The sequence below is a fragment of the Monodelphis domestica genome, chromosome 5 (assembly GCF_027887165.1).
Source record: "Monodelphis domestica isolate mMonDom1 chromosome 5, mMonDom1.pri, whole genome shotgun sequence".
Taxonomy (NCBI): Eukaryota; Metazoa; Chordata; class Mammalia; order Didelphimorphia; family Didelphidae; genus Monodelphis; species Monodelphis domestica.
Genome location: NC_077231.1, coordinates 27,441,456 through 27,513,544, shown reverse-complemented (window position 1 = coordinate 27,513,544; position 72,089 = coordinate 27,441,456). Strand labels below are relative to the sequence as shown.

The following is a 72,089-nucleotide window of genomic DNA, read 5'->3' as shown; positions in this document are numbered from 1 at the left end:
TGTGTTCAGTCTCATTATTCAATCTTTTATGATATTTCTACTGGGTACTACTCAGATATTCTCTTAATAATTGCATCTTTTTTCTACATATCATGAAATAGAACTGGTACAAATCATAGGAGAGTTTCTTTAATAAATTCTCCCTCACTGAGTGCTTTTCCATGCTAAGCTATGGAGTAAGCAATGCTCAAACTTGCAGATGTTAAATTTGTAGAGCCTTTTACAAATTTAATGATGGAATTAGATATACTCTTGTAAAAGTGTAACTGCCTGGAAATATATTCCTTCCTTTTGTCCTCACTTTTTTACAAGAACTGGGAATGATTCATTTCAAAATATCTATATCCCACATTCTGCTCACTGCTGTTTCAGTATACAGAATGCAAAATTATCTGCCATTTTTTTCTATAATGCCATACATCTCGGTCCATGTCTCTTGAAAGGGTCAACTACTGCTACTACCACTTCCTTTACTTAACCTTGGTTTTTTATTTTGGGGTTCTGGTTGGGGAGCAGTGACAGAAGATAGAATTATAGATAGCCTGTTAGCCCTGCAGACAATTAGGGGTTAACTAGCCTAACTGACCACAAGGTGGCATATGTAACTGTCTTTTAGGAAAGAGAGCAGGGTTAATAAGCAGAAATAGGGGTTAAAAAGGATTCACAACAGTAATAGTGGTGAAATGGAGCATGCACTATGCGCAAGATGATGTTCCTTATGAAAATTAAGATGGCTGCCGCTATTTCTAATGGTGGGAAATGGCACCCATAGCACAGCCTCCCCCTCACTTATCTCCATAATGATGGTCAATGAGAAATCCATGACACCCCAGAACAGTAGATTGGATGATGGTTGCTGAGGTCATATGGTTGCTGGTAATGGCGATCACAGGGCCCCCAGAGAGGCATCCCCTGCAGCATTCCACTGCTCCCTGCTCCACCAGCCAGAAGTGAGGCCTAACTGGAAGTCCCAGAACTAGATGCTCCCTACCAGAATTCTTTTGTTTTGGCCTACAGACCTCCAGCACAGAGTGTCTACACTACACTACAACAAATGTTTTATCATTGGCTTCTGCACCTGGCTGTGCAGGAGACGAGGATGAAATGTCCTTCTTGGCAGGTAGCCCCAGACTTCTCTGTATGTGGCCTTGTGTCATTGAAAATGGCTATGCATGTCAGTGCTGACATACGTGTCATAGGTTCACCATCATTGACCTAGACCCTTGCTTTATTTCTTTCTGAAGATTAGACTCTTGTCAATGGGCTACATCTTTTGACTCCCCTACTCCTCCTCCTCCCCTGTCCCTGACCGCACCTCTTCCTTCTGTCCCTGCCTCCACTCCTCCTAGGATCTATGCCCTGTTTCCTCCCCCTCCTCATATTCCTCCTCCTCCACTTCCTCCTCTTCCTCATTCCCTACCACTTCCCCTCCTGCTTTTCCTCCTTTATTCTTCCCCTTCCTTCTTCCCTTTTCTCTAGTCTTCCTCCTCCTCCCCCTCTTTTCTGATCCTCCTCTATCACATTCTCTTCCTCCTTCTTGCCCAACTCCACATGTCTTCTGTTCTGTCTCTACCAGACTCTAGTCTTGGTAGTAGAAGATAATGAAGCCCCAAGTAAAGGCATACTTCCTCTGAGGGAAGTTACAACACATGATCATAGAGGAGAGTTAGTAACAATAGGAAATCACCTACCTTTTCTGGCAATGATCTTGATGGATAGATTGAACCCTTGCTGTGATTAAACTCTTTGAAAATATTTTTAGGACTGATAACCTAATCTGGGTTGATGTAATGGATCTCATGTATGCCTTACTGAGGGTTATACTAATAATTCCCAAGATGAGAATGCAAAAAGGGGACCCAAATGTAGCTGAAATCAAGTCTTGCTCCTCAAGACCAGAGAATTGGGTAACATTCAACTATATTAATCAGGAAGCCAATGAACATCCAACCTGATTTTATGATCAAATTGTATAATCAGGAGCAAGATATCTTGGGTTAGAGATTCTGAAGATGGCATATGCCCATATCATAAGAAGTCATTTTGTAAATCACTCCTCCCCCAAAATTAAAGAGTCTTTTCAAAAGAACTGTCCAGACTGGCCTAGCATAGTGTTACATCCAGTACAATATAAAAAGATGTGGGTTTTTAACCTGTGAAGGGAACTATGGGCACAAATATAGAGAAAGGGAGAAAGCAAAGAGAAAGAAAGAAGACCCAAAAGAACATACAAAAATGGGTGTTTGAAGTAGCCTGAAACCTCTTCAAGCAGGAGTAGGAGGCGTGTCTATTTATTTGCAAATCAATCAATCAGCTTAGGAGCACATCTTGATAAGAATTACAGTGGATCATTCAAAGTTACAACTTCTGTTTCTACAAAGATAATACAAAAACTGTTGATGCTGGACATTTCTTCCTAACTTCCATGATTCTAAAAATGTTATAATAGACATATATGATTTCCTGGAAAGTATGATGTAGCATGGGCTTCACTGATAATGAGAACCATTTGCTATGTGACTTTTGGAAAGCTGAGAGATAATGAATTTGCTCACTGAAGATTTTGGGAAGTTAGGAAGATGTGTTTCTTTTGAGAAAGAGCTAAATTAAGTTTGTTTCCTGCCTTGAGAATTTAACCCCAAAACAATTCTTTTATTGAAAGTTTCAGTACATATTAATCTTGTGAATTTCAAATATGACCATAACAAGAAAATTGCTTTTGTAATTAAATCTTGCTTTTACTGTCCCTCAACCACTGTCTTTAGGATCAGCTTTGACCATATTTTTATAATCTCAGGATTCATCAGTTCAGATAACTTCACAGCGCATAACAGTTGAAGAGAACAAGAGTGTATTTTTAAAGGCTGTCAGAAGAAAGAAAAGGAAAAGGCTGAAAAGAAGAAATTGGACAAACAAAAACAAAACAGGGAGAAAGAAGCAGTTATTTTAGCTTCTATCTTAATAAATGCAATTGAGGAAATCATGGCTCCTTTGGGAAAAATTAAAAAGACCTTGGCAGACAGAGTCAATGCAATGCTACTTTTGTGGAAAACAAGTCCATGTAGCTATAAATTGTAGAAGAAAGAATCGGGAAAATAGGAACAGAAATTGGAGGGATATTAATAATAAGACCTTCAAAAGGGTTCATGATTCCAATGAGATAAATCATAACCCAAACCATAACCCCACCTTGAGGAACCTGTAGTTACTATGGAAGAACATAGAGAAATGGCCAGATATATGGCCATTTCTGATGGCTCGAGGGAGATGAAGGGACCTCATGGAGTCTGAGGTTGAAGTTTATTCCTTTTCAGACCCCAATGTCTCTATGGTGCTAATTATTTCCGTTTTCTCCTCTCCCCCTCCTGGAGAGCCTCATCTAACACAATATCACATGCAGATCTACACCCAGGAATCAAGGTATGTGCACAGAACTTTTAGCATCTTGGAGGAACTCAGCCTGCTTGAAAAGGCCCTTTCTAAGTATTGCTTAACTACTTTGACTGCAATCAAAATTGGAGAAAAAGATTATTGGATTCATTATTCTCATGTACAAAGGGTACCATCTACTGACATTGAGTAACTGTGTCCTGTCACAAACATTGCATTTTATTGCTTATTTGTTTTTGGATTTGGTTTTCCTTTCATTTTTATTCTTATCTGTGTGGGCCTGAGAAGTTTATAAATTAATCTAATCTAGATTATTATGTTTTTAAAAATTTACCTTCAGTTAATATGTTTTAGTTATTTATTATAAGTCATATTACATTTTCTTCATTTGTATCGTCTTCCCATGACTGGACTAGGGATAATGCTAGCAACAAAAGTCCATAGTCAAGTGGGACATAATCTTTTCCAAGGCAAGGCCATTGGACCTTATAGATGTTGGGTTTGTCACCATATTCAAGGGAGTTATGTTTTGTGGTGAGCAACAATTCCATTTCATGTGAATGAGACTTTGCCAGAACTTTCAGGAAGACCATCAGTTACCAAATATGTTATATGTCACATAAATAATGACAGATGGGATCCATCCAACTCTATCATTGGCTTTTGAGAAAGTCAGAGTTGAAAATCTCAGTCAATTTTAACAGGTCTTTTAAAGTGATTTTCAGATATTTGGGAGCCCCACTACCTCTGACTGATCATGTGCTGTGAATTTTAGATTTATTCCACCTTGCTTAGTCATTAGAATTTTAGCAACCAGGAATGTATACACCCCCACTTAAGGATTAAGTGTGGGGGAGGAAGATCTATGACCCTCATGTGCTAGCAAGTGACAAATCAAAAACAACTGACTGACCCCCTAGGCTGTCCAAAAGCCAAGTTTAAGCCAACATTGGTACATGTGAGACACAGGAAGTGACGTAAAGAACTGCCTTTATATTTCACATCAGTTCCTGTGAGAGGGACTTTGATGGTGGAACCTAACCATGGAGGAGCTCAAACATGAAACCCCAGACTGCTTCCCTTAGATGATCACATGGTCAGTGATAAGACTGACTTCCCTTTCCTTGACTTTTCTGGAGGTAACAGCCTCTGGAAAGGTCCATCTCTTGGGACTCCCTTTCCTTTGGATTTCTGGAGTCACTAGCCTCTGGAGAAATCCATTGGCTGAGGCCTCTGAACTCCTGCTGGGTTTAGATCAGGCTAGGGCAGTTATCTTTCACTTTTCCCTTTCTCTCATTCTTAATTTCTTCCTTCTATTGTAAATAAACCACCATAAAATTCCATTCTGACTTAAGTATGTCATAGGGATTTAGAATTTAAATCCCTAGTGATGAAAAAAAATATGTATTCAGTCTCAACCCTAAATTTTACCCCTAATAAGTGCTTACCTTTGACTTGTTTGTGAAGAGAGGTAAGGATCCATTGAGTAGTAACGGTTCAAATGAAAGGAAGATTCAATGCAGCAAACTTTATTGTTCCCTTATTTTAAGAAATTACTCTGCCACCCCCAACCTTCAATAGCCATGACCCTGATTAGTCAGTAGTCATCAACACTGAAGCAAGACTTTCCACCAGCAAAAAGAGTATAAATTCATGAAGGGTCAGAGAATGATTGATGTTTTTTAGCAATAAAGCATTTTTAATTTTGGTATTTATATGTTTAAACATACTACTATTATTCATTTAGTAGTTTGTGATATATTGTAAATTTGCTTTGTTACAGTGGTCTGGAATGAAGTTATACTTGTACTATTACTATTTCTACTTATAAAATAAAGAAATTAAGACATATAGCAGTTTAGTGACTTGCCCAGGATCACAAAGCAAATAAACGTGTAAGGCTGGATTTGAACTCAGTTATTCCTGACTCCAAATCCAATAGTCTACCCACTGCACCACCTAGCTACCTATCATAATAACTACCTGCCTCTAAGTATTCAAATGCCATAACATTCAGTCCAACTGGATAGATTTTAAGGAAGGAAATAAGCATTTATTATGCACCGGTTAGGTATCAGACACTGACTAAACACTTTCCAAATATTATCTCAGTTAACTTTCACAACAACCCTACAGTCTTGAGATACTGCCCCATACTCAAATCATTTTGGTGGAGTTGGATAAAACTGAATTTTCTCCTGAGCAAGATATCTGTACCTGCATTGCAGGGAGCTCAGGGAGTAGAAAGAGGTGGGTAGCTATTATTATTCACTTCTCCTTACCCAAGGGACAAAACTTCCTGTCTTACTCCCTTTCTTCCCTCTAGGTCAGCATTGGCAAAGATGTGGCATGTGTGCAGAGCTAGCATTCTGAAAGGTGCCCCATTCCCTCTCTTCCCAGTGCCTGAGGACATTTTTGCATGCCCTACCTCTCTGTCCAGTCACCCAAAGCAAGCACTTCCTCCCTCAGCTCTCTTGGGTAAGGCAGGGGGGGGGGGGGGCTCGAATTTACCCTCTAGACACTCGAACTCGAAAGGTTTGCCATGGGCTGCTCTAGACTATTGTCTCATCTCCCTTTCTCCAACTCTTTGCTCTGGGGATCCAACTCCCCATGGGCTATGACTCAGGGATGATAAATCAGAAAAACACTTGGGGATGGCTCCTAGCAGCAGTTACCTCTAATAAGGACTATGGGAAGGACACACATGGGTCTTGGAGATCAAATATGAAGGTCAGTTTCACCCAGCCTTTCTCTTTTTCTTCTGAGTCTCACTCTGTCTTCCTCAGTGGTTCTCTTTTTCTGTTTTGATTTCTCCTCTTTCTCATTTTCCTCTTCTCTCTATTTCTCTCCTTCACTCCCTCTCCATTCTTTTACACATCTTCTCTCATCTCTTTTCACTCTTTTCTTTTATTTCTTTTTTCTTTTCTTCTTTTCTACCTCTCACACTATTTCTTTATTCCTCCAGATAGCTGTTTACATCTTTATTTGCCTTTAATACTGAAAGCCTGAGGTATCTATCCCAGGAACCCAGGACTTTGTGAAGTGGAAGATATCACAGTGATGTTGCATATAGCAACTGGTTTCTAACCTATTTCTCATTTTACTTATGATAGATTAAAAAAATTATGTTATAGTTTTTTTCAGAGAGAACATTCTCATATTCACCCTGCTTATCAATAACACTGTCTATACTTGTCTAACCTGGATTTCTCTTGCTACAGCAGTTTGACTGTTTTTTCCTTTACTTTGGGACGATTAACAACTCTCCTTGGTGCTGCCCCAGACCTGGATTTGTGGATATGGATGAGGATAATGGGACAAGAGTGACTGGATTTATTTTGTTGGGATTCTCAGATTTGGGGACTTATCAGCTCTCCCTGTTTTGGGGGGTGTTCTTTGTCTACCTGATCATCCTGTTGGGCAACTCCCTGATCATCACCCTTACCCTGCTTGACTCAGCCCTGAGCACTCCCATGTACTTCTTCCTCAGACATCTCTCTTTGTTAGAGATTTTTTGTACTACAACTATTGTGCCTAGGATGCTGGGTGATCTCCTCTCCTTACATCCTTTCATCTCTCTTGCCAGCTGTTTCACTCAGATGTATTTCTTTATTCTCTTTGCCATTGCTGAATGCTGCCTGCTTACAGCCATGGCTTATGACCGTTTTGCTGCTATTTGTCGGCCCCTACACTATGCCACATTGATGAACAGACAGGTATGTGTCAGTATGGTGGGTGTGTCCTATATTGTGGGCATCACCACAGGTACCAGCAATGCTATGCTCATCTTTACCTTGCCTTTCCATGGCTCCAACATTGTTCACAACTTCTTCTGTGATAATTTGCCCATTTTACAGCTGGCCAGTGCAGACACATTCTGGGCTGAACTTGGGAATTTTATTTTCACCCTGATTGTTATCATTATTCCCTTTGCACTGATTGTGTTTTCCTATGTTCGCATCCTCATTACCATCCTTGGATTAGCCTCTGCTCAGGGACGCCAAAAGGTCTTCTCTACTTGCTCTTCCCACCTACTGGTTGTCACCCTCTTCTTTGGGACTGGGATCATTGCCCATGTGAAACTTGGAGGCAATGTTTCTAAGGACATGGATCAAATCCTCTCCCTTTTCTACACAGTTGTAACGCCCATGTTCAACCCTTTTATCTATACTTTGAGGAACAAGGAGGTAATGGGAGCCCTGAGAAGAAAGCTAACAAAACATCTTTGAAGTCTTTGAGTGGTTCAGTAGTTTGTTGGCTTCCTTTTTTATATGTTGAGAGAAGCTTCCTGATTTAAAAAAAATTAAAATTTATTTTTCAAATGTCAGACATTTATTTGTTCTCAAATTTGACCTCAAATAAAAAGATCAAAATCCTTGTAACAAATATTTGTTGTCAAGAAAAGAAAGTTCCTTTATTGACTTTGTCCAAAAATATCTTATTTGGCATACTGAGTGTTCTTCACCATTAACACAAGATCTTTGTAAAGGAATAGGGATAGAATAGATGTGATTTGAGTGTCTAGATCTTTTGAACAGTGTGAAGATTCCTGATCTTGGAAGCATGGGTTAGGAGAGGAGTCCCCTCAGTGTCCTGATTAAGGATAGCCATCCACAGACAATTCTGACTTCATAGTGGGAATTTGCCACTGGTAAGGTCCATCCTCACTCACGACTCCAAGGGTTCCTGACAGGTGGCAAATGATCAGTCAAGAAAATAACAAATAGAAGACAGCTTAATCATTACGGCCATGGGATTGCTTTGCATCTGATAGCTGCTCCACCATCCCCAGGCCTGTTGTTTATTTTTATACCCATTTTCTTGGCACACAGATACATTACCCAACACACATGTTCAAAGAGAGATAATTGGGAAAGTGAAACATTAACTTTTAACAAGTCACTTGATTAACATTCTATATTCTTATATTGTGATTACAGACAGCTTACAAGATAAATTATTTCATCACAGGTGGCTTAATTTTCTCATTACCCTGTGAGGAGTTTTGAGCTTATAAAAAATCAAGGAAATTTACTTATTACTTTTAATAAAATGGAATAATAAATCAGATGTTTGTAAAAGACAATTCAGCAATCATATTATTGAGGTTGAAAGGTACAGGGAACACAATTCAGACTTAAAATTAGACTGGTCATTTTTCAGGGTTTACTAGGAAGTTTCCCACTGGCGAGTTACTGGTTTGTGAAGTCGAGTCACTGAGGCATATTGAAGCTTGATGCACTTGTACGTTTTATATGGGCCTTTATGATTGATTTGTGTGCTGGCTTCATGAGAATAGGTTTCTGTGGGTGGGGAAGTTCTGGGCTTGGCCTGTAGCTACAGTTTCAGATTATGTACCTAAGTAAAAGTTAACCCATGATAGTCTTTTGGTATAGGGTTTGAGGGTCTGATCTTTTGGTGATGTTTTAGAGAATTAGGGTACAGGTATTTTGCTCTTGCATTATTCCTTCTGAGACTAGGGGAAATAATAATCATGTCAATTTCATAGGTAAGGGGCATTGATGAGAGGTCATGTAAGGGGGACTGTGTGGACAATCACATCTTGCCAAGGGCCACTATGTGGCCTCCTTAGCTACCACCCGTGACTCTGTCAAGGCATTGTGGCCTGATGGCTCCCAGCAGGAATTAAAGAAGTAGCCTAGGGAGAAAGAAAGGGTCCTTATTATATGGAATAATCAGAGAATACAAATTGAAAAATATATACACAAATCCATAGGGATGAGGCCATATGTGATGTGAAAGTTGCTTTCATCTAAACTGGACAAATGAGGGTTTTTAGAGTCACTTGCATAAAGAGTTATGCAGAAATACATTAAACTGGGCAGGGAAATATCTGGAGAACAGAGGAAGATAGGGAATAGAGGGAAGGGAGGGAACAAGACCTAGAGTCAGAGATGGATCATGAAGGGGGGATTATGAGCAAAGAAAGAATAAGAACTTGAGATGGGGACTAGGGAAGGAGAAAAGAAGAGGAGTCAGTGGATCACTTCAATTATAGATGATGAAGTGTTAAGAAAACTTCTCTTGTACTACCTTCTTTGTAAAAAGAAAGAAAGGAGAAATGAAAAGGGAAAAAACAAGAAAATAATAGCATGGAGGGGAAAATGCAATTGACAATCATGATCACAAATATGAATGGGATGAAGTCACTCACAAAATGGCAGAAGATAACAGCATAGTTTAGCAAGTTGCTTACAAGAAATACATTGATCATAGAGAATTCTAATAAGGGGCTGGGGCAAAATTTTATTCTGTCTCAGGTGAATTAAAAGAAGTAGGGATAACAATCATGATTTCAGAGGAAACAATAGCAAAAAATAGACAGGGTTGAAAGAGATCAAAAGGGAATCTTCATTATAAAGATACCATGAATAATGAATCAATACCAATACTTTATATCTGAAGAGGCACCCAGAGTCAACTAGGTGGTACAGTGGAGAGAGTGCTGGGCCTGGCATCTTGAAGATCATAGTTCAAATGTAACCTTAGACACTTACTTTCTGTGTGACTCTGGGTAAATTTGCTTAATGTCTGCTTGCCTCAGTTTCCTCAGTTATAAAATAGAGATGATATCACCTATATTTTAGTGTCATTATGAGTTAAATGAGATATTTGTAAAGCGTTTAGCACAGTGTCTGACATATAATTGGTGTTTATTAAATGCTTATTTCATTCTTTAATATCTATCTAGCTACTGAATGGTATGACATCTGAATACTTATAGGTGGGCAAGTATTATATTAGGTAGCTAGGTGGTGCAGTGAGTGGGGTGTTAGAATTGAACTTGAGAATAACTGCGTTCAAATATAGCTTTAACTATTTTCTCTATGAGCCTTGCTAGCCATTTAACCTCTGTCTGCCTTACTTTTCTTATTTTAAAAGTATTATCAATAATAGCATACCAAGATTGTTATTATAGTACAACAAGATAATATTTGTAAAATGTTCTTCAAAATTTTAAGGGTTATAGAAATGATTGGTATTGTTAATTCATTGAAAATTAAATTGTAAAATGATAACAGTGGGAAATCTCTGTGAGACCCTTTACCTAGAACAATCTTACCAAACATTAATATGAAGACATTTAAAGACCTGAACAGAATTTTAGAAAAGTTAGATGAAAGATCTCTCTTGAATTCTGAATTTGAACAGAAAGGTTTTCCCCCCTGAGAACTTAGTGACATAGCAGCTAGAGTAATGGCCCTGGAATAAGGAAATCTTCAGTTCAAATTCTACTTGGACCATTAACTGGCTGTATATTAGCCCTGATAACATCACTTACAGCACCAGTTACCAGATCTATAAAACTCGGATAATAAAAATTTAACTTATATTACATGTTCATTCTGATGATTAAATGAAATAATACTTGCAAAGTGCTTTGTAAACCTCAAAGTACCATATAAATCTTATTTCATGTTTCTTAACTGTGCATAATACCTTTACAAAAGTTGGTCAGATATTAGGTTATTTCAAACCTCACTAACATTCAGAAAATCTGAAATATTAAACACACCCTATACTGAAGAGCATGCAATAAATATTCAACAAAGAAAACTTGAAGAAAGGATTAAAAATCAATTGTAGACTAAATTAAATCTAATAATTTTTAAAGTCAAGAAACAAATCATTGAATAAGAGATCATTTTATTCTGATGATAAAATGAAGTAATATTTGAAAAGAGCTTTTTCAAAGTTAAAAAGTTATAGAAATACTAGTTATTATTCATTATTATTTTAATAAGAAAAATGATAAAACTATAATAGTGGAAAATATCACTGTACCCCAATTGAGAATGTACATCTTTAAGATCTTTTTTAATCAAAGGACTGAAAAATGGAATAATGATTTATGCATGCCTGTAAAATAATGAGAAAATCAAGAAGTCAAAAAGCTCCAAGGAAAAACCCAATTCGATATCCTGAAAAATCAATTAAGACACTAAGAAATTTAAAATAAAAATTATAATGATAATAGCTTGAACAGAAGAACTATGACCTGACATGATGAACAAAATAAAAGAAAAAGCTACTGGATCTGATTAAATGAAAGAGAGGAAAACAAATTTCCGTGAAATTAATAGATTTTTTTCAAAAATATATAAGTTTTGGATTCATTGGACAATAAATAAAGAATTTAAGTTATCCAAATTCAGAAAATGTTTAAATTAGCAGTAAATGAACTCCCAACACACAAAAGCCCAGGATATTTACAAATGGATTTATTATACATTTAAAGAACAAATCATTCTAATATGACATAAAGTATTTACAAAAATAGGAAAAGAAGCGATCCTACCAAACTTTTTTTAATTGTTTTTAAATAGAATTTATTCTCTGTTATCTCATCCCTCTCTCCCCTCCCCTCACCATAGAAGGTACCACCCAACAAAAACATATGTATGTGTACAGTTTATGTTTTTCATGTTTCTATTTATCAGTTCTTTTTCTGGAGGTGAATATTTGCAAGATATTCTTCAAATATTAAGTCTATAGCTTTACATAATATTCTATTGGTTCTACTCATTTTGCCTTTCATTGTTTCATATAAGTCTTTTTTTTTAATAATTATCTGTTCTTTGCTTCTTATGTCACAGTACTAGAACAAAGGAAATGCAAAAGCAAAAAGACTTGTTGACTTCCTGACACAGAAATTCTAATAACAGTATATTTTTTAAAATTCTCTCAATCCCCCCTCTGATTCATTTCCCCAATGAATCATCTCAAATATGATACTTATAAATTTCAGGACCAACTCACCAAGATACATAATTACCTGAAGGTACTATATATTGCATAGAGGGTCTACCCATGATGCTTGGGCATCTCTTAGAATAATGTGACTGATAGACACATTGACAGAAAGTCATTAGATAATGCTTCCCTTCTGGCACAAGGTTCTTATAAATAAAATAATGAATCAAGGGGGAGATATGAAAAGGATAGATGACACAACCCCAACTGTCTAAGGATTCAAAGTCTTATGCTGCAGATGTCTGATTTCTGGGGATATCTTCTATTGTGGTCATCCTCCTCTTCTTCAGTTTTCTGGAGTCACATTGGTCCTTAGAACAACTTCTCTGGCATATTGCTGTTCTTTACTTCTATCTGAACCAGATACTTTCTTTAGAAATGGCCAATAATAGACAGAAAGAAAATTCTAAAGAATCTATGAGGACCTAGCCTATAGTTAAAAATTTTGATATATACAACTTTGTATTAGAACATGTTTGAAATCTTGGTATTCCATTAGAAGTATATATTTGACATATAAAGTCATTTGATCTACTTCTTTCAAAAAATTTCACTTCAATTTATTATCTCACTTCCATTATTTTCTTTTTTCACTTTTAATTATCTTTCTCCTGTTATGTGCTATTGTTCATTATTTGTAATTGTTATTTATTCACTTTAATCTTCTCAAACATTAATTTTCTCAATGTCCCTTCAGGAGGATGAGATTCTGCTAAGGATCTTATCCTTGATAAGAGTCATAGATGGCAATTCTTTTTTTTTTAAATATGTGGCTTCTATGTCTTAGCTTGATAAATATATTAATGAATTTGATAATAAGGTGGTCCACCCTTTCATTATACCAATAGACTTGGAATGAGATTTGTAAAAGGCTAGGCAAATTATTCTACATTGCATCAAATAAGTTATAGTAACCATGTTCAAATAAATTAAGTATGCTCACATAGAGTAATCCTTTCAGATCTTCTCTATACCCTTGGATAATCCAATTGCATTACAGAATATATCTTATACACAAGTGTTGGTCTTACAACAAACCACAAGTCTGAAGTAGAATTAGATGTTACTCAGAGATAACAAAAATAGACAATAAAACATCTTTTAAGGTAAGATAGGTACAAAGCTCTTATTAATATAGAACGACTAATATTTCTGAAGTAACCTTATTAAACAATGGATTCATATCCTGGTTTTACATGTTTCCAGATAATTGTCTAATTGCCTAACTATTCCTAATATCTTGATGCATCTGATTAAGAGATATAAAGTTTTTGGTTATTTAAATTTTGGCATTGCTGATTTAAAGAATGTTGTTATGGCTTTGCAAGAGAAGTTGGATAAAACTGAGACTATGTATGAACATCTGAGAAAATTAAATGGTATGACTGATGATTTAAAGGTGCAGGGCCTGGTGAAGCTTAAAGGGCCTGAAGAATAGCAAGCTCCTACTAAGCTAGAGGTAGAAGCTGCAGCTTTAGAGGAGAAGCCAGTTACCCTTTGTCCTCTATGCAATGTGTCCCATGTTACAGCAGACCAGCGGATGGTACATCTAAGACAACATAAAAATTATACCCAGAGTGAATTGGAATCATTGAAAAAGAGGATTCCAAAGTATGAGGACGTGCCTATAAAAGTGGTCAAAGAATTAGCATGAATAATTAGAATCTACAATCCCAATTATCAGGATTTTGACTTATTTCTGGATGAAATTTTAACTAGAAGGGAGAAACAACAGATAGTGGAGCAGACTAATGCAAATACTGATCACACTCAATGGTTCCCAGAGTATAACAATCTGGAGATTCCTTAGAGAATTATCAGCAACTAGGCATGGCAAGGGAGTCTATTTTGGAGACCATGAGGGCTAACTCCAAGCATCCTGACATGTTGTGAAAAATGCCTGCCCAGTGATAAACACCTATTTCAGGAGTAAATTCCTGAATTGGTATACCATGGAACTGGATGAGCTCAAGAGAACAGTAACTTATATCTATCAGGATGAGATAGACAGACAAGAGGATAAGATAGAGGTTGTAGAAAAAATAAGAAAGCAATTGAAAAAATCCAATAAGAAGATCCAGGAAAGTGAGATACAGCAAGTTAAGACTCTTGCAGCCCTACAGTCTTACAGACCTCCAAGGCAGGAATATAATTATAGGCAAACCAGGCAAAATAGAGGGCAATTTGCAGCTCAAAATAGGGGAAACTAAGGAAATTGATAAAATAATAGATATAATAATAGGTTTAGGCAAAATTTTAATGGTATGAAAAGATTTAATAATGGCATTAATAACAATGTATATACTAGTAATAATAATAGTTGCTATAATCATGTGTACAGTAATATTTCCCAGTAAGCTTCAAGTTTAAAAAGTATGCGAGAGTTTATCTGGACAGGAGTGAGACTTTAAATATTCCCAGGTGGCTGGAGGGAATACCCAGAAGGTTGATTTACTAAAGGGAGGCTGCTCAGCATGAAGGTGTCAAAAGGATGTTATGATTAAATTAAGTTTAGATACTGATTGTGGAAAAGAAGTTATTAATGATGATGAATTAAAAATGTAAAAATGATGTGATAATGACATAATTGATATAAATAATGAAATTAATAAGCAAATAATTAATGTAAATAGTGAAATAGATGGAATAATTAATGTAAATAATGTAGAAAGTAATGAAGATCATAATGATTTAATTGTAAATGTGAGCAATGGAAATGTAGAGACCAATGGAAAGTGGAGTGAGTCACAAAATCCTGGTAAAATTATAATACTAGAGGACCAAAGGAAAACAAGGATGCAAGAATAAATGAGGAGGGGCAAGTTGATGGACAGGGACTAGGACTGTATTTTCCTGATCCAGATGTGCTGCCTACTACTATTTAAACTCATTCCACAATGAGTAGCACAGAGCCTCATATTACTCTGAAAGTGGGGGAAGAGATTTATGATTGTCTTGTGGACCCAGGGGCTTCTAAATCTGTTCTGCAAACATTCCCAGGATATTGTAAGTCTATGGGAACTATGGAGGTGGTAGGAGTACCTGGAAGGCCACAAAGAGTTAAGAAGTTGCAACCCAAAATGGTATCATTGGGTCCTTTATCTGTAGAACATCCTTTCTTGCTAATGCCCAATTCACCTATGAATTTACTTAGGAGAGATCTTTTATGTAAATTAAGATGTACACCAACAGGGCCCTTAAATTTAAAACTTCCTGAAAGAGCTCTGGATCTTTTCCCAATGTTATTCATAGATGAAACTGAGGCAGAAGCAGAAAGAGGGAGAGTTTATCCTATACCTGATGATATACTAGAACAGATATGGGCTACTTATTCTACAGATATTGGTCTATTAAAATTTGCAACTCCAGTTAAAGTTAAGACCAAAGGAGGTTATCTGCCTTGCATAGCACGATATTCTCTAAGCAAAGAGGCAGCAGCTTTAGATAGATAACCCTATCATAGAGTCATTATTGGAACAAGGAATTATAGTACCATGTATTTTGGAATTCAATACACCCATTTAAGATTTAAGGGCTATTAATGACTATGTAGTAAAGCACCACCCAGTTGTTTCAAGTACAGTTACAATTAACTCATCAATACCAAACAGTGATAGATATTTCATAGTGGTAGACATGTTCTGCTTTCTTTTCTATACAAATATACAAAGACTCACAAAACATCCCTGCTTTCACCTGGCAGGGAAGAAGTTTCTGTTCAAGTTGTTTGCCTTGGGGATTTTGCAAAAGCCCATCTCTATTTTCACAAATCCTTAATAAAGATCTAAAGATAATCAGATTCAAGGACAGTAAACTTTTTCATTTTGTAGATGACATACTTTTAGCTTCTCACAGTGCTAAAGTATGTTTAAGTGATAGCAAATTTCTTTTGTGTGAGTTGTGTAAAAGGAGACATAAGGTATCTAAGGCTAAACTACAATGGTGCTTACTGAGAGTTGAGTATTTGGGATTTGTTTTATCTGGAGGTTCTAGAAGCATTTCCCAAAACAGAAGCTAAGTGCCCCAGAGACTAAGAAACAATTACATACATATGGAATACAACAGGTTTCTGCAGGCAATGGATCCCTGGGTATAGTGAACTGACTAAAATACTTACTGATTTGACAAGAAATGTTGCCAAAATCCAACTCAAAGAAAAAATTTTGCAAACAACCAAGAAGTATATTGTTTTGTCAAGTTTACTCTTAAAAGCTTTATTCAGGGGGCAGTTGGGTGGCTCAGTGGCCTGAGAGCCAGGCCCAGAGAAGGGAGGTCCTGAGTTCAAATCTGGATCCAGACACCTCTTAGCTGTGTGACCCTGGGAAAGTCACTTGACCCCTCATTGCCTAGCCCTTACCACCCTTCTGCCTTGGAACTAATACACATTATTGATTCTAATATGGAAGGTAAGTTTTATTCATTTTGGGAAGGATTTTTTCATTCTATCATTACTTTCTGGATGTTTTCTTAGAACTGCTTAAAAATGACAGTGTTATTTATGAAGCATGGCCTGTTTTTAATGAAGCCATACTGGTACTTGGGCATCATCACTGCCCTTTCAAATATTCCAAAATTATCTATTAAATAAAACATTCCCAAAATTAAAAATAAAGATGACTGAGTTATAAGGAGTTAACTTAGCTCCACAGTCCCCTTTGAGTAAAGATTTATATTTAAATTTAGAAATAAGTTTGAAAAATGAATTAGAGACTTAAAGGGGGGAGGAGAGAAAAGAAGAGGAGGAAACATAGAGCCTCAAAAGGATTAACTACTCAAACAGAAAATAAGAATGAAAAGTAAATGAGTAAACAACAGAATAAAATTTCCAGTATCATAAACAAAGACAAATTATTAAAAGAACCTTTAATAGAGTGATCTTTAATGCCAAAATCCCAATCATATCCCCATCAAAACATGATCAATCATATGTTTTTATTCTGCATTTCTACTCCCACAGTTCTGTCTCTGGATGTGAATAGCATTCTTTCTCATAAATGCCTCAGGATTGTCCTAGATTGCTGCATTGCTACTAATAGAGAAATATATTACAATCAATTGTGCCATAATGTATCAGTTTCTGCATACAATGTTCTCCTGGTTCCACTCTTTTCACTCTGCATCAATTCCTGGAGGTCTTTCCAGTTCACATGGAATTCCTCCAGTTCATTATTCCCTTGAGCACAATAGTATTCCATCATCATCAGATATCACAATTTGTCTAGCCATTCCCCAATCAATGGACACCCCCTCATTTTCCAATGTGTTGCCACTACAAAGAGTGCAGCTATAAATATTTTTGTACACATGTTTTTCGTTATTATCTTTTTGTGGTTTCTCTATCTCTTTAATCTCAGAATCAGGTACTAGCAGTTAAATTTTCAAATATTTTCCTGGAGGTCTTTTTAAAAATACTCATAATAAGCATTATAATAAAAGATAAACAAGTGATGCATGAAACTATATTTCTCATTTGCTTTGAATAAATGATAAAAGTTGATTCTGTCATTTCCTTTATTTGTATCTTCAAGGCTTCCATTTATAATCATATTCTTTTCTGGCCACACCTACAGAAAATATGTCAAAATTGATATAATGAAGTTTTTCCATTTACATATTTAATTAGAATATCACATTATGGACTTCCGGGTAAGCATGGCTGCAGAGTAGATGCAGCTCATTTCCTCTCCTCAGACCCAATGACACAGATGATCTCAAAAGACCCCCCCCAAAAAAAACCATCCTCATAAGAACAGAGGGACCCCACACTAAGGCTCAGCTCTGAAGGTAGGTAGGATTCCAGCATTTCCACAATTTCCACAAACATTGTACACAGAGACTGATACACTGTGGTACAATCGAATGTAATGGACTTCTCCATTAGTGTCAATACAATGTCCCTGAACATTCTGTAGGGATATAGGAGAAAAAACACTATCCACCAGCAGAGGACAAATTGTGAGAGTAATAACACCAACGAAAAGCAACTGCTTGACTACAGGGGTTGAGGGGATATGACTGAGGAGAGACTCTGAATGAACACTCTAATGCAAATACCAACAACATGGAAATTGGTTTGGATCAAGGACACATGTGATACCCAGTGGAATCATGCGTCGGCTATGGGAGGGGGGGAGGAAAAGAAAATGATCTCTGTTTCCAAGAAATAATGTTTGAACATGACCAAATAAAAATAATGTTTAAAAGGAAAAAGAAAAAAAAAAGAACCTCACATTATGAATACCAACAACAAAGTTAATACTTGGGAATCATCTAGAAGATGTTACTCTTATCAGCTAAAATTGTCCTTAGAAAATGCTCAGTTATCTAAACCAAATTCAAAGTGAAGTTGAAAAGGGAGTAATGTGCTGGAGCCAGCTAAAACAAAGCCAATTATTAAGTGAAAGGCAGTCAACTTTGCATTTTGAGTATAGGCACTTATACCTCTGGGTTTGGCAAGTGCTAGAAATCAGATCAATTTATGGTTCAATTTATTTCTAGACTTACAAAAGGGACGGAGAAAATTTTAATAGTGCATATTAAATGTAAAGGTCTATCATAACTACATGCTTTCTGGAGAAACAGTTGTTAAATATTTCCTAGCATTTCCATGGATTTAGGCTTAATATCAAGTTTCTCATTAGTGTGTGAGTTATTTCAGGAGGGAGAACATAGGGACATGACAAACCTTGAGAGGCTAAGTTAGGAAAGAAATGGATCTGGAGAATGACTGGGTAAAAATACCAAAGAAATCTTGACCAGAAATTCTGATAGCTTTCCATCAGAGAGAATCATTAAGAGGACAATTCTCTTTTTAAGGATTGGGAGGAAGAATGTATTGCTCCAATATGATGGCAATACAGTACCATGGACTAGATACAGTATGGGATGTAGATAGACTAAGGGAACTTGAATTCAAGCCCTCAATCAAAATATTTACTCACTTTGGATACTTGGGTAAGTCACTTAGCATTCTAGCTTCAGTTTGTCCATCTAATAAGGAGGATGGCCTGGATAGGCTATAGATATTTATTTATATTTAGCTCTAAATCCTATGATATTGCTAGTTACCAACATTCTTGTAGAACATAAAGAAACATCCCCGCAAGATTTCCTTTCATCAATATCTATCTCACTCCTAAAAGAAATGGCAAGTTGTTGAGAAATGCTAAGAATTAAGTACAAAGCAAAATTCTGAACCTGGTCCTCATTCCCCTTGCCAGACTCCAGGGTTATTTGGAGTGCTTGCTTGACATCTTATTCCCATCTCTCTGAACCTTCTTCCCTTAGCCTCCCTGTTTATGGTTTGTTTCCTAAGCTGCTGATGAACGTTCATTAGTATCTTCTTAATAGGCTCCCCAGAGTATATGGTTTTTGTTTTTTTCACTTGAATGATCCCCAGTGCCTGTCCTAAACATAACTGATAAAACCTGAGATGTTGGTTAGTGCAGAACCTGCCAAGGAGCCTACAGGCTGCTTGCCCAGGTCAATACTGTCATTCCTTCTAGAACATGCTATATAGAAATATTCTAACCCACAACATTCCCTTTCTTTTGCTCTAAATGGACCTATATCCCACTTGGTTAGGGCTGGCTGGAAGTTCAATTTTGAATCAACTCTAAATTCAGAGATGGTACACGTACCTACCCAGTAGTTTGATATTATGGGAATAGGTAAGATTTTAATTATTACTCATGACTAAACTCTATGAATGTCTGATTTTCCAGGAATGAAGGTGACAAGACATTTTAAGGATCTCAGAGAAAGCATGAACTTGAGATAGCACATTGTTCACCAGGTTTGATTCACCTGTCAAGATATTTAAGATTAGCAAGCTCAGTAAACCTATCTGGAATTGTCAGGAGTGTGTGTCTCTAGATACCTTCTCCAGCAGCATCTCTTTCTGTACTTGTAGAGTAAGAAATCTATGTGGATGTGAATTCTTGGAAGGAAATACTCTCTTGACAATTAGTCATACAGGTCATATGGGTCCAGATATGAAGCAAACAGGAGGCACTGATTTGTCCCTTAAATACTCTCTTGTATATGCTTACAATATTCAACTGGTGGGAATCATCAAAATTTTATTTTCCAACGATAACTACAGAGAAATGTGGGGGGGGGGGGTGAGAGAGGGGCCAATATGGTTTGGAGATACTTTGGGATCAGAACAAGACCAAAAGCTTTTAGAACACCTTTCCCAAGACCCATTAGTCTTCCAGGAAAGGAGATTATGTCCATGTTTTCCCATCTCTGAAGGAGCATGTTTATGTCCAAGGGATTTTTTTATAAATCTACTCATCCTGGAATAAAAGGAAACAAAAGAAAATTAGAGGAATAGGGTGGGGGAGAGTGAGGAGCAGGTATATTCAGAGGCTGCAACACTTCTCAGATATCAGTAAGGGGAATTAAATTGGCCATAAAAGCCAATTCTAAAATCTTTCTCTGTTTCTCCTTGAAAGATTCCCTCTCATTCAATATCACAATCATTTGGAAAGGCAGAAGCAGAGGGAAGTTACCAAAAGGGAGATTTCTATTTCATATAGAAAAGGAGAACTATTTGGAACACTGAAAAGTTAACTGACTTGCCTAGGATCACATAGATAGTATGTGCAAGAGGGAAGTTTTTAATCCAGACTTTCTTTACTAAGACCAACTTACTATTCCTTATTTCATTTATCTAAGACTAAAAGTTGCAGAGAAAGTATTGGTCTAAATAGAGGAACAGAGTTCTTCAATGGATCTCCCAATACCAACAAAATGGCAGGTTTGGTCAATAAAATGAATAAAATAACAAAAACATCATCATAACAATTAACATAACAATTAACATAACAATTAAAGCTCTACATAAAATAATTGACAGCCTAAGGAGAGTGTAGTTTCTTTCTCAAAAAAACTTTTGATAGAAATTGGATTACCTTTTGTTAGAGGTGTCAAAGAATGGGTGCCTATTCAGTCATGGGTTGAACTAGAGGTCTCTTGATACCCCTTTCAACTCTGGTGTTCTCTAGAAATTGAATTAAACAGAGAAATAAATTGTTATGGATGCTAAATACATCAACAAGCTATGTGCTAAGTACTGTCCTAAGTCCTGGGGAGTCAAAGAAAGACAAAAACACAGACCTTTCTTCTAAAGCAGCTAACATTTTAGGAGATAAATATGCAAAAATCGATGTTTGCTTAAGATTTATAAAGTATAAATATGAGGTTATGGGAGATAAGTGGTAATTAAGCCCCAAATATCCACAAAAACTATCCTAAAGAATAGAATCCCAAAATTTTAGGATGCCCAAGTGCTGAAATCCTTTAACATAAAGATATGTGAGATTGCCACTGAATTCTCTCTGCAAGCAAGCTGGAGGAACATAGGAGATAACTGTGTCCTCCAATCTTTCCTCACAACCTGCCTTTGAGTAGTTCTTGCCTTTAGTTCTTAGAGAAGGGAAGCCAAAGAGCTGGACTGATAAAAAATGACAAGTGTAGAGTAGGAATGAACCATAGAACTCAGAGAGAAAAGGGTAGAAAAAGAGAAGCAGATGAAGGAATTAAAACAGACATGACTGCCAGGAACCAAGGTAACATGGGTGAATTAAGAATGGAAGCAGGATAAATGAATAAAAATATGAAATGTGCAACCAGCAAATAACAAATCCTATGAAAAAAGGGACAGAGAGATTCATGGAGAGAAGGAATATATGGCAGCTTTACAGAGACCTTCAGGACAAACTCTCCAATCCAGAACTTAAAGAAAGGAAAGGAAAGGGGGCTCTATGAAGAGCAGATCGCAGCCTACTAGATGAAAGGAACATTCATGAATTACTGCCATTGGATCTCACAGCGAGACACCTTCCTTTCCTATCCTTACTCCTAATAGATCTTTTCACTTTCAGATGCAGCCCAAGTCACAGTGAAAAATCTCACTACACTGACTGACTTCATTCTGCTGGGTCTAACGGATGCCCCTGAGCTCCAGGTTGTACTCTTCCTCTTTCTCTTTCTCACTTATATGTTGAGTATCTTTGGAAACCTGACCATCATCACCCTTACTCTGATGGACTCTCACCTTCAGACCCCCATGTATTTCTTCCTCCGGAATTTTTCCATCTTGGAAATTTTCTTCACATCAGTTTTTACTCCTAGACTGCTATACAGCATCTCAACAGGGAGCAAAACAATTAGTTTCCTTCTTTGCTTCTCTCAGTACTTTTTTGCCATATTTCTAGGGGCTACAGAGTTCTACCTCCTGGCTGCCATGTCCTATGATCGCTATGTTGCCATCTGCAAGCCCCTACATTACACAACCATCATGAGTAGCAAAGTATGCATGCTGCTCGTTCTGTGCTCGTGGTTGACTGGGTTCTTCATTTCTCTATCTGCAGTCCTAATGGCAAATGGCCTGAACTTCTGCTCATCTAATATCATAAATCATTATTATTGTGATACAACTCCTCTTCTAAAGCTCTCCTGCTCAGATACTAGCCTCACAGAACTTGTTGATTCTCTTTTAGCTGTTTTAACACTTTTGATAACCCTAGTCTTTGTGTTGCTCTCTTACGCAAACATCATCTCCACTATTCTCAGGTTTCCTTCTGCCCAGCAAAGGAAAAAGGCCTTTTCCACCTGTTCCTCCCACATGATTGTCATCTCCCTCTCTTATGGAAGCTGCATCTTCATGTATATCAAGCCTTCAGCAAAGGATGATGTCTCCTTCAACAAGGGAGTTGCTGTGCTCAATACCTCTATAAGTCCTTTACTGAATCCTTTCATTTACACCCTAAGGAACAAACAAGTGATACAAGCCTTCAAGGATCTAGTCCAAAAGATTATGAGCCACTGATGAAATAAAAAATTCATGCCTGCCTGGAAAACTAGGGGGAAAGAGGGCTGAGCAGAGATATTGCATGAAAGCAGCTGAAGTACCAATTCTGTCTCTGCCTAAGACACTCAAGGGGTATTGATGAACAAGATAGAATATATTTTGAGTAAGCTAACCATGTTATGGAGGGGAGTCTTTTGAGAATAGCTCCAAATGATCAAAGGTATGCCATCCTAATTAAATTACCAAAAAAAAATATTTTATTGAACTAGAAAAAAATAATAGCAAAATTCACTTGGAAAAGGAAAAAATGAACAATATCAAAAGAATTAGCAAAAAATGTCAAGGAAGGGGGTCTAGCAGTACTAGATTTTAAACTGTATTATAAGCAGTAATTATCAAAACTATCTGGTACTGGCTATGAAATAGAAAGGTAGATTAGTAGAAAAGGATAGGCATACAACAAACAGTAATAAAAGATAGTAACTTTGTATTTGACAAAAGCACAGATTCAGATTTGGATAAGATATCACTATTTGGTAAAAATTGTTGGAGCAAATGGAAAGTAGTTTGACAGAAACTAGGAAGAGAACAGTATCTTACAGCATTCACTAATATAAGATTAAAATGGATACGTGATTTAGGCATAAAAGAAAATATCATAATAAAATTAGGATAGGGAATATATTACCTATGGAAAGGAAAGCAATTGATGAGTCAACAAGAGATCAAGAGCATTGTGAGATGTAAAATAGATAATGTTAAGTAGATTAAGTTAAAACTTTTTGTACAAATAAAAAAAATCTTGCCGATATTAGAAGGAAAGCAGAAAATTAGGCAGACTCTTATAGACAGCCTCTTGGATAGAGGTCTCATATCTAATTAGAGAATTGTGTCAGATTTCTAAGAATAAGAGCCATCTTCCAGTTGATAAATGGGCAAAAGCTATGAATAGATACTTTTTGGATAAAGAAATCAAAATCATATAGAGGTATATGAAAAGTTACTCTAAATCACTATTGATTAGAAAAAAATGCAAACCAAAACAATTCAGAGATATCTCACACCCATCAGATTAGCTTTTAGCTAATTTTATGACAAATGTTGGAGGGGATGTGGAAAAATGGGGATACTAATATGTAATTGGTGGAGCTGTGAACTAATCCAACTATTTTGGAGAAATCTTGAATTATATTCAAAGAGATATAAAATTATGTATGCCCTTGGATCCAGCAATATCATTGCTTGGTTTGTTTCCCAATCAAGGAAAAAGGGAAAGATTCTTTATATTTCAAAATATTTATAGCAGCTCTGTAATTGCAAAGGACTGGAAATTGAAGGAATGCTCGTCAGTTGATGAATGGCTAAACAGATTGTTGCATATGATTGTGACAGAATACTACTGTGCCATAATTAGTTATAAGCAAGCTTATATATATATATATATATTTAGAAAGAATTACATGGGACAATGAACAGTGAAATGAGTAGAACCAAAATAACATTATATACAGATATAGAATTAATAGTTGAAGAATTACCTGTAGATGTTACCTCCAAAGAATAAAATGAAAAATGGAAATATTATATATATGTGTGTGTGTGTGTGTGTGTGTGTGTGTGTGTGTGTGTGTGTCTCCCAGATATGATTCAGGGAGGGAAGAGAGAGACTGAGATGTTTGTAAATAAATTCTATTAATATAAAAAAAGAAAAGGAAAGGAAAATCTCAACACGCCCGTGATCTCAATTATCATTTCTCCACAAATGATTTCCACTTCTACATTTTAAGTCTTTTTTCTTGTGATCCTTGGCTTTAAGTAAAACACAATTTTGTTATGGCCTTCTACCTGGAAATGCTTCAAGTATAGGTCAGAGGAAAAAAAAAAGATTTTTTTCTGGCAATTCAGGACCATCATAGCTTATTTCTAAGAGAATGACTTCCAAATTAAGTAGCCATTAAGTGAAGGCTGGGGTGGGTAAGAACAATTCATGAAGATTTTTTCTGACATTGTGAAAGAGTTTTGATATGTAATGTGTAATGTAATGTAATATGATCAGTAAAGGTATTACAAGCTCCAATAAAATAATGACCTATATTTGTATTCTAATAGAATATAAGTTCTATGAGAACAAGGACTATGAATTATTTCATCTCTTTTTCCAAAATATTTAGTACAGTACCTTTCATAAAATAAAAACCCAATAAATGTTTGCTATCTTCTCATGGTCTCTAGGGGCCCACCTTGTCCATGGCTTTGGGGATCCTCGACTAGATGTGACGGCCAAGGTGTGAATCAGTGATAGGAAGACAGTTGAGAGTGTTAACTTGGGGCGAGGTTTTGCATGGAACTGCTCCATAATGGCTCAGAGTTGTGTTTATTTTTATATCCCTCAATGGTTACATATTTTCTTGGCACACAGCTACATTATTCAACATACATGTTCAATGCAGATAATTGGATAAGTGATACATCAATTTTTAATTAATTTTTAACAAATCATTTGATTAACATTCTGTGATCATTCTACATACTTCTATTGTTACTATTGATTCTGACAACACACATAAAGCATTTGCAAATGATAAATGATTTCTCATCACAGGGAGGATAGCTAGAGGTCAGATCTCATTAACCTGTGAGGTGTTTAGACTTGTAGACAATCAAGGAAAATCATTTGTTACTTTTAACAAAATAGATAATAAATAAGGAGTTCTAGAAGACAATCAACAAACACTGCTGCCAAGTTTTTTTAATATTAGGCTAATCTTCTTTTGTGTGTTTCAATGAGAGTTTCTAAGATATATTTTAATTGGTAAAACAAGTCACTGAGGCATGGTGTACCAGCCTCTCCCTAGAGTGATTAATATGCTAGCTTAAGAGAACTTATTCCTGGCCTGTACATGGGGGTGGAGAATTTTGAGTACAGCTCTGTTAGAAGTTAACTCATAAGAGTCTTTTAGGTTTGATGATCTTTTGGTGATATTCTGGGGGGGATCATGTGGAGCTTTAGTATTAATCTTGCAAGTATTTTGCTCTCATATTTTTCTTGAAGCTAGGGAGAAAACAATAATTATAGCAAATCCAATAGTAAGGGATGTTAGTGAGAGAAGTCACACAGAGGGGGGCTGAATGGGTATCTCCATCCTTCCTAGGGGCCACTTTGAGACCCCTGGATTCTATGTGTGACCATGTCAAACATTGTGACTTGATGGCCCCCTGCACTATCCTAACAAATTTTGCTATTTAATCAGATTAGCTTGGTGTCTTGCCTATCTTCCAATAATTCTTTGGCACTTGCCAGCTACAGAATGACATAGAGAGGTGTTCCAGAAGCTCTTCAAATCAACATATTAAAAAAAATTCATCAGCTCCCTAACACACTTTTCCCAATTCTCCTGATGGCACAACCATCTATTGCGGGTCTTGAGATATCAGATTTGCTCACATTCACTATCCTCAAAATGAATAAGTTATTTAGTCCTATCAAGTCCTATCATTTTATCTTCTGGATAGCTTGCACAAATCTTTCTAGCCACCCAACTGCCTTTGAGTGTTCATGCATTCCTTGCCTATGGGTTGTCCTATTATTATCTTCCTAACTGACTGCTCTGCCTCTAAATATCTAATTCTCTCTGATCCATCTTTCATGTAGCCAACAGGGAAATATTCCTAATGGACTAATGAACAATTTCAGAAACATTTATTAAATACTTACTATTTTTGCTAGCTTTCAGAGATACAGAGCCTTATACCTCAAATAAAACAGCCTTATACCTCAAGAAAATAATATTCTATTAGAGAAAAACATTTTGCTGAGAAATATGTGCAAATATGTGTGTGTGTGTGTGTGTGTGTGTGTGTGTAGCTAAATCTATCCTAAAGAAGTGGTCAAATTAGAGAACTGTAGATAAATCATAGGTAATTACAGCAAAGAAAGTGAAAATAATAAGGCTTATAACTTGTGAGATTCAGCTAAATGAGTTCTTAGGAGAGATTTTTCATTTTACAAAAATTTTACAAATGTTACAAAAAAGAGAGAAAGGACAAATCAATGAATTGGGTATTAAAGTTGGGGGAAAACTGTATAAATGAAGATTTTATACCTTTAGACTTCATACCTCAGAAGTCCCTAGTATTTCCCAAAATTCCCTTTTCCTGTGTCCTCACGTTTTTTTATGTGGTGGTATTTAAGTGGCTGTATCTCTTCATCTTTTTTTAATATTTACAAATATATTATAAAGAATGTTGTATATAAAGCAGGAAGTTAAAAAGAGCTTCTGTGTATGCATAATAATTTAACTCTTCAGTTTAATTTACTTCCACCAGAACAATCTAGATTTCTTGGTGTTGTCCTGGACCCAAGTAAGTTTTACTTTTTAAAAAAATATGTTTAACAAGGTTAAAAGATTTGCTACATCTGTAAAAAATGTGCCACTCAGCAACTCATATGAAATGTGCTAAGTTTGTTTGCTATTATCATTAACTGGGCTACTGTGAATTTTGGGGACGTTGATACTTCTTTGAATGTGCATTATTACTGTATTACGATTTTATTCTGAAAATCATTTTCACTCACACAGAGGTTCATATCCAAGATAAAAAGGAAATGGATCTCATTTTTTTGGTGAAAAACCTTTGTATTCTACCTCTCCTTGGCTGACACAGTATGTCACTGATTGTAAACTATATATATTTTTTATTTTTAAAGCTCTTTTTAAAAGGTTTTTTATTTTTAATTTTATTATTTTTTTGGTTACAATAATCACTTTATTTCCCCCCATCCCCTCCACCCACCCTTCCCACAGCCTACGCACAATTTCATTGGCTATTAATTGTGTCCTTGATCAGAACCTATCTCCATGTTGTTGTTTGCAATATGATGTTCATTTAGAGTCTACATCCCCAACCATATCCCTTCGACCCATGTATTCAAGCAGTTGTTTTTCTTCAGTTTCTTTACTCCCACAGTGTTTCCTCTGAATGTGGATAGTGGTTTTTCTTATAGATTCCTCCAAGTTGTTCAGGATCACTGCATTGCCACTAATGCAGTCTGTACCATTATATTTGATTGCACGACAGTGTATCAGTCTCTGTGTACAATGTTTTCCTGATTCTGCTCCTCTCACTGTGCATCAATTCCTGGAGGTTGTTCCAGTTCCCATGGAATTCCTCCACTTTATTATTCCTTTGAGCACAATAGTATTCCATCACCAACATATACCACAATTTTTTCAGCCATTCTCCAATTGAAGGGCATCCCCTCATTTTCCAAAATTTTTGCCACCACAAAGAGCACAGCTATGAATATTTTTGTACAAGTCTTTTTCCTTATTATCTCTTTGGGGTACAGACCCAGCAGTGCTATGGTTGGATCAAAGGTCAGGCAATCTTTTAGCACCTTTTGGGCATAGTTCCAAATTGCCCTCCAGAATGGTTGGATCAATTCACAACTCCACCAGCAATGAATTAATATCAGAACTTTGCCACATCCCCTCCAGCATTCATTACTTTCCTTTGCTATCATGTTAGCCAATCTGCTAGGTGTAAGGTGATACCTCAGAGTTGTTTTGATTTGCATTTCTCTGATTATAAGAGATTTAGAAGACTTTTTCATGTGCTTATTAATAGTTTTGATTTCTTTAACTGAAAATTGCCTATTCATGTCCCTTGCCCATTTATCAATTGGAAAATGGCTTGATTTTTTGTACAATTGGTTTAGCTCTTTATAAATTTGAGTAATTAGACCTTTGTCAGAGGTTTTAGGAATAAAGATTATTTCCCAATTTGTTGCTTCCCTTCTAATTTTGGATGCATTCGTTTTGTTTGTACAAAAACTTTTTAATTTGATGTAATCAAAATTATTGATTTTACATTTTGTGATTTTTTTTAGCTCTTGCTTGGTTTCAAAGTCTTTCCTTTCCCACTGATCTGACAAGTATACTATTCTGTGTTTGCCAATTTGCTTATAGTTTCCTTCTTTATATTCAGGTCATTCACCCATTCTGAGTTTATCTTGGTGTAGGGTGTGAGATGTTGATCCAAACCTAATCTCTCCCATACTGTCTTTTCCCAGCAGTTTTTATCAAATAGTGGGTTTTGGTCCCCAAACCTGGGATCTTTGGACTTATCATAGACTGTCTTGCTGAGGTCATTTACCCCTAGTCTATTCCACTGATCCTCCTTTCTTTCTCTTAGCCAGTACCAAATTGTTTTGATGACCACTGCTTTACAGTATAGTTTGAGTTATGGGACTGCAAGTCCTCCTTCCTTTGCATTTTTTTCATGATTTTCCTGGATATCCTTGATCTTTTGTTCTTCAAAATGAACTTTGTTATTTTTTTTCTAATTCAGTAAAGAAGTTTTTTGGTAGTTCAATGGGTATGGCACTAAATAAGTAAATTAATTTGGGCAGGATTGTCATATTTATTATGTTAGCTCATCCCACCCATGAGCAATCAATGTTTTTCCAATTGTTTAGATCTAGTTTTAATTGTGTGGAGAGTGTTTTGTAGTTGTGTTCATTTGTTTGTCTCGGCAGATAGATTCTTAAGCATTTTATATTGTCTATGGTGATTTTAAATGGAATTTCTCTTTCTAATTCTTGCTGCTGAAATGGGTTAGAGATATATAGAAATACTGATGACTTATGTGGGTTTATTTTGTATCCTGCAACTTTGCTAAAGTTGTTGATTATTTCAACTAGCTTTTTGGTTGATTCTCTAGGATTCTTTAAGTAGACCATCATATCATCTGCAAAGAGTGATAGCTTGGTCTCCTCGTTGTCAATTTTAATACCTTCAATTTCTTTTTCTTTCTCTAATTGCTACTGCTAATGTTTCTAGTACAATGTTAAATAATAGAGGAGATAATGGGCATCCTTGTTTCACTCCTGATCTTATTGGGAAGGTTTCTAGTTTATCCCCATTGCAGATGATGTTTGCTGATAGTTTTAGATAGATACCATTTATTATTTTTAGGAAAGACCCTTCTTTCTATTCCTATGCTTTCTAGTGTTTTCAGTAGGAATGGGTGTTATATTTTATCGAAGGCTTTTTCTACATCTATTGAGATGATCATGTGATTTTTGTCAGTTTGCTTGTTAATATGGCTTAAAGCTCTTTTTTATTATTATTTTTCATTGCATGTGCAATATAGCATCTCAGGTATTTGAATCACATGTCAACACTATTGAGAAGATTTTTTTAAACTTTTTTTTATTTTGCAGTAATATAAGTTTAAAGTACATTTGTTCTGATATTAATGCATACCCAAAAAGCCTTAGACTATAAAAATGATACCATTGATTGTTTTAAAAATCATGGGACTTTGCTTAATGATTCTGTCTGATTCCAGAAGAAGGGAATAACAAAAAGAGCCACTGTACAGTGCTAAAGAAGCACAGAGCATCTGCATAGTGCCTTTGGAGCACAAGGTCAAAGAGACCAGATCCCAGTGGGATTGATGTAATTTTGAGCCAAGACAAGAGGACTTGAACTTGTTTGGAGTTTGAGGTTGCAGCTGTTTTGACATATGTCAGAGGTTTGACTTCCTCTGAGCCACATTATATCAAGCACCTCCTTTTCACTGCCATCCTGGCTCCCATTTGCTACTGAAATCTAGTCCCTTTTCTGTCTTTCATAGTATGGCAAAATTTCTGTAGTCCTGGCTACTGGTTGGGTAAATGCATAATTGCTTAAATCATTTTAATTGGGTCCTGATTCAAGGATCTGTTATAGATTTTTTCCTTTACTTAGATTTTTAGATATAATACTTTGATATTTTATATTTTATCTACATGTTATTTTTTCTTTTTTGTTTGGATTTTTTTGATACTTTGCATTTTTTTTTTGCAAATTGATTCATACCTCATAACTTAATCACATATCCCTGTGTGATTCCTATGTGTATCCCTATATCCTCCTTAGGAAGGTCTATGTTATTGTTTGAACTTTGATTTAAATTTGAGCAATTTTAGGATAAGAAACTTACTACCTCCCAGAATCCAAAAGGTGCCACAAAGATGCCTGCAGAAACCACATGCGGCACCAGATGATACAACGTGAACTTTGGGATATTAATTGAACTATGGGGGATTAAATTGCTTTTGTTTTGAATGTATACTCTTATGCCAAAGGGGTCTGCCCCCAAATTGGCTTTTTGTCAACCTAGGAATCATTGGTTTTGTTCTCTTTCCTTTTTATCCATAAATTATTGCAATTTATAAATTAGTTATGTTTCCATGATCCTTTTGGGGAGACTGATCTCCCATCAGGATCACAGGGGGTATGTATAAATGGAGATTTTTATACCTTTGGACTTCATTCCCCAGAAGTCTCTAGTATTCCCTTTTCCTGCATCCTTGTGTTTTTGTCTGATGGTATTTAAGTGGCTGTCACTCCTCCCTCTTCCTCTTTTTTTTGACCTGCAACCAGGCTGAGTTAAAGTATCTCCTTTTACTTAACTTATTATTAATAAAACTTTTCAAACTATAATAGTTATTGATCATTAATTTAAAAACTCAAGAAACTAGAACAGCAAATATCTCAGTCGAACATCAAAATTAAAAATTGAAGAAGAGAATAACAAAGGCACAACCAAAAAATGCATTTGATTGATAAGTAATCAAGAGCTCTTTTGTTTCAAATATTAAAACTGATTTAGTTAGCTAACCTGATTCTTTTTTTTAAGGGAAAATAAAATCATTCATATCAAAAATGAAAAATGAGAATCACAGTAACAGAGAAAATCATGGAAACTGGTAAATGCAATTTTGCCCAACTTTATGTCAAGAAAAATGATGAGAGGAAATGGATCACTATTTGCAAAAATATAAAATATCCAGATTAACATAGAAGCAGATTGTTAAATTGTCTAATAACCTAAAAAAATTAAACAACCAAAAAGAAATTCTCTAAAAAAATATAAAAACAAGACCAGATTGATTTACAAGTGAATTCAAAAAGCAATTAATTCCAATATTACATCAAGTACCAAAAAGAATAAAATATTTTTCATCTAATTCTCACAGCAACCTGTATGTGAGATGTTATTATTGTCCCCATTTTGTTATTGAATAAACTGAGGCAGAGGTGACGTGAATTCTCCAGGGTCATGCAGCAATTAAGTGTCTAAGACTAGATTTAAACTTAGGTCTTCCTGAATCCATGTCCAACCCTCTATCTACTGTACCACCAAGTTCCCTCTAAAACAAGTATTTAACTAATTATCTACTAAGTGCCAGACATTGCTGAGTGCTTTTTAAATAGCACCTCATTTGGTCCTCACAACAATTCCTGAAAGTAGAATGCCAAAAGCTCATGAGAAACTCATAGTAAAATGAGAGTGATAACATGCTTGCAATTATGTACAAACTAGCTCAACAGCATAAATTTGAAAAAAAGTAAAGGGACAATATTAGAATCAAGGGGGATAAGGAAAAAAATTTCCTTTAAAAAGGATGAATTATAGCTGGAACTTGAAGGAAACTATGGAATCCCAGAGATGAATGAATTCCAGACACAGGGCACAGTCAGTAAAAATGCCAGGAGGCAGGAAATGGAAGGTCTCATTTGAGGAACATAAAAGAAGGTAATGTGGCAGGACTACAGAGAACAAGAGCAAGAGTGGTGTGCGGTATAAGAATCCTGGAAAGTTGGTGAGGAAGAGAAGGTTCTTTATTCAATCTCTGTTAAAGAAGGGGCCCTTTCCCTCACTAATTCTAACCCTCTACATGCATCCTTAATTCAATCCCCTCCTGTCTTTTCCCCCACCTTGATTGCATCTCCTTCTTTTCTCTTCAATGTCTCCTGTCAAACTGTTCCCCTCCTACTCTATAACCACAAGCCCAATTCAACTAAATCCTTTTTTAAAACCTTCACTAGATTCTACCATCTCTAAAAACTATCATATTACATCTCCCTTCTCTTTCTCAGACTCCTTCAAAAAAATCCATCCACCTTTGGTGACTCCATTTCCTTTCCTCATTCTCCTATTTACTCCATATGATCAAATGCCTGACCTCAACACTCAACTGAAACTCATATCTATGAAAATATCACTGACTATCCAGCTGCTGAATCTAATGGCCTCCTTTCAAGTCTAATCCTATTTGACCTCTTTGTTTCATGGGACAGAATGGAAAAAAAGTCAAATGGAGTCAAAGGTTTGGGGTTCAAATCTTGCCTCTACCACTAACTAACTGATGAAGCCACTTCACTCTAGGCCTCCATTTTCTCAGCTATAAAATAAGGTGGTGAGATTAGATGGGCACTAAGATTCCTTCCAGCCTTATGTCTATGATTTTATAATCCTGTTAACCACATTCTTCCTAGATACTGTCTGCTTTATGGGTTTTGAGGACCCTGCTTTTTCCCTCTACCTATCCTTTTCTAATTCATCAACTATGTCATAAGCAATATGTGAGGGTACAGCTTAAAATTAATTTTTTCAAAGTTTAATATCATTAATTTTTTTAAAGAGAGTACAGGCAAATTGATGCACTCTGCTTTGGAAGAGTTGTGATTAGTCTAACCATTCCAGAAACCAAGTTGGAACTATGTCCAAAATGTCACTAACCTGTGTAAACTATTTCATCCAATTTGATACTACTACTGCTACTGGTCCTATACACCAAAGAGAATCCAAGAAGGAGGAAAAGAAACCATATAAAAGTATTTATAGCAGGTCTTTTGTGTAATAACAAAGAAATCAAAGCTCAGAGAGCAGCCATCAGTTGGGGTATGGCTGAATAAATTCTGATATATGAATGGAATGGCATGCTGTTGTACAATAAGAAATTACCAAGGGTGCAATTTCAAAGAAGAGAAGACTTGTATAAGCTGATGCAAATTGAAATAAACAGAACCAGGAGAACAATTTAAATATCAACAGCCTTGAAATAGAGAGATGATAAATACTAGATATATAATGAGACATTCATTCACAAACAAGGTCAATGCAGGAATTCATTTTGCTTGCTTTCCAGATTTGTTATGAGTCTTGTTTTTCTATTTTTTCCAGTGAGATAGGAGGGGGAAAGAGTAGAGAGGAAAAAATAAGCATACATTGAAAAAATAAAAATAATTTTATAAGAAACTATAAGAATACCCAGGGACAATGGAAGACTCTCCTTTCTCTCATCAAGCAACAGACCAGTGAATTACTAATGCTTTCCTGGCATGCTCCTCATTGATCTCTCTGGATTTCTATCAGCCAACTGTTTAAAGTTCTCTCCCTAAAGTTGCCAACCATAAGAGACTTATTAAAATCTTTGAAACACATCCCTGGGGCACTTTTACTTCTTTGCTCAATTGATCCCATAGTGCCTATACTGCAAATAGATAAAAACAGAAGCTACTCTAGTTAGTATAGGACCTTCCAAGGTGCCTAGAAGCTGCCTGCACAGGACATGAATGCCAATTCTTTCAGAACACAGCGTTAAAAAATTGTCTCCCCTCAAAATCTTTCTTTCTATCTATTTTCCCTCTTTGTTTCATGGGACAGAATGGAAAAAAAGTTAAATGGAGTCAAAGGTTTGGGGTTCAAATCTTGCCTCTACCACTAACTAACTGATCAAGCCACTTTACTCTAGGCCTCCATTTTCTCAGCTATAAAATAAGGTGGTGAGATTAGATGGGCACTAAGATTCCTTCCAGCCTTATGTCTATGATTTTATAGACTTGACTCTCTTCCTCTGAATCAGTTAGATATTGGATTAACAGCTGAGAGCAAGGTTCTGATAAATGTGAGACTGTCATAAGGCACAGTCAACTTAAATGTCAAATGTTTATTGGATTCAATTGATTCTATTCCTTTCCTATGAGAGCCCTGAAAATGTATATGCTTCAGAAGGAGGTAGAGAGAATGATGGTGCACTTGATAGTATTTTCTCATCAATGCATGACTGGTCAGATTTGATTCCCCACTCAGAGCATATAGGATTACTATTCCCCCAAATCTATTTAGGTTATGAGAAATATGAGGATGTCCCCAGCATAAAACTTTACTCCACTTCTACCCTAATGTTATTCTTTCAGGACTGTGGAAACAAAATCGTGTGGATTTCTAAAAGAAAGTACTCTGATGACAGCCAAAGACCCAAGATTTATGGCAAAAGGAATCAAAAGTTCTGAGATATCCAGGTAAATAGTATTGTTGACTACTCCCTTACAGACTATGTGGGTCAGACCAGTAACTGTCACTGTAATGGATAAGAAACCAATAAAGACAAATCATATGAGATAGCCTTGTTTTCTAACTAGACCGGTTAGAAAACAAGTCTGAATATTGATGAAAGCAAGCCTGAAGATTCTATAATATCCAGACACAAGGGAATTCTGGACCCTGAAACATCTTTCCTATGGGTATATCTCTATTTTAGGAAAGATCATTCTTTCTTATTGTAAGAGTATCTCCTTAAGTACCAGAGATCAAATACTGATTATCCCTCTTCCCCAACAAAAACTAAGAAAATATTAAGGGAAAATGAATTGAAAGAAAGAGGAAGGAAGGAAGAAATGGAGGAAAGAAAGAAGAAAGAGATAGAGAGAGAGGGAACTTTTTCAAGGAAGCAAAGAACTAAAAACAAAGCCAGTGTCTTACAGCTATAGGGTGACTAAACAAATCATGGAATCTACCAATCTATAAGGATTTATTAAGCACCATCTAATATGATGGTTATACAAAGAGAAAAATAGAACTGTCCCTGTGCTGAGGACATATCAGAGGAGATAGTATGCGTAAAAAGAAGTGCATCCAAAATAAATTCAAGATAAATTGAAAAGAGTAGAAACCTGTGAATACTATAACTGATAGAGACAGAGAGAGAGAGAAGGCTAAGGCAACGGCTAGGGCAGGAAACAAGGATAGATAATAAATATTTTTTTCAATAGAGGTAAGATCCATTCAGATATTTGAATATATTCTCAGAGGTAGAGACAAGAGGTTTCCAGATCAAGTAGGATCTGGGATTGATGACCTTTCCCACTTTGACCTTCTCTGATCATACATATTTGAAAGCAAAGGGAAAGGAATCAACAGAGAGAAGGAAATGATATGAAAGTCCTAACATGAAGAGGGACCCCCCCCCAAATTAGAAAGATATAGTTCTGGGGCAGCTGGGTAGCTCAGTGTGTTGAGAGCTAGGCCTAGAGACAGGAGGTCCTAGGTTCAAATCTGCCCTCAGACACTTCCTAGCTGTGTGACCCTGGGCAAGTCACTTGACCCCCATTGCCTAGCCCTTACCACTCTTCTGCCTTGGAGTCAATACACAGTATTGACTCCATGACGGAAGGTAAGGGTTAAAAAAAAAAAAAGAAAGATATAGTTCCTCTGAGACTGAAAGGAAAGCTAAAAGAATGACTACAGAGAAAGATATACAATAAGGTGAGAAGACTTTTTTTTTTACGCTTTCTCTCTCCATTAAAATATGAGGTGAAATCATGTGCTATGAATGGTGAGCGGAGGGTGAATGGAGTAAGCAAGGTTTGAGGCAACAATCACAGTGAATGTGGGGATGGAAAGGAAATGTGTTATTACTCTGTTTCTTTTCATTCACACCTGTAATTCACCACTTTAGGGAGCTCCCAGGCAAGGGAATTCCTACTCCCATGAAGACTACCAACTTCTCTACAATTTGAGTTATTAAAGAGTTGCCTAGGACAATAAGAAATTAAGTCATTTGACTAGTGTCCCAAAGTCACATTGTTCCAGAAGCAATACCTGACCCTGAAATCACTTTGATTCTAAAATTCTCTACCCACTGAACCCTGCTCCCTCCGTTATCTTTTATATGGTATCATAACTATGGCCCAAATATAACAAGTTAGCTGTAATTTACTAAGAATGGATTGAAAAGTCCTACATTTGAGTTTTAAAAAATGATCACTGTATGCATAGAATTGAGAGACGTGGCTAGATACCACTACTTTGAAAAAGATCTGAGAGGGGAGACATTAATTGGACTGCTTGTTCAACAAGAATGAACCTTTTAACCCGGCAGGCAAAAAAGCTAATTTAATCTTATGCTGCATGAATAGAAGCACAACATCTAGGAAGAGGAAGTAAAAATGCAGCTAAAGTTTGCTATGGTCAGACCAGTTCTGGAGTTTTACATTCAGTGCTTGCCACCACGTTTTAAGTAGGACATTGAGAAACTGAATAGAACTAGAGAGGATGTAAAGAACAGCTTGATGGAATAGCAGGTGTTAAACCTGAAGAAAAGAGGGGTACGTAATGGTTACCTTCAAATACATGAAATTTTGCCACATCATTCTAGTTTGCTTGGCCTCAGAGGGCAGAAGTAGAAGCAAAGGGTAGAAGGTTTACAGAGTCAAACTTCAGCTCAATGTAAATGTAGATATTTATTTTTAAATTGACTATATTCTGAGGAAAGTGCACAGTCTAGGGATTGAAGATTACACGAAATAAATTAAAAGGATGATTGTTTTTGTATATTGGTATAAATCAAATTAAGAAACTGGAGAGGGATTATCACCAAAGTCCAGGATACAGCCATGGCTGTGGGTGGTTGATATATAGTGTAGATAAAAATTAGGAGAGTTGAGTATTTGGAACAATGAAGTTTAAGTAACATGTTACAGATATCTCCAGGAGTTTGAGTTTAGAGCAAAACAAGAATTGAGTGGTAAAATTATCCAGGAAGATATCCAGGAAGACGGAAGGGAGTGGTACAAAATTGTACATATGACTTTTAAAAACTGGCTGTCAGACCTAGATGGGAGGTCCTGGGTTCAAATCTAGCCTTAGACACTTTCCAGCTGTGACCTTAAGCAAGTCATCTAACTCCCATTGCCTACAGAAGATAAGGGAAAACAAAACTGATATATATTGTCCTGTTAATGATTCTTTTCTACCCAGATATACAATATCAGGATGGTTCCTTAATCGATTGGTTCAGAGAGGAGAAAGTATAAGCTCTGAGATAGAAGAATAAAAGAAGCTAATCATATACATAGAGGCTTGGTGAAGACACATTAGTAGCAGTAGTAGAAATAGTAGCGAGTAGTAGTAGCAGTAGAAACATTAGTAGCAGCAATAGTAGCATTAGAAGCATTAGTAGTAGCAGTAATAGCAGAAGTGGTAGTAATGGCAGCAACAGCAGCATTAATATCTCTAAGCTATATAGTGCCTTAAGGTTTGCAAAGCACCATGCATACATTATCCAATGTGATATTCATAACGACTCTGTGAGGTGGATCCTATTATTGTCTTCATTTTACAAATGAAGAATCTGAGACTGAAAGAGTTTAAGTAACCTAAATAGAGCTACACAACTAGTAAGTGTCTGAGAGAGGATTTGAACTCAAGATCTCCCTGACTGAAAGTCCAAAACTCTATCCATCATGTCACCTAAATGCCCCCAGAATAAAAAAACAAACAAACAAAAATACTTGGCATGTAAAATAAAGGCAAGAAATCAGTAGGCCCTCTGGGGAGAAGGGCCTAGAGAAGTATGGGAAGAATATGGAATGGAAAGTTCCTTAAAGATGTAATAGAGGATTATTCTGGGGGTAAAAAGAGAGAGGGAGAAAGAGTTGAGACCTCCCTTTCTCAAGTTGGGGTTCAGGGGAGACAGCTGCTGCTTAACTTGGCCAAGGGAGAGGAGAGGGGGAGTGAGTAGTTCCCCCCTTCAGCGTCCCCTCAGCTCTGGCTGCTCACCCCAAACTGCCTTCTTGACTTCCCTCTACTACTAATGTATAGAATTTCCCTCTTCTGAGAGAGAGAGTTACTCTCCCCCTCAAGCTGGAATTGTTTCCCACTCACACTAGAGTCAGATGGGAAAAGACAAACTTTATTCTAACTGATCAGTTGGGTAATAACACAGGAAAATGGCTGCAGGAAGGGTTTGTGAGGAAAGAGGGAAAAGGTGTCCCTATTCTACCTACTCCTTCCTCCCTCCTCAAGTTGGGGGACCCAGACCTTGACAGCCTTGGGCCCCTGAGAGATTCAGGTTTGGATGACCCTGGTCTTGGCCCCTGAGCACCCTTCAGACCCAGGGCACTAAGTGATCTTGTCAGCTGCTTGGTGTCTTCTCAAACTGGCCACTTCAGTTGAGAATCAGTGGGGGGAAAGATGTCCAATCACCAGGAGAAAGATGTAAGTCTTTCCTCAGAAGCAAAGCCTTGATCAGATCTTTCCTTAGGCTGTCTCAGGATTGAGAGCTAACTGCCTCTCTCTGACAGAAACTCTTGCTCTCTCAAGATTCCAGAACATCTCCTGGGGCCCCTTCTCCACTGAGTCTGAGGCTCCAGCAATTTCCCAGACTGTAATTCCAGTTCTAGGGTTTGAAACCTCTATCACAAAGACAATCTGCTTCATACAAGGGACATTTCCTAAGGGAAATGGAATTTGTGAGGAGCCTGGTGAGTGGAGGAAATGCAAATGAGATTATTTCAGTAGCTGCCTCAATTTTTCTCTCCCAATTTGCTTTCTTCTCCCCCAACTCCCACACTGATTTCTTTCCTTTTCACCCTTAGATCAAACAAGGTCAACAATGAAAAATCTCACCACTCTGACTGAGTTCACCCTTCTGGGCCTGACAGATGCCCCGGAATTCCAAGTTGCAATATTCCTCTTCCTCTTATTCACTTATATGCTCAGCATCTTTGGCAACCTGACCATCATCACTCTTACTCTCTTGGACTCACATCTCCAGACCCCTATGTATTTCTTCCTCCGAAACTTTTCTTTCTTAGAAATTTCCTTCACATCTGTTTTTACTCCCAGATTCTTGTTCAGTCTTACAACAGGAAATAAAGCCATCAGTTTTGCTGGCTGCTTCATTCAGTACTTTTTTGCCATATTCCTGGGAGCAACAGAGTTTTACCTTCTGGCTGCCATGTCCTATGACCGCTATGTTGCCATCTGTAAACCTCTGCATTACACAATCATCATGAACAACAGAGTCTGCATCCAACTTGTCCTGTACTCTTGGCTGGCTGGGTTCCTAATTATTTTATCACCAATCATTCTGACAAGCCAGTTAGATTTCTGTTCATCCAATGTGCTAAACCATTATTATTGTGACTATGGGCCTCTCTTGCAGATTTCTTGTTCTGACACAACCCTTTTAGAGGTGGTTGACTTTATCCTAGCTTTGCTAACACTCATAATCACCCTTGTGCTGGTGATTCTTTCCTACATAAATATCATCCAGACAATTCTTAGGTTTCCTTCTGCCCAGCAAAGGAAAAAAGCCTTTTCTACCTGTTCCTCCCACATGGTTGTTGTCTCCCTCTCTTATGGTAGCTGCATTTTCATGTATGTTACACCATCAGCAAAGGAAGGTGTTGCCTTCAACAAAGGAGTAGCTATACTTAATACTTCAGTTGCTCCCCTACTTAATCCCTTCATTTATACTCTAAGGAACAAGCAAGTGATACAAGCCTTCAAGGACATGGCCCGAAAAGTCATGAGTATTTGATGAGAGACATAATTAAAACCTAGTTAGAAAATCTAAATAAAGTATATGAAATTTATTATTACTCCTCTGACATTTCTTGCTAACCTTTCACCCTCAACTCCTTCAATTCTGTAATATGAATCTTTTCAAAGTTATCCTTATCACATTCTCTCCCCATCAACCATGAGAACATTAACTCATACTCTTGAAGATAACGTGTCAGTTTAATTTCCCTGTGGCTCCATTCACATTCCCTCTAACTTTCTAAACCAAAGTATCCACCCCTGGCCATCACTCCTCCTTATATGCTTTGCTTCCTCCCATTAGAATGTAAGCTTCTTGAATGCAGGCTTTGCCTTTGTATTTGTATTCTCAGTTTTAACAGTGCTTAGCACAAAGTAAGCACCTAATAAGTGCTTTTTGATTCATCCATTCATTTATTGATTCATTTCCTCATTCTAAGTGTTCTTTCACAAAAAAAAAAAAGCTCCTAATGTTGAGTAGAGACTGGGTTCCCAAGAAAAAGAGGACTCACCGTTCTAGGTATGACCATTAGAAAGAAAACCACAATTCAAAGTACTCCTTTGTTTGTATTTTTCTCCCAAGTCAAGTGAGAGCCAAAGATAAAGCTGTCCAGGGCTTTGGTCTCCAGTGTCATGGACTGTGATGCTAATAGGAGCTCTAGTCTAAATCAGACAGTCCATTGAGAAAACCTTGAGCATACTAAGAGGTCTGAAGAGTGACAATAGTTATTTGAAGAAAGGTGTCCAATTATTAGAGCAACCAACACAAAAAAGGAAAGTGAGTGGGTAAAGGCAGGAGGATTTCCCCTAATTTATAAATACAGATCAATGATGTGGGAGACCTGGGGTCTAAGGTACATGATTGGAAAATGTGATCTAAGGCAGGTATCAGCAAACTATAGCTGGTCTCTCAGATTTACCCTGCTTCCTGATCCATCAACTGAGAAAGATTTTTACATTTTTAAATAAAGGGTTATTGTATTTTTAAAATGCAAAAACTATTCCTTAGCTCACAAAGTGATATAAAAAATAAGGTGTGGCTGCTGGGTTTATACCCCAAAGAGATAATAAGGAAAAAGACTTATACAAAAATATTTATAGCCATGCTTTTTGTGGTGGCAAAAAATTAGAAAATGAGGGGATACCCTTTGATTGGGGAATGGCTGAACAAAGTGTGGTATATGTTGGTGATGGAATACTATTGTGCTCAAAGGAATAATAAAGTGGAGGGATTCCATGTGAACTGGAACAACCTCCAGGAAGTGATGCAGAGCGAAGGGAGCAGAACCAGGAGAAACTTATGCGCAGAGACTGATACACTGTGGCACAATCAAATGTAATGGTCTTCTCTACTAGCAGCAATGCAATGACCCCTGACAATTCTGAGGAACTTATGCGAAAGAATACTATTCACATCTAGAGAAAGAACTGTGGGAGAAGAAAAACAACTTCTTGATTGCATGATTTGATGAGGATATGATTGGGGATGTAGATTCTAAATGATCATCCTAGTACAAATATTAATAATATGGAAATAGGTCTTGATCAATGATACACTTAAAACCCAGTGGAATTGCTCGTTGGGAGGGGAGTGGGAGGAGGGGAGGGAAAGAACATGAATCATATAACCATAGAAAAACTCTCTTAATTGATTAATTTAATAAACTTAAAAAAAAAAAAAACAAGATGTGGGCTGAATTTGATCCTCCATCTTAGTATACCCACCCTTGGTCAGAAGCAAAGAGTTCTTAACTCAAAGATTGTTGGATTGTTAAAAAATATTTTGATAGGTGTATTTCAATATGGTTAGTTTCCTTTGTAATCCTAGGCATTCAATTCATATATTTAAAAACATTGTACTGAGAAAGGGTCCATAGGTTTCACCTAACTGCCAAATGAGTCAATGATGTAAAGGAAAAAAGGTTAAAAACCTCTGGTTTAAAGTCAGAAATAAATAAGATATTTAACCAGGTTTGAATTCAGTAAAATGGATGTTTCCAATTTACCTCACTTAATGTGCCATCTTGCTGCTGAAGCCTCATATTTTGGGTTAGCCCTATCCAATTTGTTCTTCAAATCTAAACCAACTTCAGCTGTTCACACCTCCTGCCCAGAGGAAGTATCCAGCTGTGGAAATAACTGTATTGATGTAATAGTGGCAGAATGGTCCTTTTGTTTGTTAATGAGAAAAGATGAATGGGAGTAGGAAACTTTTGAGAAAAAGGCAGACACAGATCAATGCTTTATATAAATGGATATGTGTGTGTGTGTGTGTGTATGTGTGTGTGTGTGTGTGTGTGTGTGAGATCTCTTTCTTGTTGTTCAGTCATTAAAGTTGTTCAGACGCTTCATGGTCCCATTTAGGATTTCTTTAGCAAAGATACTGGAGTGGTTTGCCACTTCCTTCTCCAGCTCATTTTACAGATGATGAAACTGAGACAAACAGGTTCAAGTAATTGCCATGAAGACAAATAAATGAACTGGTCCTTCCTTTCAAGGCCCTTATAGTCTCGTGGGGAAAACAACACTTACATATAAATGCATCGAAAATAGATGTTTGCACAATAAACATTAGGTACAAGGTAGTTATATAAAACATAGGAAAAGAAAGCACTAACTGTTGGGAGGACCACGAAAGACTTAATTGAAAGGTTTTATGGGAATTTTATGGGAATGAATGGGAGATGAACAGTAGAAAAGCTAGAGAAAAGGAGAACTAGTATTTTTTAAAGATTAGGGTTAGAGTGTAAAGAGCTTTAAAAATCAAATAAAGGAGTTTAGAATTTCTGTTGAAAACAATAGGAAGGTCTCAAGTTTATTGAGTAAAGTAGTGAAATTTGGCCACTGGGTAGAAAGGTGAATGGTGTATAAGTGGAAATTTTGTATCCTTTGGACTTCATCTCCCAGCATCCTTTTCTCATCTCAAAATTCCCTTTTCCCTTTCATGTACATATGTTATGTTGTTTATGATGGAGGTGGCTCCTCCATCTCATTCTCTTTTCCACTTATACATTATATATTATAATAATATTATATATTCCACTTATGTTAAGAAAGAATTCTGAACATATGATTTGGGGTTTGGGTTTTAAAAGATGACTTTATTACAAAAATGAATAATATGGAAATAGGTTTTGAGAGCGAATACATGTATAATCCAGTGGAATTGCTTCTCAGCTCTGGGAAGGAGAAGGAAAGAGGAGAGGGAGACAACAAGAATCATGTAATCTAGCGGGGGGGGGGTTAAAATAAAATTTAAAAAATTTTAAAGAATAAACCCTAAACTTTAAAAAGTTTATAAAGAAAGAATTTTATTAAGTCATTTAGGAAAGGAGAGACGCAGAAAAAAAGGAGGGCTGGCTTCCTTGAACCACTATGAGCTTTACATTATTTAGAGTTCAAACAACAGTACAAGAATACATGTAGGCAGTTCCCAGATAAGGTAAGTGAATTGCTGGAGATGCAGGTTCCTCTAAACATACATTAATATTTAGGACCAGACAAAACACAAGCTTCCTGGTGAAGTCCTACTCTAAGCATTCCTTGAAGCAATCTCTGGGTCCCCTAAATGGTCTCTGGGGTTAGTATGAACTATACATCTGAGTTTAGCAATATCTAGCCCTACAAGGCTAGATTCAAATGATATTAACAAATAACAAGATATTTCCCCACAAGAACACTGAGCCTGGAGTCAAGGAAGAACTGAGTACACAATCCAGTTTCATACTCTTACTAGCTGTGTAACCCTGGGGAAATCACTGAACCTTTGTCTGCCTCAGTTTCCTCATCTATAAAGTGGAAATAATAATAATACCTACCTACCTCTCAGGGTTGTAGTGAAGTTTAAATGAGATAATATTTGTAAGGCACCTTGAAAACCTTAAAATATTATACAAATTCTAACTATTATTATGATTCCCTTGAAGAAAAGTCATTTTAGCATCTGTATGGAGAATGAATTGGGCTACAAGACATTTGAGACTGGGAGGCTAATTTGGAAGTCCTGGATTAGGCCCCTGGGCCACTATTTGCCAGCCCATGGTGAAGGTCTTAAAAGGTGGTGAATGTTAAGAGTAGTAAGAAGGGGATAGCTGAAAGGAATGGTGTAGAAGTAGAAAAGGCAATCTTGAACAACTGATTGGATATGGGGAGAGTAAGGAAGGAGGCTAACTAAAGTTACAAACTTGGGAGACTAGGAAAATGGTGCTTCCTCAAATAAGACATAAGGAAATTCAGTAGAAGGGTGAGTTTGGGAGAAAAGATCATGATTTCCATTTTGGACTTTTTAAATTTGAGATGCCTATCCAGTTTGATAGTTGCTGATTTGGGACTGGAACACAGGAGTTTAGCCTGATTCAATCTCTCCAAACCAAAATAAACTCCCAGAAAATCAGACGTGTAAATATATGATTATTGCAATAAAAATAATAAATGGGTGCTCTTTAAATTTAATATGCAATTTCTTGTGAGATGGTCATGTAATGAATTTAAATTTGACTTTAAAGAAGAACTACATTTGCTTTTTTTTGCTTAGAAACAATCAAGTGAGACAAAATTCAGGTTGTTTAAGCCTCTTGGTATCAGTGCACTGAACTGCAGAAAGGGATGCAAAAAAAAATTTTTTTAATGTTCTGTACTTAATTTTTTTAAACTTGACTTTAACAAGGAAAAGGGTCACCTGATTTTCAGAAAAAAAACATAAAAGAGAATAGATGATGGTATTGTGGAGTAGGAATGAGAAGAGGAAATGATGTCAATTTTCTAAGCAAAGTAAGAAGAAAGCTACTCATCCAGTGTCATTTGGGATTCTTTTGAAGGTAGAGAGCTTTATTTCCCCCTCTACTTTCCCAAAACAGGTGTCTCAGAGGATAGACTGCTAGGCCTGGAGTCAGGAAGACTCACCTTCCTGAATTCAAATCTAGCCTCAAGACATTTACTAAGCTAGTATGATCTTGAACAAGTCACTAACACCATTTGTGTCACTTTCTCACCTGTAAAATGAGCTGGAGAAGGAAATGACAAGTCAGTCTAGGATCTTGACAAAGAGAATCCTAAATGGGATCAGGAAGAGTTGGACATGACTGAACAACAACCATTTCCTCAGTACCTATGGCAGTTGCATGCACATGACAGCAAGCACATTTTTGACCTGAAATCAGATCTGAAGCCCCTGGCAGCCTCATTTGCTTTGTTTCCTTCCCTGGGTGATCCTTTAAAAGATGTTCCTAGCTTTGGTGACTACCTTAGGATCTTGAAAATTTAAGAACTACTGGGTCAAGGTGCTGGTTGTCCAAGAGGAAATTCTTTCTGTAATGACTTCTTGGAGGAGAGATTATCAGTACCATTAGGAGAATAAGAGAAATGAAAGGACACAGAAACCAAGCCATGACATGGCTTGCCAGGACACCTAGATTGCACCAGCCAGAGGCAAAAGTGAAATATCTTTTTATTATTCATTAAGTTTCCCTGAATCTTTACTTCCCAGCAGAGCAGAGTAGCAATAACGAATTCCTCTTTCAGTGTTTAAAGTATTTGCCCATGCATACCCATGAGTCTCTTATGTTCTAAGCATTTCTTTTGTAGTTGAGGAAATCAGCTGCTCTACCTCATATCCACTCCTTTGGACTTTCTGGAATGGCAGAGGCACTCTTGATCTTTTTTAGGAAGCCCCGAGATATGAGTTTTGTTTAATAAATCTTTCTCCAAATTCCCAGAATAGGGAGAAAATTAGCCAGATACCCTTTTTATGCAATCAAGCTGTCCTTTGAACTCAGTCTGCATGAATCCAGAGCTAGGGGCTGTTTGTTGTTGGGGAAAAACCACCATCCTGCTTGTGGGCCAGATTTTTGACTTATCTGACAATTTCAAGTTAAAAAATATTTCCGCCACAAAAACAAGGCAAGGAGTGCAAGAATCCCCATTTTACCAAAGAGGAAACTAGGCCTAAAAAGAAGTGACATAACTAGAATCACACAACTCATAATAAGAAACTCAAAAGAAACAGGCTCCAAACTGAGAACATCTGAGCCCAAGATTCAGACTCTTTCCATTCTACTACCATCCAGAGCCAGCACCCAGTCGAGGAAGACCTAGAAAACCTTCAAAATATGACATGTAAAGCAGAAATGAGAAATTAGAGGAAACATTCAACAAAATAAATGGAAATGCCTCTTGAAAGGAAATTAAAAGAATAAAATGGTTTTCAAAGAGATTTCTTAAAGCAGAGATAACAGTTGTAATTTTATTTCTTGTCTAAGATTCTTTGGCATCCTGGTGAAGACTATGGGCCCCTTTTCAGAATAATGTTTTTAGATACACAGCATTACAAAGGGAACCCAAGTTGGTGAAAAGAAAGATGCTGTAAGAACCGGAATAATGTTTCTACCCAGATATATATTTTATGAAGTTTATTAGAAAGGATAGACAATTATTCCTCTAAGTAACCTGACCATGTGGTCCCTAGCCAGTAAGTCTCTTCCTCCTTCCCTTCTCCTGCCTGCTCTGTTCCCGACTTCCTCCTTCTTCCTTCTCTTCTTGCTTCTCTCTCCTCTCAAGCCCCAAAGTCTTGACTTTTATTGATGTACAGCACGTAGAGGGACGCAAACCTGGTGCAATTGTGTTATGTCAGGAATGTTTGATGGACAGGTCAAGCTACTCAGGAAGGGAAGGGGATGAATTTCCTTGACACAATGTAATTGTTTTCCTATCCAAGTACAAGATCCTAAAATCTATCCAGAGTATGTGATCTCAGAAAAAGAACTTTTGCTCTTGAGTTTACAGATCTAACCTTCAAATTTTACAAAAAATAATGGTTTAAAATATTCAGTCCAATTAAACTGGCATTTACTAAACACCTTCCACATATAGTAGATTGTAGAAGGGACTACGGACACAATAGTGATAAGAAGAGTAAGTATAGCTACCAAAACTTTGAGGATTCATAAATAGCATAACATGAATTATTTTTTTGATGTTTATACCAACCCCTTTTGTTGAGTAGTCTTATCCCCATTTTACAGATGAGGAAAATGAGGCTCAGAAAGGTTGTTGTATGATCTGCCTTATTAGTAAGTGCCTAAAATAGTATTTAAACCCAGGTCTTCCTGTTTCCAAGTCCAACACTCTAATCACTACGTAAGGCAAAAGAGAATCAAACAATCCTTGCTTTCAGGGAGCTTACATTCTGCCTAAATCATGATAGTTGCTTTGAGAAAATGTAAAAATACAAATCCTAAAAGAATTTTTTTTCCTTATAACTAATATTGGAGAAAAAAATAAGTTATGTTCCATTGTAGAATCCCAACTTCTTTGGAAAATTAAACTAGATCTCTTTTAAAAGAGACTCTTTAATACTTTTCTGCTCAATATCCATATTACATAATACAATTGAATTTAAGGGATTTTGTTCATCTTTTAACAATTCTGAAAGAAAAGAGCTTCTACTTTTCTTACTCATAAGATAGAATAAACAATCCCTCCTTTTTGGATGTCATTGAACTCTTCAAATTAGTTTCTTGACTATTTTTTACAAATGATTGCTGGAGTCTACTGATGAATACTTATATGAAAGAATCCATTATTAGAAAAATAAAAAATTTACTGTCTCCCTTTCATGGAGATCATGTCAACTACGTCTTAAATATGGAAGTGAATCTTTATATTTCCTTCTTTTTACCTGACCATAGAAAGAAGACTCTGATTCACCTTGTACCAGAGACTCAAAATGTCAGATATACCTACAGCTTGTCCATCTTGAAGGGACAGAGAGAAAATAAAGTAAGGCAGGCAGGCAGGAAGGAAGGAGAGAAGATAGGAAGGAAGGAAAGAAGAAAAGAGGGAAGGAAATAGAGAAGGAATGAAGGAAGAAAAGCAGGCAGGAAGGAAGGAAGAAAGAAAGGAATGAAGGAAGGAAGGAAGGAAGGAAGGAAGGAAGGAAGGAAGGAAGGAAGGAAGGAAGGAAGGAAGGAAGGAAGGAAGGAAGGAAAGGAGAGAAGAAAGGAAGGAAAGGAGGGAAGGAAGGAAGGGAAGGAAGGAAGGAGAGAAGGAAGTTATTTGTCTGTCTCTTATCCCTCTTCTGCCTTGGAACCAATACTTAGTATCAATTCTAAGGCTAAAGGTAAAGGTTAAAAAAAAAAAAGAATATACTCCATAGGTGCTTGTTAACTTAATGACTTCACAAGATACTCCTTGCTAGGGTGCTTGCAATAAAGACAGCAACTACATCAATCTCTTTGTGAAGTTGGACAAGATTATCCTGTTCACTGTGGTGACTGGTTGGGGCAACCACTGTGGCTGTGGATAGGTACAGTCCCTCCATATAAGGCTATGAATCCAGAGGAAATTTTTTTAAAGCTGCAAATTAGATAACAGCAGGTAGCCATTATTATTAATTACTCCAGGTCAATATTATTATGAATTTAACACTGTGATTTCCTCTCATGATTTAGTCAAGCTAGGAGGGATGCACTCCAATCATCGAATAGGCTTCCTGAATATAAAATGAATTCCCTTTTACTATCTGTCTTTAAGGAGAGGGATCAGAACTACATCTATGGTTTCATTAGTAGAGGGGACTCCCTGTACCAATATATTTCAGCACCTTTTTTTTTTTTGATAATTAATGGTATTAAAAAGTTGCCTAGAGTACTGAAAGATTAAGAGATTTGCTGAGATTCTCATAGACAATATGGAACACAGGAAGAACTTGAACCCAGGTCTTCCTGGCTTTGAGGCCAGGTCCACATCCATTATGCCATGTCATCTCTCAGAAACAACCTTTAAGTCAAAATGAAATTATCACATACCAGGAATACTATAGACAGTTAATGATTCGAGTGGTGATTGAATGAGATGATCTTTCAAACTCTCTAATATTCTGACTGTATGATTCTATATTAGATATAAACCTAGTGGAAGGTAAAGAAGGAATGGAGAAAACATCACCATGGAAGATGGGAGGACACCAGACAATTAACCTACTTTACAATTTTGCTCTGGCCACACCACTGAAAACCATTTTCAGTGAGCAAAGCCCAATCAATACCAAGTCCCAAAGTCATCTATTTATTGTTTTAAGTCACTCAGATTCTGTATCCAATACTTTTTAAAATTATACACATAGATGTAATAGGTGAACACTTTTGTGGCACAGCTTGGGGAGCACCACCTCATAGACAAAGATATTTTTCCTCACAAAAGTCTGAAACTCAGGTTCAGAAAAATTTATTCAGGAATCAGTTCTTTGAATCAACATTTGTCCTCTTGCCTCCCAATAGTTCCCATTTCCTTCCCCTAAATCCTTGAGGACTTGCCCCTGCTCAGAGATCCTTGCTCAAGATAATTGCACAACATCCATTAGTGAATTCTGAACATTGATCCCCAGGGTATCATTTGTTTATTCCCCAGTTGATTCCCCCTGCCATCCCCAACTCCACCTCCACCTCCAATCAGTAATGAACAGAGGAGATAAAACAATTGTGATTTAAAGTATTTATTGTAAAGCCTCCTCACCAGAGGTGTTAGATGCTGAGATATCCAGACTCCCAACCACAGCACATTGAGGGAGACTATAATAACTATCAAGAGGCTAAACTCAGTCTTTCAAGGCCCCTTCTGCTACATAGCTATTCTTTCGGACTATGTTAACCTCATTTCTTCCCCCAAAATACTGAAGTGTATTTTGATTTTTAGAGTGTAAAAATTTCAGGAAGAGATGGGCTTTGAGGTATGTAGGGCACAATCTACAAAGTGATGATGGCATGTCCACATCCAAAATCCTACTTCATTTCTTCAATGCTACTCAGCATCAGTGCTCTTTATTTGCCTATTGAAACATTCGGTTATTGAATGTGAAGTTCACAATGAAGTCTCAGCTTCTCTCTCCCACCTGGCAGGAATGAACTTCAGTCTATGCATCCCACCAGCAGCCTGGCAATTGCTCCATTGTACTTCTGAAAAGTATCTGATCTCTCTTCCATCAGGATATTGCTTCTGAGAGCCCCAGGTAAAACGGGGAAGCCCTTGCTTCCAAACACATACCAAGGCAATAGAGAAGACTTTCCAAACTTTGCTGAAGATGAAAGAAGAAATGAGTCTTATTCTGCATCTTAAATCTATCATTTCGATCCACAGGTGAGTAATGTGCTTCATTTTAGTCCTCTGAATTGTGATTTATTATTGCATGGGCTGCAGAATTCTTGTATCTTTCAAAGATATTTTTCTTACAATATTGTTAGTACTGTATAATTTTTGTCCTGATCACTTCACTGTCATTAGTTCCATTAGAAACCACTTGATGGTTTCATCATCTAGTTCATCATTTCTTATACATAACATTTTATTCCATTCATGTACCATAATTAGATTATCCTTTCCCTAATAAGTGGGATATCTCCTTGCTTTCCAGTTCTTTGGCACTACATAAAACCTGTAAAAATACTTTTGTACATGTTGTTCCTTTTCCTCCTTCATTGATCTTTTTGGAGTAGAGGTCTAATAATGATATAGCTGGATGGTATAGCAACCAGTTTTGTTTTATTTTGTTTAATTTGGGGGATTAATTAATTAATTAATATAGTTTTCCCTACAGGGGCGAAACAATTCACAGCACCAGGAGTGCATTAGTGTGCCTGTTTCTTTGCATCTTCTCTAAAAATTGCCATTTTCCTTTTTGTCATTTTTGCCAAAATGATGATGTTGGAGCCTTAGAGTTACTTTAATTTGCATTTTTCTAAGAAGTGTTTTGGAACACTTTTTCATGTTTGTCAATAGCCTGCATTCCTTCCTTTGGCCATTCATCAACTGGGGAGGGTTGGTTGTCCTTATAAATTTGAATTAGCTCATTATATGTCATTATATATTGCAAATGAGGCCTTTATCACTTTGCTACAAAGATTGTTTTTCCTTATTACACATTTTTCCTTCCAATTTTAACTATATTGATTTTGTTTGTAAGAAACTTTTTAAATTTCATGCAATCAGATGAAACTGTCCATTGTATCATACAATCCCCTCTGTCCCTTAATTAGGAAGTCTTTCCCTGTCCATTGATCTAAAAGGTCATTTCTTTCTTGTTCCTCTAATTTGTTATGATGTCATCCTTCGTTTCTAATTTCCATTTAGGATTTATCGGGGCATGCAGTATAAAATATTGATCTATACCTAATTACTCCCAGTCTGCTTTTCAGCTTTCCCAGGAGTTTTTGTCAAGGAAATGGGGGTCTTTGTTTTTATCAAAGATTAAGCTACTACAGTTGTTTGCTTCTTTTTTGTGTGTGCCTGATCTGTTTCACTGATCAACTTCTCTATTTTTTCACCAATAACAAATCATTTGGATGATTACTATTTTGTAGAATAGTTTGAGATCTGGTGCTGCTAGACCCCTTCCTTCCCACCTTTTTTTTCATGATTTCCCTTGAGATTCTTGATCTTTTGTTCCTCCAGATGGATTTCATTATTGTCATTTTTTTCAGCTATGCAGAATGACCATTTTGTAACTGGATTAATATGTTGCTGAATACGGGAGGTAGTTTCTAAACTAGAGAGATATAGTGAAAAGGGTGATGGGCTTGGCCTTGGGAGAGACCTGCATTCACCTGCATTTCAACTCTGACCTTTACTAGCTATCTTATTCTTGATAATTCACCCCGCTTTCCTCAGGAGCAAAATGCAAGCTATTGTGGAAAAAAAGTGCTTTTTAACACCCCTCTGCAATATTATAAACATGAAACATTATTAAGCCATGAGACTGTCAGGCAGGTCCAATTTAAAGTAAAGTGGTGGTGGTGGTGGTGGTGCTACTGTTGCAGTAATTTTTCACTCATATCTGATTCTGCATGACCCCATTTGTGGTTTTCTTGGTAAAGATACTGGAGTGGTTTGCCATTTCTTTCTCCACCTCATTTTATAAATGAGGAAACTGAGATAAACAAGGTTAAGTTGTTTGCTTAGGGTGACACAACTAGTCTGAGGTCAGATTTGAACTCAGAAAGATGAGTCTTCCTGACTCTAGGGCTCTTAGCTTTCTATCCACTGTACCACCTAACTGCCTCAAAATTCTCAAGTAGTAGAATAGATCAGGTGGTGGGCCTGCAGCCAAGAAGACCCGGATTGAAAGTCTAACTCTGGCATTAATTGGATGATCACTGGGATCCTCCCTGCTATGGGAAATCTGCTAAAGGAATTCACAGATCTTTCCTGTAGTCACAGGGGTGAGAACCAGTATTGAAACTTCAATGGAGATTTCCTAATGAGATGGGGCAAGGATGACAGTTGGAACTGGGAGACTTGCTCAAGTATAAGCTCAGCCACTTACTGTCTGTGTGACTTTGTTCCAGCTGCTCAAAGGCTCTCAGCCTCAGTTTCACCATCTATACAAGAAGATTATTATGAGGCTTAAGTGAGTTATTAGAGGAACCAGTTATGTCAACTGATACAAAGTTTTAATATAATTTTACTTTGACCTAAATATGTTCATCCTATCTCTATTTTCTTTGCCTTATGGACTGAAAAAAATTCTGTCAATTGATATTGTATAAATGGAGATTTTGAACCTCTGACTTCATTCCTCAGAAGTCCTTAGTATTTCCCAAAATTCCCTAAAATCTCTCCTTCGTCTCCACGTTGGTGGGTTATTGGTATTTAATTGGGGGTAACTCCTCCCATGTTCTCTTTTTTGGGCAGGATACAACAATCAGCAGCAATGGTGGTGAGTAGGGATTTTAAAAATGGCTAGCCAGCCATCGATACGTGGTTTTTATTTTGTATCCTCTTTATTCCTTGATTTCTAATGATCTTTAATAAACCTCATAAAATATAATACTTTTATTATTTGAGATATAATTTGAATTTTTTACAATATGCCTTGGTTCTTCAGAATAGTCTTAAATTCTGGTCCTTCTACTGAAATGATCTTATTGAAATATAAGTTGTTACTTATTATAACTGTTTTCATGGATCAGGAACTTAATATAATCAAGAGGCTTAGAGATTCTAAACATAACCCTAAAAAACACACACAAGGGGATACCAATTATTTAAAGGAAGGTAGGTAGTACAATAGAGTACTAGGAATAGTCAAGAAGATCTGGGTTCAAATACAGCTTTAGCCACTTACTAGTTGTATGATCCTCACACTCACTATATGGCTTCTCTTAGGCTCCATTTCTCCATCTAGTATTTAGTCACTGACATCCTCAAATTTCTTGCCTTCTTACCAAAGGAATTATAGCAGATATGATATTCAAGGCATGAAGGGCATCCATTCCAACAGTATCTCCATTGTTTTGTATCTTCTCAGAAAAAAAAAAAGAGAAGGAAGAAGAGGCAGGGAAAGGAAGAATAGGGAAAGGAGGATTGAGGAGATGAAGAAAGGGGCTTGTTGATGCATAGTGAAGTAAGTAGAACAATAACATTGTAGAACTTTGAAAGTCTTGAGAATTCTTATCAATACAATGACCTACCATGATTCTAGAAAATTCACTCCCCTCCCTGACAGATCAGGCAAGATAAGGAATAAGACACATTTTTTTTAATTTGAAAACTTTAATTTTTAATTAGTTTTAATTAATTAATAAGATCTAATTAGTTAATTTATAATTTTTTTCCATAGTCACATGATTCATGTTCTCTCTCCCCTCCTCCCACCTCCTTCCTGTAGCTGACACACAATTCCACTGGGTTTTACATGTGTCATTGATCAAGACATATTAACATATTATTGATATTTGTACTAGGGTGATCGTTTAGTCTACATCCCCAATCATATCCCCATCAACCCTTGTGATTGAGCAGTTGTTTTTCTTCTGTGTTTCTGCTCCCACAGTTCTTTCTCTGGATATGGATAACGTTCTTTCTCATAAGTCCTTCAGAATTGTCCTGGATCCTTGCATTGCTGCTAGTAGAGAAGTCCATTACATTTGATTATGTCACAGTGTATATCCATCTCTGTGTATAATGTTCTGGTTCTGCTCCTCTTGTTGCATTTTTTAATGTGACAATATGAGAATTTGTTTTGCTCAACTATAAATATTTGTGGTAATGTTTTTTTTTTAATTGCCAGGGGAGGGGATGAGAGAGAAAATAAATATTTATTACTTGAAAAACAAAACAAAATTTTAAAATAAATTGAATTGCTCTGAATAGATTATAGATTTAGAGATGAGGGAGGTGGAGGGTGTCATCAAACCTAGCCTCTTAGCCCCTTCATTTTGCAAATGCAGTAACTGAAGTCCAGAGAGGTTAAGTGAATCTCCTAGGGTCACACAGCTAGTAAGCCTCTGAAGCAGAAATTGAATACAAGTCTTCCTGACTCAGAGGCTAGGACTCTACTAACTAAAACAGGGTCTTCCATGAGCTTCTTCTATCCTTGTTTTATCAGTCATCCATGAAGTACCCAATATATGAACAGAGATTCAATAGTGGATTGATAATTTATGAAATCATGAAATGAGAGCAAGGATGTCTGACTTTTGGGATACTCACCAAGAAAGACCACAAATGGCAGCAGGAAATGGAGCAGCAATCACATTTGAGTTCAACTCTGAGGATATGGTGACAGAAAGTCTATCAAGGCAGAGATAATTGGTGGAAAGTGGTATAGAAGCAAATAGTGATGTGGGGACAAGGAATGATATGCTGAAAAGAATTATGAGAAAGAGGATAGGAGAGAGAAAGAGGAGGGGAAGTGGGAAGGGGAAAAGAGAGGAGAGGTTACCTACATAACCATGGATTAGAGTTGGGAGCACTAGATAGTATAGAGTCAATGAAGTCAGAAAAGTGCTTTGAAGTCTCATTTTTTTAGAGTTTAGGAAGAAAACAGACCAATTCTTATAAGTGCCACATTTATTAACATATTTAAATTATCTCATTGTTTTCTTGAAAACTTCAAACTTATCAATACCTTTTTGATGTTCTGCTGGTCTGGAATTTGTCTAGAATTTAAGTATCATAGGGCCAAAACCCTGACAGCAGTACCTAGATGGCTTCTGCTGATTCATCACATATTACCAGGGTGTGAATTTGGTTAGTATGTGATACAATTTGTAAATTCTACTCCTTTGATCTTTGGGACAGTTGGTCCATGATTTTCAAATTCCTCTTTACAATTTTATTTCCTGTTATTGCCTTATATACAGGCTACTTATAAACTTACTATAATAAAATACAATTGTGGCTCAGTGGTTACTGCACTGTGCCTGGCATCAGGAGGACCTTAGTTCAAATATGGTCTCAGACACTTCCTAGTTGTATGAATCTGAGCAAGTCACTTAACCTCTGATTGCCTGACAAAAAGATCCACTGATCTACTGGAGACGAAAATGGCAAACCACTCTAGTATCCTTGCCAAGAAGACCCCATGGATAACTGTGTTCCACGGGGTCAAGAAGAATTAGACATGACTGAGTGACTGAACAATAATAACATACTGATTAGATAGGCGTGCGGGTGTCAGGGGACCAAAACTAGATAGAATTTTAAAACAAATAATCTTGGTAGGAATTCATTCTTCCTCCTGCTTTTTTGCTATTTTTGAGCTGTTTGAAGTTCATATCATTTTCATACTGCAGAGTCTACACAGAGAAATTGAAGAGGACTGTTGATGTGGGAACATCCTTGTCCTGTGTTTAAAGATAGTTTTGTTTTGTTTTTTGCAGGTCAGTGTTAATAGTCCAAATAACGAAATATTCCCAGTCAGGGGAAAAAACTTCTGACCTATCCTATTTGCCCCACATTTGTATATGACAAGGAATGCCCAAAGCCCAAGATGGGCAATGAAACCAGAATAACTGAGTTCATCCTCCAGGGATTAACAGATATTGAAGATCTGCAGATGGTAGTTTTTCTGCTCCTGCTGCTAGCCTACCTGATAACCATTTCTGGCAATTTGACTATTATCACTCTGACACTATTGGACAGCCGCCTACAGACACCAATGTATTTCTTCCTCCGGAACCTGTCCTGCTTAGAGATCTGGTTCCAGACAGTCATTGTCCCCAAAATGTTGATCAACATTGCCACAGGGACCAAGACAATTAGTTTTGCTGGCTGCATCACCCAAGACTTCTTCCATATCTTCCTTGGGGCCACTGAATTCTTCCTCCTCACTGCCATGTCATACGATCGCTACGTTGCCATCTGCAAACCCCTTCACTACCCAACCCTCATGAGCCCCAAAATCTGCACCCAGCTTACCCTCACCTGCTGGCTAGCTGGTTTCTCTTTCATCATTGTCCCTCTAGTCCTGACCAGCCAACTTCCCTTTTGTGACTCCCACATTAACCACTTCTTCTGTGACTACACACCTCTAATGGAAGTGGTCTGTAGCGGGCCAAAGGTATTGGAGATGGTAGACTTCACTTTGGCTTTGGTAGCCCTCCTTAGCACCTTGGTACTGATCACCCTGTCCTATGTCCAGATCATCCGTACAATCATTAAAATCCCATCAGCCCAGGAGAGGAGGAAGGCCTTCTCCACCTGCTCCTCTCATGCTATTGTTGTCTCCATGTGCTACGGCAGCTGTTTTTTCATGTATGTCAAACCCTCTCCAGGCAAAGGGGTTGACCTCAACAAGGGGGTGTCACTGATCAATACAATTATTGCCCCCCTCATGAATCCCTTCATCTATACCCTTAGGAACCAGCAAGTGAAGCAGGTGGTGAAGGACCTGCTTAAGAAGTTTACTCGACTCCAAAACAGGTAAGTTTCTACTTTGGGGCTATGAATATTACCTGGAACAGAGTAGAATGGCCTCCTCAGAAAAAAATCCATAGCATCTAGTTCCAAGAAGCAGGATCCACAAGCTCAGGCTACAGATGCTCCCTCTTCTCCACACCTGGAAAGTGCAAAGTTAGCCTCAACTCCACAAGGAAAATGCCCTATTCGTTTGTGAGAAAGATACCCCTCTTAGCCCACCCTCCCAAAAAGAGGCTTTCTCCTTCCTAGAATAAAGCCAGCATAGGAGGTATGGAAAAGCTCGGCTATGTCCCACAACCTCCCCAGCTAGCCTAAGGGTCATAAACACACACAGAAGACAAGATGGAAATCATCTATCATTACACGTTTATTGGGCCCTCTGCTACTCAATGACAAAAATGGAACAGTCTCTGGTCTCAAGAATCTTATATTTTATCAGAGGATGCAGATGTGTGTGTAGAAGGTCATGAGGCTAGGGGTGGCTTGATGTGGGAAACATGTCAAAGAAGTCTTCATAATGATGGTGCTTGAGCTGAGCTTTGAAGGAGAGTGGGAGTTCAAAGGCTTGAGGTAAGGTAAAACTGTGTTAGGGGGCAGCCAGAACAAAGGCACAAAGAGAAGATGGAATAGTATTTGTGAGGAACTCAAAGAAGACCAGTTTGGCTGAACTAAAGAGTACATGAAGAGGAATAACATTAGCAAGCTTGAAAAAGTGAGTTGGAACCAGATTGGGATGCCCAACATCATGATTTTGCAAGAGACATCTTCTTATCTGAGGACTTGGACAAAAAGTACAATGTGTCATTTATGTCTGTTTAAAAATCACTTCCAGGAGAGAAAAAAATTCAGTTTAGGCTGACTGAAGCTCCACCCAGAAGCTTCTAGAGGAAAGTTCTATAGGTCTCTGGGGAGTTGTGCAAGGCAGGTTACATATACTGTTAGGGTAGGGCGGAGCATGATTTTTAAAGTTGACATTTGATACATTGAATTGCTTTATCATCAGGATACTTCTTTTACAAAGAACCTGAAGTCTATTTGCTATTGCCAAGAAAAAAATAAATGGGTGCCAATGGCCCCAAAGAGTGGCTTGAGTCATTCAAGAACTAAAAAATAAATGAGGGGTTTGAGAAAACTAAATGGTGCCATATGGTTTAAGGTCTTTCTTAATGGAGAAGGCCTCATGGGTCCACCCTAAGAAATCACAGAGTCAGAAAGCCTCAGAACTTTATCTCAAAGACCATCTAATACAATGCCTACCTCAATAGAATTTCCCTCTACCATACCACCAACAAGTAGTTGTCTGACTTTAACCTGAAGACCTTTAGGGGAAAAAACATTCTCTCCCAGAGTCAATCATGAAAATTAAGCTGACCCTCTTTCAGGAGAGAGCCCAGACCATCTTGCCTCTTGACACAATCTAGACAGTTCTAGAGAACCCAGAAGGGGGCAGAGATCAATAAATCAACCAAAAATCATGGTATTACAAACCAGGTACAGTGCTAAACTATGGCAATGCACGTACACAGAATGAAATAATCTTATTCAGGCAGAACTTTCATTTTAATGGAGGAGACAAATAAATATACAAATATATCCATCTTAAATACAAATATACCCGAAGCCGTTCACACAAGGCATTTAGAGAGCAAGTTGTAGGGGTTGGGAAAGACTTCACACAAAAGACGGTTCTTGGGCTCTTAAAAGAATAAAGAAATTCTGTGACGTGAAGAGAAGGACAAAGTGCATGGAGGTGGGGACTAGTTCAAAGGCACTGAGATGAGAGATGGGATGTTATGTGTGAGGGATAGAGAAAAGGCCAGTTTGGCTGGACTGGAAGAGATGGGACCAGTTCTTATAGATTTTTCACAGATAAGGAAACTAAGGCCACAGAAATGAGGTATCTCACTTAGTCATATACAAGTCACATAACAATACTGAGGAGGGAAATGCCACCTTCAGAATTTCCAGCCTCCAATTGATTGAAAACAACTAGATAGAGGTTTCTTTCCTGTTACTCCACCTCTTTTAGAGAAGTTCAGTCTGTCTGATCATCCAAGAGAACCTGCAGGAGGAAGCCTGAGTGAAGAAGTGAAATAAAACAGTAGCCAAAATAGGGGCAGGGATTAACTCTCTCTTTGACAAGGCAGCTACTATAAATGCCAAATCCCCCAAATCAGACCACAGACCCTTTCTGGAAGCTTTCCTTGTGATCTAAATGAGAATAGAGGAGAGCCTACACAGCTTCTCCCCGAGTCTATCCCAAATTCTAGGTATTTTGTGGGTTAGCATCCTCCTCTAACCATAACTCACTAGCTCCATTTACTTATTCTCCTATGAATGCATATATTCTAAATGAGGCATTCATAGGGAGCATATGTAGCCAGTGTATCTGTGTGAAAGGAATCACATGCATAAAATGTGACCAGACTACATGTACAGAGAGGCAATTCATGACTCCAACATTGCAATTTTACCCATATGTTCCATTAATGTCATCATGCTGCTTTCTGCTAACTGAGAAGTGTTGTTTGACTACTACTCCCTAGGAAACATGTCCCAGCACCAGTTGGTGTATTGATCATCTACCTACAACCATCTATTGAAGGTTCTTAAGTCTCTCCCCTGCCATATTCAATCTCCCCTGAAGGACCATTTATATAGCTTCCTGAAACTCTGAATCTAAGGATGTGTTATGATTAGTAAGCCTCTCCCCTCAAGAAAGAACAGTAGCTGTCCTTTTCCAGAATTCTCAGCCAATAAAAATGAAGCCCTTTTCTTCTGTTGGTTTGTTGAGATCATATCTACTTGTTTCCACAATTCTTTTAACTAATGAATTTCTTTTTCTTATCATCTGTCCTCAACTGCTTCTTTGTAGTCTTTCAATTCAGTTTGAACCTAACAGCATACTTCTCTCTATTACATTTAAATAAATATATCCACACTAATTGGAGAATTCTGAAAGACCGCTGATCTTTTCTCATTTCCCACAAGAAACGCATGTGTTTCTGATCTATAAATGTATTCATGAGAATAAGAAGGAAAGGGGAAATCACAGGATCAGATACTCATGACTAGCTATTCATACCTAACTCTAAGCTGTTGTCTCCCCTATTTTATTTTCCTCTATCTGTCTGTCTGTCTCTCTCTTAATCTCTGTCTGTCTCTCTCTCTCTGTCCAATTGTGTTTTTCAGTCAAGTTCAGAGCGTATGGATAGAAATATTTCAAAAACTCCCAGAAATGTTGAATAAAGTTTCAGCAATAAAAGCCAGAATTAGTAAGGAAACACTAGATATCTCTCCCTTCCCACACACATGACTGCACATGCACACGCAAACACACACGCACACACACACACACACACACACACACACACACATACACAGTTTTCCCTAGGCTCTAGTTGCCCAGACCAACACAATGCTGCCCTGGCTGACTCTATGATTGCCCTCACTCTCTGATCTTTTTTCTATGCCTGGCAAGCCCTAGAAGTAATGTCCCAGTTTTATGTGACCCTAATCTCTATCTAATATGAACTTTCTCTTCTCTAAAAGCTCCAAGTCCCTAGACTTAGCTTGGAATTCTAAGATTACCTGGTTCTAAGGCAACCATTTCTGCTGCCACCTCCTTCCACACTGGACTTCTAGGCAAAACCTGATCCCTCCATAGTTCCCTTAGTGTAAGATTGGAAAAGCTCTAGTGGTTTTTTCAAAAGGAATTTTATTAAGCATTAAAGAAAATCTCTTATATCAAGGGCTCCATCCTGCTATAAAGAACCCAGGGAACTTTGGGGACTTTTTACTACTCTGGCTCATTGCCCTCACCCAGATAATCTGGGAACTTCAGAATCTGACATCCAACAAGAATAGTCACCGACTTCTTTTAGAAGCATGAAAAACTCAAAACATGAATATAATCTTTATAAATTTTGCCTTGCTTTGTAAACTTTGTAACTGTTACAAGTTAATGGAACTAGATTGAATTTAGATTCAAGCCCATAGAAAGTAACAATAGCCACCACAGACCTGTTTATTCTCAGTTTTTAACAGTAATACCGTACGTGGGAGAATGGTTCATATTCTCCCTCTCCATTTTAGTGCTCCCAGCTTCCTGGATTTCCCATCTCTTGGGGGTTCTAACTCTTGACCTTTTGGAATTCACCAGCAGCTTCCAAAAAAGAATGGAGTTATATGTCAGCCTCAAAGAGGAAAGTTCTATACTATTATCTCTCATGAGATATTAACAGTGGGTCCAAACCAAGAGCAGATTTCCTCAGAAAGAAAACTTTGGAGAATGGCTGGGACTCTGGTTACCTAGGGTCTATAAAGTCATCAAAGAAGCTGCCATTCAACTGGTATAATGCAAGTTATGTTCCGAAATCTCTCCAAGATATTTACATTGCACAACATCACTTCTCTTCCAGAACCAGGGTCCTCAACCTTTGCCAAATAGTGTGTAACTAGTGCCCTGCAGATTATCACTGGGGTTTTTGTCATAAGAGGATTGGTTAAAGGAATAAGATAGAGAACTGATTTCTGATTCACAGAGCTTCAAGAAGGGACAACTCTATGTCAAATTGTGAAGTGTCGTCCCCACTTTTTAACACATTCACTGAAAGAAACTGCCTCTGTTCCCCAAACATATATCCACTAGAACCTTTCCTCTCCAGAAGTTCTCTCTTTTTTCAACATTCCCAGTACTTTACCCATTAAAATGGAACTTCTTTGTAAAAGAGCCCATATATTTTGGTGTAAAATCAAACATATGTGGGTTTTCTGTAGGCAATGACTTCACCACAGAGTTTCCTCTCCCCTTTGCCCTTTGACTGATAAATTTAGATATGTTTGTCCACTAGTATTACACAAGAAACTAAACTGTTTCCCAATTCCTAGAACCATCTTTATTCCTGATCTGTGCTCCCCACACTGCTCCTAAAGAGCTCCAAACTCAAATCCCCAGCTGCCTACACTTTCCTTTGCTAAAACCACTTCAGCATATCTAAAAAGAGAGATTCCCTTGATCTAGAGAGGAAAAACATCATAGAGAAGAGATCCCCATGGTGGTAGACCAGATCAACCGTAGAAAAAGACTCGTTGGCCTAGAGAGGAAAGAACTACAAGGAACAGCCCTCCAGGAAGAGAAAATTACAAGAAGGATCCTAGAGGAAACTGTCACTTTAACTAGAGAAAAAACAAATCTTGCTCACCATGCCTTTTCCAAACCACCTTCTTTACATCTGACTCTAAAATTCTCAACCTTTGGCTTGGGATATGGAATCTGATATTCTACCTACATCCACATCTTGATCCTCAGATCATATGATGACTATGGTTTAGGTGAGATGAGCAGGTATGCATGGATGGCATCTAGTCTACATGATATAATTGCACAATAATCTTTGTAACCTTTGCCTACTCCTCTCACAAATTTCTGTTTCTTTAACTTGCCCACATCCAACCCTTTTTCTCCATCCACCACCATCTCTAAGACTCTCAGCATCTCTGGTTTTAGCTGGTACAGCAACCCCCTAATTGACTGAGGCTTTCCCCTTCTTCAATCAGATGCCAAAGTAATTCTCCTAAAGCACTTCTTTTTCATCTCTATTTCATGTGTTATGATTAATGCAACTACATTTAGATAATATACAAGTAAAAATATATTACTACTGTCATGCCCAGAAAAATTTAGAGATAATTACCATAAACCAATAAAATCATAGGTCTGTCTTGAGCTGTAATAACCCTCTTGAGCTACCTGCTAAATACACATGAACAGGTTACAATGATGACCCAAAATTATCTTGGATCTGCACTACCAAAATTATTATTCACAATCATATGAAATAAAGGCAACTTACTGAGCTAGCATAGTAAGAAGAGTGATGACAAAATAATGCCCCCCTAAACATGGTCTAGGAGTTACCCTATCTGGATGATCCCCTGTGACCCACCTTTCTCACAACAACCCTGTGAGTCAAGTGCTCCAAGTATTATTGACATAAAACTTGTCCAGAGTCTTTTTTTAACAGAAATGGATGTTGAATTTTGCTTTAAAGTTTTCCCATTATATTAATATAATTTTGTTATTTTTCTTATTAACAAAGTCTGCTATATTTTACAGCTTTATGTTGAACTAATCATGCCTTTCTAATATAAACAATACCTGGACATAATGTATAAGTTTTTAAATTTGTTTCTATTACCACTTTGCTAATATTTTACTTAATATTTTTGGGTGGACATTCAATAGGGATAATAGTCCATTGTTTTCTTTTTCATTTGTGTCTTCCAGGTTTAGATATCAAGACTACATTTGTATCACATAGAAAGCCTACACTACCAAAGACCTGCAAGAAGAGAGAAATACTCTATTTAAAATAATCATAGATGGCACAAAATACATGAGAGTAAACCTGCCAAAACAAACCCAGGAATTACACTAAATAATTATTTTAAAATTCTTTTTAAAAATAAAGTCACATTTAAATAAATGGAGAAATATTCATCTACATGAATGGGCAGAGCCAATGTAATTAAATGACAATGCTATCTAAATTAATCTACTTATCCAATGGCATTCCAATTAAATTACCAAAAAAAATCTTTTATTAAGCTAGAAAAAAATTCATTTGAAAGAACAAAAGATTAAGAAAATCCAAATGAATTAATGAAAAAAGTGTAAAGGATGGAGGTATAGCAGAACTATATTTTAAACTATATTATAGAGCACTAATGACCAAAACTATCTAAGACTGGCTAAGAAAGAGAAAGGCAGATCAGTGGAACAGAATAGTGTAAAAGGGGGTTATTTTTTAAAGGGTTAGACTTTATATTTTATGAGTGTGGTTGCCAGGAATTTAATTTATTTCAAAGAGATTTTATTTATAATTTATTTACAAAAATGTAGAAAGAGTGAAGCAAGAAATCAGAGAGAGGATAAGGTAAGATATCTAGCCTAAACACTAATTAATTTGCTCCCAGCCCCTGGGCAAGGAGAGTTAGTTCGTAGCTGGAGGGGCCCTTGTAACTGAGGCCCTGAGGATACAGGGAGCCTCTCTCAAGAGGATAGTCTTTCCTGAGGCCAGTCTCTTCAGAGAAAAAACAGCAGTTAAGAGTCAGCCTTTCACTCACCACATGTCAGTCCAGTCTGAGGGTCTCAGGTCCAGTCAGCAGATCAAAGAATGAAGAATTGTCCCCAGCTCCACTTCCAAAAAATGAAGAACTCTCTCTTACAGGAAGTGACAGCCCCTTTTAAAGACATTTTCTCTTACATTATTTCCTGTGCCTCCCCCTAATTCCACGTGTACCAATCACAATTGATGCTCTGTTCTAGGACTGCCCAGAAGGCAGTCAGTTGATTCTGATTTGTCACCCACTATTGCACACATGGGTCACAGACCTCCCCCACTCAAGTGGGAATGGGGTGTTTACACCTTTGGTGATTAAATCTAAAATGGGCAGATCTTCATCTTCAACTTTTAAGTAGGGTGTTTATACATTTGGTGATTTAAAATATAAAAATAGACAGGGGTTATAATTTCATCTTCAAAATCAGGGGAGAGTTAAGTATTTCATTGTTATCATCAGGGGAGAGTCAAATTTAATCTTCAAAACAGACATACAACAAACTGAGAGATTATAGTAACCTTGGATTTATAGCATATATCCAGGTTTTGGGAATAAGAACCCAATATATTGATACTCATCATTAATTCATTCCAGAAGGTAGGTGGAGTATCAAAAATGTCAAGTTCAAAATGAGTTTTTCCCACAAAGAATAATATAGATTGAATTAATCCATTCCAGACACCCAGAATCTTCATTAATGGAGTTGTATTTTACTAAATAGACAATAATACATAGGCATCAATAAATATCCATAATTAGATTAAATAAGGGACACACACAAAAGCCATATCATTCTTTATATATATATATATATATATATATATATATATATATATATATATGTATATTTCTCTTCTTCACCATTCCCTTAGGCCATGAACTCCTCTCAATACAGGTAAAGTAAAATTAAAGTTATTTTATTTAATCTAATTATGGATTATTTCTTATAATTGGACAAAGATAATCCTGGATAATGTCTAATTTCAAATTGTAAAAAATGTTGAGAGAGAGAGAGAATATCTTCATGAAGGGAAAGATGAAAAATTAATTCTTTAGGGAAAAGCCCCTCTCCCAGAGAAAGTCCAGTCTTCCAGAAGCATATTAAATGATGAAGTATTATTTTCTAGAACAGTGTTCAGGAAAGACCACTAAGTAAGGTATATAAAAAGAGATTCTGGGGAAGGCTTTAGTTTTGAAGTGTCCTGAACCCCCTGTAGTCTTGAAATAAGGTGTAATAAAAGAAATTTTGTTCAATATATGTATCTATGTGTGTCCATTTGGGAGTTGGGGGTTTTTTTTAGCTAAAAGAAAGAAGAAAAATGTGAGCTCAAAAAGGAATTAAGAAGACAGTCTTTAGGGAAAGCAAAAAGTGGTATAAAAGAGATCTTAAACTATAAGATAGTTTAAAAATAAAGCTTCTGCTTGATCTCAAACAATTGAGATGAGAAACTATGGTAAAGGGTTTTACTGGGCCCCTTCTTAACTTTTTTTTTCTCTCATGCCCTGAGCACTACAGCTTCTCTAAATTGTCAGATTAGAATGAGAGTCTTGGATTGAAATTTGGAAAGGCATTGCCCTACATTCAGAAAACTAAGATCAACTTTTGTAAAGCTCGTAAGTCACTGAAACTAGATTTTTTCTCTTAGAAATAGGTCACGAATAGGTAGATGATAATGATCAAGCGTATGCAGTTGCATTGTGATATCTGACATCTGTAATAACTTCAGCTGAGAATTTGTTTTAATTTGGTTGTTTTTGCAAATAGGTAAAGTCAAGGGTAGCAAGTAGGTGATAATTTGCTAATTTAGCTCTTACTGGTATTATATATTATGGAAAAAAAGATTTATTAATGCTTAGTCATTTGAAACATTTTATTGTGCTATGCATCTATCTTATTGTTTTTTCAGTGGGTTGTTTTTTGTTTTGTTTGTTTCTATGTAAAATGTAGGGAAAATCTTTGTTTTTTATTGTTTAATATTATTTAAAAGTTTTAAGCTTTAAGTGTCCATTTTATCTGTGCTGTCTTTTAAGAGAAGGATCAAATCAGGATATAAAGGAGGACAGGTACAGATTTTGTGGGGCTAAACTTTATGGGGTTAATTTGCAGCTTTCAACTCCTGCTTCCTGAAGCTTTGAGGGAGTGAAATGGGAGACTGCCTTTTTGAATGGCCTCTGATATAGGTAAAGAGAGAGAGAGAGGTTTGGGGAGGCTGCACAGGAATGCACAATAAAGGCTTTCACTGAGTACCTGACTAAAGGAGCCACCAGAGAAAAGAGGTCAGCTTCTTATAGGGTAGTCTTTCTGCAGGGATGCTTTTGTTCCCCTTGGAAAATCCGGAAGCTACCTGATTATAATGTCAGTACTGCCCCTCTTCATTTCCATTTGTTCTCATCTAACTTGGATCATCTTTAAAAGGTTGAGGGTTGACCTGAGTTCAGTATCAGATCCATAAATACTAAAAATCTTGTGATTTCCTTTTTCTTGAGCTATTTGATTTTTGGTGGGAGGGGGGCTGAAGAAACAAACAGGCAGTTTCCTTTGATATGTGAAGAAAAACAGGTGCCTCTTCTGGTATTGGTTCAGAGATACACCCCTCCTCCCCTACACCTCTCCCCACCCACCACCCACATACACCCTGGACTGATCTGATTGCTTCTTCCAGGAATGGTTTTCCTTTACCCCAGATTGGGCAATTCTACTAATACAGAATTGTTAGAAATGGAAACAAAGGCACATTGGATTATTATTCTTTTAATGTAATTCAATGAGTTTATATCAGATAATATTTTACAGGGTTTAAAATATGATAAAACTATGCCATTCTGTGTAGGATAATTTGAAATTTTGGAAATAAGTTTTATTTCACATTTTAAATTCTCAAATATTGTTTATAATGAGGAAAAAATTGGTAAACAATTCTAAAGATTACTATTAAAAGGGTTATTTCTCTTTAATCTCAGTTTTGTTAGATTATGAATTAAACCTTTGAAAGAAGGTATCCAGAAGTTATAAATATGTTAAATCTAATTCTAATGCCTTAAGTTTTATTCTGGTTATTTGTCTATTTATAAAAATGGCAAAAATAACTTGTTAAGATTACTGAATTGTAGCAGCCCAGGGGCAAGGGGAACAGTCAGTCTTGGGCATGCTCAGTAGTGCTCATGGCTGGGAAGGCCCCTGACCCTTGACCCCAGCTTCTCCCAGGTTAGGCGGGAAAACAAGTTTCTTTGTTCTCCCCTGGTTAAGAGAAACCACACCTATGCCTTGTCATTGACCAATGAGGGTCATCCCTATGTACTACGTAGCAAATGGTATTTATGGCCCAGCAAGCTCCGCCTCGCTCTCTCTCCTCTCTCTCCCTTTCAGGCTAGCTGATGGCTGTCCTTGCAGGAGCTTGGCCTCTGGCCAAGCTCCATCTTTAATCTTTCTCTCTCCCCCTTTCCTTTATATACCATGCTTTTGCCTCAATAAACGACTCCTCTTTGCATACCATGTGAGAGCTGTCGGTACCTTCTTTGTCGCTTCCCCTTTCCTTCTCTCTCTCCCCCTTTCCCTCTCAGGGGTCGTAAGGGGCTGGTCCCTAGCATCTGGCGCTCCAACGTGGGGCCCGAGCGACCACCGGACGACTGAGGAAAAATTCGGCGCCGAAATCGAGACTACAGTAACGGGTAGGGATCGAATACGATCCTGAGGAAATCGAGGCTACAGTAACGGGTAGGGATCGAATACAGATCTTGAGGAAGGGTAGGTCGTCCCATTCATATCTCCCTCTCAAACCCCATTGTGTGAATGGTCGAATGTATGTGTGTTTTGATGGCAACGGAATAACAGTCCCCTTATATATATGAAGTGCAGTTTCCCTCCCCCACCTGGGTCTGCTAGTCGGAGGCCTCCTCTCTCGGACCTGGATCTCCGGAGGTTAAGAAACACCTGAGGAGCGGTCTGAGGGGGAGGGGAAGGAAAAAGAAAATTGGACCCAGGGAAACCCTCACTAGGGGCGATTGAGAACTCGAAAAATCTCACTCTGAAACAAACAGTTGCTAGAGCATAGTGAATTTCAAAAGGAGCAACTGGGAAAAGAAAAAGCAGGAGTTAAAATTTCATCAGGAAAGCAAAGTCAAATTTACCGACTCCTGAGACAAAAGGCTCCTAGAGCCAGGCTGCTATTCATACGCAAAAGCGGGAAAGGCTAGGGAAGACGCAAGGCAGAAACTGCTGCAGAATGCTAAGGAGTTCTTTCTTAAGCACTTCTTATTTCAAAAGTTCTGCAAGCTAATCTTTACAAGAAACTCCCTGTGCCTTTTCAGGAGAGGTCAGACTCAGATGCATTTGAAAGGCTTATCAGGAAGTGCTTGCTTAGACTCAAAGCAGAGCATTTAAAAGATCAGAATTACTTGGAAAAAACGGATAAAAAACAAAAATTTTTTTAATAAAACCGTAGGTCTCAGCAAAATTAAGGAATCAAGGCAATAATCCTGAATTAGGTTAAATTCGGAACAGCCTAAGTTGTAAAAAGATATTGCCATTCTGTAACCAAAGGCAGAAGATTTTTTTTTTAAAAGAAGCAAGCCTCTACACTCATTTAGCATTTGAAAAAGTCCTAGGAACTCTTTTGTTTGAGGTCCAGCCAGGTAAAGGCGGGCTTTACCTGGGTGCTGGGAATTTGAATTTTAATTTAGTTTTAATTTAGGTTGGATAGGCAAAATTATAAAGGAATGTCTGCTTATATTTTTTGATAAAGGAAGTTAAAGTAGGAGAATTAAAAAATTTTTCTCTGACTTTTGTTATATGCCACAGAATATCAGGACTAGAAATGTTTTATCTGTAGAGAAATTTTGGTATATATCTCAAGGTAGCTAAAGTGCACACAGAAAACTTTTAAGGTTTGGGCTTAGATCCGAAGCAGCTTGAGATTTTTTCTCTACCGGCCACGTGGCTTGAGCCACGTGGAAGATAGCATCAGAGCAACTGAGGTTGCAAGTTTTATCACTAAGGCTGTAATTGGCTAGAAGAAGAAATTTAATACTAAGATATAATAAGCATGAATTGGAATATGATTTAAAGGAATTTCTAAAGCTTTCTAATTTTAACTATGGAGGAATTATTAACACTTTTCTAAACAGGACATAAAGCAACAGGATGAATCTTGAGCAGAGCTTATTCAAACAGCCTGTATGCAGTTCAGAAACTTTTTACTGGGCATATTACTATACCTGTATCCAGAAAGCAAATGATTTATAACTAGAATAGCTTTTACTATGGAAAATTAAGACACATGCTCAGCAGAGTAAAAGCATGGTTAGAAGGATTCAATCTGTTTACCAGTGGTTAATTATTAAGGTTATCAGGAACTCTGTTACTCAGTACAGTAATTTATTAAGGATTTGAAAGAGGCAATACTATCATGTATTAAAATTGCAGATATTGAAGCTGATCATGATATTGAAAAGAGACCTATGATAATAAGGCAAATTCAAAGGTTACTGGCATAATTTGATTTACTTCTGCAGTGAAGATTTGCAGAATTAGCAGATGAAAGTAATGATTTTAGTCACAGTATTAAGATCTTTTCAGTTATGAAGCTAAGGGCAGTAGTTCGGAAACAACTTCTATGCAATTGTTTGATAATTCGGTGCACATTTTTCTAGCATAGGACAATGCTATAATTTTAATAACTGCACAAGGTGAAAATTTTTCAAAAAGCAAAAATTGTGTGCATGCAGACAAAGACTTAAGATCCCAGCACACATGGGTCAATTCACAAGTGATTTATAGAATGATATTTTTATGATTATGGATTTGAAAAAGCAAATATTTAAGCATCTATACATGCTGCTTTGCAAAATCTATGGTACATCTATATCCTGAACAAGCAGGTGATATCGCTTATCAATGCAAACTGCTGTGGATTAATTTCACCTCTGATAGATATCCACTGTATATTTTGGAGCAAAAGGTGCATTTCAGTTTGCTCCTGGCACAAAGGTTGAACTGTGAAAAGTGATGGGAGATACTTACTCTCCTGGTTTATGGGTTCAAGCTCAAATGAAGAAGTGAGCAAAGTGATTGCAGATTTTATAAATATCTGTGCACAACTGTCTATTCCAAACAGCTTGGAATGGCAGGGCTTTTAACAGCAATGCAAAGGCTAAATGGCATAGCTCATGGCTTACATGCAAGCTATGGTACAAAGAGCTCAAAGGAATTCATGAGCCCCAAGGTTCAAAAACTGAAGGTATATATGTTCTGTCACTTTCTAACTTTCTAAGACCCAATGAGGCTTTCATTTGGGGTCGAGGTTTTCTGTCTATTTTCTCAGATACATGGAGTCCATGGAAGATGATCAAGAGCATCTGATGGCAAGAAAATCTGCCCAGAAGAAGGACAGATGGCAGAGGTGTCTGGCACAGGACACCAGAAAAGCAGCACATGGACTGTAAAGGCTGCCCTATAGGCAGGTTTAATACACTACACACACACACATGTAATTGTATGAGAAACAATGTACATGCAGAAGAGTATCATTAAGTCACTAACAGATATTCTGTTCTAGGAATATATGGGTATTTGGTAAAAGATCTAACTTTATTACATGCCTGAAAATTTTGAATGGTATTGGTACAATGTGTAACTTGAAATGATATTATTGGAATTGTTCCATGTTAGCCAAATTTGATCAAATATCAAAAGGGTATAATTGGGAATATTATGACAGTATAAGGAATGCTGTCCACTTGTAGCACAAAAAGGGTATTACTATCCAAAATGTACTGATGATTATTGTCTTAAAGGGTACATTATATTTGCAAACAATATGTTTTTGCTAGAATCAGACTTATCTAGAAGTCAATTTTGTTAAGCTGTGACATTTCCACTTTCATAAGAAAAAAGAGGTGGATATGGTATCACTAATCATCTATCTTTTCTACACCCCAGAAAGAATATAAGTTAAAGCTTTGTAACAATCAATATTGAATTTAATGATAAAGATCACATTGTGTGAGATACCTGAAGTGGGTTAAATATCATCAAGATATTAAGACTGTAAGGGACCCAAGGAGATGATAATGTTGGGTCGAAGTCTTGTTTATATGTTCACAGATAATGAAAACATCTGGTCTCCCACGTCATGCTTCATGCCAGCTGATACAGACCAGGAAGAGAAGCAGACGGAAGGTGATGGCATCAGCTATCTACATGCCAGCCACAATCCAGACTCGCTGGAAGGACACTTCTTTGGTGACTAATATCACTCCAGAACAATGACATTACACTATTAGAGACATTGGCTATTAGGCCACTGAAGGACACTTGTCATGCTGACATCCATTGAGATGGGGTACCCAGAGCAACATCAAGTATGCTAACTCTAGAAGGACTAAATCACACTTGTGTCTGTACAAGACACCAGATACATCCCACATTCCAAAGACTTTGCGATGGGATTGAGATGAAATAGCTACAAATTGTCTAGCTACTAAAGTATACCTTGTATTTTGTATATGATACTGTCAAAGGGAATTTTGTATGCATTATGAATTGTATGCATTGTAAAGCTACCACTTGTATTGTAAGAAATGCTGTTATCAACAAGGGTATAGACCTTGGTAGGACTCTCCAAAGAGCAGGAGATAGAAAACTTTCATTCATAGCATAGATCTGATACCTCTGACATCAAAAATGAGGTGCTAAGCAAAAAATGCTGCACAGACAGGTTTAATGGACAGATGACACTGATGTTACTCTCAGGAAAGGATGAGAGATCAAGGAAAAGACACTAGGAAATCTTTAATCAGGAACCTGAGTTATTGTAAGAGATCATTGACATCCAGGCAAAGATTA

At 37.1% G+C, this 72,089-nt stretch overlaps 4 protein-coding genes across 4 annotated transcripts; all 4 read left to right on the top strand.

Annotated features, from left to right (window-relative positions):
• Positions 1-6,689: 6,689 nt before the first annotated feature.
• LOC100025151 (olfactory receptor 9-like) lies at positions 6,690-7,619 on the top strand. The gene has a single exon (XM_001376150.4). It carries the CDS (start codon positions 6,690-6,692, stop codon positions 7,617-7,619), a length of 930 nt encoding a protein of 309 aa, XP_001376187.2.
• Positions 7,620-14,117: 6,498 nt separating this feature from the next.
• On the top strand, positions 14,118-23,002 carry LOC100617129 (olfactory receptor 6C4-like). Its single transcript, XM_003342168.2, has 2 exons — positions 14,118-14,250; positions 22,056-23,002. Exons 1-2 carry the CDS (start codon positions 14,118-14,120, stop codon positions 23,000-23,002), a joined length of 1,080 nt encoding a protein of 359 aa, XP_003342216.2.
• Positions 23,003-39,497: 16,495 nt separating this feature from the next.
• Positions 39,498-40,530, top strand: LOC100025196 (olfactory receptor 6C4-like). Its single transcript, XM_001376177.3, has one exon. The coding sequence runs from the start codon at positions 39,498-39,500 to the stop codon at positions 40,425-40,427; it is 930 nt and encodes a 309-aa protein (XP_001376214.2). The 3' UTR covers positions 40,428-40,530.
• A 15,662-nt stretch (positions 40,531-56,192) lies between these two features.
• On the top strand, positions 56,193-67,877 carry LOC100025215 (olfactory receptor 2AP1-like). The gene is made up of 2 exons (XM_056800613.1): positions 56,193-57,124; positions 67,808-67,877. The coding sequence occupies exons 1-2, from the start codon at positions 56,193-56,195 to the stop codon at positions 67,875-67,877; spliced, it is 1,002 nt and encodes a 333-aa protein (XP_056656591.1).
• Positions 67,878-72,089: the final 4,212 nt, after the last annotated feature.

What these genes read in the sequence shown, in the direction of transcription:
- LOC100025151 (XM_001376150.4), top strand. Translation starts at nt 6,690, where the DNA reads ATGGATGAGGATAATGGGACAAGAGTGACTGGATTTATTTTGTTGGGA.
- LOC100617129 (XM_003342168.2), top strand. Translation starts at nt 14,118, where the DNA reads ATGGAACTGGATGAGCTCAAGAGAACAGTAACTTATATCTATCAGGAT. An exon ending in CAATAAGAAGATCCAGGAAA is followed by an intron (nt 14,251 to 22,055) that starts GTGAGATACAGC and finishes TTTCACTTTCAG; the next exon opens with ATGCAGCCCAAGTCACAGTG.
- LOC100025196 (XM_001376177.3), top strand. Translation starts at nt 39,498, where the DNA reads ATGAAAAATCTCACCACTCTGACTGAGTTCACCCTTCTGGGCCTGACA.
- LOC100025215 (XM_056800613.1), top strand. Translation starts at nt 56,193, where the DNA reads ATGGGCAATGAAACCAGAATAACTGAGTTCATCCTCCAGGGATTAACA. An exon ending in TTTACTCGACTCCAAAACAG is followed by an intron (nt 57,125 to 67,807) that starts GTAAGTTTCTAC and finishes TTTCCCTCTCAG; the next exon opens with GGGTCGTAAGGGGCTGGTCC.